This window comes from Salvelinus namaycush, chromosome 27 (assembly GCF_016432855.1).
Source record: "Salvelinus namaycush isolate Seneca chromosome 27, SaNama_1.0, whole genome shotgun sequence".
Classification (NCBI taxonomy): Eukaryota; Metazoa; Chordata; class Actinopteri; order Salmoniformes; family Salmonidae; genus Salvelinus; species Salvelinus namaycush.
In genome coordinates, this window is record NC_052333.1 from 15,230,613 (window position 1) to 15,302,701 (window position 72,089).

General features: G+C 43.5%; 2 protein-coding genes and 1 pseudogene across 2 annotated transcripts in view; 2 read left to right on the plus strand and 1 right to left on the minus strand.

Moving 5' to 3' along the window:
- Positions 1–8,338: 8,338 nt before the first annotated feature.
- LOC120022051 lies at positions 8,339–18,863 on the minus strand (annotated as a pseudogene).
- Positions 18,864–34,671: 15,808 nt separating this feature from the next.
- On the plus strand, positions 34,672–35,211 carry LOC120022052 (fer3-like protein). The gene has a single exon (XM_038965846.1). It carries the CDS (start codon positions 34,672–34,674, stop codon positions 35,209–35,211), a length of 540 nt encoding a protein of 179 aa, XP_038821774.1.
- A 22,721-nt stretch (positions 35,212–57,932) lies between these two features.
- Positions 57,933–72,089, plus strand: part of LOC120022476 (sorting nexin-13-like) — a 16,599-nt gene continuing 2,442 nt past the window's right edge. Inside the window, exons 1-24 of the mRNA XM_038966394.1 lie at positions 57,933–58,040; positions 58,221–58,323; positions 58,409–58,498; positions 59,090–59,211; positions 59,299–59,420; positions 59,586–59,690; positions 60,316–60,404; positions 60,705–60,788; positions 60,968–61,106; positions 64,391–64,479; positions 64,611–64,710; positions 66,043–66,233; positions 66,359–66,466; positions 66,608–66,740; positions 67,030–67,067; positions 67,372–67,441; positions 68,281–68,429; positions 68,917–69,024; positions 69,107–69,217; positions 70,079–70,240; positions 71,331–71,402; positions 71,529–71,674; positions 71,805–71,873; positions 71,958–72,070. Of these exons, the coding sequence (XP_038822322.1) occupies positions 58,421–58,498; positions 59,090–59,211; positions 59,299–59,420; positions 59,586–59,690; positions 60,316–60,404; positions 60,705–60,788; positions 60,968–61,106; positions 64,391–64,479; positions 64,611–64,710; positions 66,043–66,233; positions 66,359–66,466; positions 66,608–66,740; positions 67,030–67,067; positions 67,372–67,441; positions 68,281–68,429; positions 68,917–69,024; positions 69,107–69,217; positions 70,079–70,240; positions 71,331–71,402; positions 71,529–71,674; positions 71,805–71,873; positions 71,958–72,070 (2,398 nt within the window). The 5' untranslated portion in view covers positions 57,933–58,040; positions 58,221–58,323; positions 58,409–58,420. The remainder of the gene's footprint in view (positions 58,041–58,220; positions 58,324–58,408; positions 58,499–59,089; positions 59,212–59,298; positions 59,421–59,585; positions 59,691–60,315; positions 60,405–60,704; positions 60,789–60,967; positions 61,107–64,390; positions 64,480–64,610; positions 64,711–66,042; positions 66,234–66,358; positions 66,467–66,607; positions 66,741–67,029; positions 67,068–67,371; positions 67,442–68,280; positions 68,430–68,916; positions 69,025–69,106; positions 69,218–70,078; positions 70,241–71,330; positions 71,403–71,528; positions 71,675–71,804; positions 71,874–71,957; positions 72,071–72,089) is intronic.

Consider the following 72,089-nt stretch of genomic DNA (forward strand, 5'->3'; position numbering starts at 1 on the left):
TAGGGGGTGGTTGGGTCAGAATAACTAATCTATTATGTTGGCCCTTGTGTCCTAGGGGGTGGTTGGGTCAGATGAGCTTCCTCCAGAGATGCCTTCAACAACAGGTTGCCCACTGTTTTGACTGAGGGCCATCTCTTCAGCCTCTGAGTGGTGGTGGTGGACCCCCACCTGTTTTTCGGCCCTCAGCCTTTTTTCTATTGGCTATAATGGAGGTCAAATTTGAACATGTCCAGTAAGCACAACATGTAGAGACTTGTATGTATAAAGGCATTTAGATGTTACTTTCAAATAGACAATATTAAATACTGGCAGTGTTGGAATGGCTGAAAAATTCTTTTTTTTGCTTAGAAAATTTCACCAACTACTTAAATATATCACATGTTGAATGTAGCCACTGAATGCTGTTTAATTAGGCAGGGTAGGCTAAATAACATCACAATTGCTCGTAAGGAAATTATACCTTACCTGTTTGCAGTATATTTTTTTCATTTCATCTTCAGCTGCTACAAAGTACGTTTTGTGCCTGTTGGGTTGCACCTGCATAAATATTAAACACGCATGTGCGCGCACGCACACACACACACACACACACACACACACACACACACACACACACTATATAAATGTTGAATAAGTGGAACACTCAAGATAAAATTTCATTTTTTTTCAGTTAATACTTCCACATTGACTCGGTCAGCAATTATCTGCCACGCCAACTCACGTTCTTTTGCTGCTGCTACTGTATTGCTTTTTTTCTTAAATATATACTCATATTCTGCAAACGCATTCATTACTATTTCTAATTCCACTGGAGAGAAGTAGGAGGTTCAAGCGCTTTTTTCTCCTGTTGCCATGATGAATCATGTTATCTGCGTTCCATTGATGAGGGCTTTTTATCTCCTCATGCATGCGCTTTACTCAGGGCAAACTTAACTCAGACTTGATTGAACTAATTGTTAACACCTGTTCTGAAACCGAAAACTCAGAATTTGACAGCTTGGAGTTAGTTAACCCAGAGTTCAGGTTAAAACTCAGAGTTTGTTAAACCTGCTTTCTGAAACAGGGCCATGGTCTATTTAATGACTCTGGGCAGATTTACCACTGGGGATTACTGACCCTGGTTTCTCCTGTTGGCCTGTGGGAACTCTGCAAAAACAAGTGATATTTAGTCATTTTTTCCCAAAAGATGTTTAAGGAAGATTGGTAATATGAGTTATATGAGTCAGGTAAAATATGAGTATATATGAATATGAGTCAGGTAAAACCAGGGCAATCTGGGATTCAAATAACAACAGTGGTTAACCAACCCCTTTTTTTGTAAACAGCTGATGGATGGGGATGGAGAAATGTAACCACCTTTGTAGGCATTGAATAAATACATTTATGAGAAAAAAAATAATCATTTTTTTGGATACTTCTAGGGGTCTTAAAATTCAAAATTAAATAGAAAAATTATCCTTGGTATGACCTTCTTAAAACAATTCAATACAGCTTAGTAGAAAACACCCTCCTTTCATAGCATTATAAGGCTGCGCTGTGACAATGACTTATCAATGACCCAAGCCCAGCTCAGTTAATCCCTATGATTGTGTTGCTAAGATTTCATAATGCTTTAGCAAATGTACATTATCCCATGGGTGTTGGTAGACACAATGTAAGTAACATAATTTACTGTATGGCCCTTTAACTGCCATGAATGCCTCTGCTGATCCTACAGCTATTGTATGCAGTAATCATGTGCCTGTGAACAAGAGTTATACTGTTAACACTGAGGCGGTGTGCCCTAGTAGGAAGTCCACTGTGTGCAGCTTATCCTGCACTAACATAAATAGCATGAGCATGTCTACTTCTGCTAAACTTCCCAGTAAAGCAATGAAAACAATCAAGCATCCCAGAAAAGTGCTAAAAATAGCTCACATTAACATATGTAGCTTAAGAAACAAGGTTCATGAAATTAATCATTTGCTAGAAAAAGATGGCATTCATATTCTGGCAATCTCTGAAACTCACATAATACCTTTGACGATATAGTGGTAGCAATATATAGTTATAACATCTACAGGAAAGACAGTAATGCCAATGGTGGAGGTGTTGCTGTTTATATTCAGAACCACATTCCTGTAAAGCTTAGAGAGGATCTCATGTTAAATACTGTTGAAGTATTTTGGCTACAGATTCATCTGCCTCACCTTAAGCCCATTATTGTGGGAAGCTGCTATAGACCACCAAGTGCTAACAGTCAGTATCTGGATCTGTGGTGTTTAATGAGGAGCAACCAGATTCTGCACTTGACATATTTATGAAATTGCTTATTCCAGTTACTAATAAACATAATCCCATTAAGAAAATGAAAAAAACTGTTACATCCTTGTGGATTGATGAACAATTTTATGTTTGAGAGGGATGAGGCAAAAGGAATGGCAAATAAGTCTGGCTGCACAACTGATTGGCAAACGTACTGCAAATTGAGAAATCATGTGACTAAACTGAATAAAAAGAAGAAGATACTATACTACGAAACAAAGACAAATTATATAAAAAATGATAGTAAAAATGTCACGTCTGCTCCCTCTCCGGCCTCTAGGTCACCAGGCTGCTCGTTATGGCGCACACCTGTCACCATTGTTACGCGCACCTGCGTGTCGTCAGACTCACCTGGATTCCATCACTTCCTTGATTACCTGCCCTATATATGTCACTCCATTTGGTTCCTTCACCAGGCGTCATTGTTTCTGTTTCATGTCTGTGCGTTGTTCGAGGGTCTTGTTTTGTATTATGTTCCGTTTATTGAAACACTCACTCCCTGAACTTGCTTCCCGACTCTCAGAGCACATTGTTACAAAAAAGCTTTGGAGCACCTTAAATTACATTTTGGGCAAAAAGGCAAACTCAGCTCCATCATTCATTGAATCAGATGGCTCATTCATTACAAAACCCACTGATATTGCCAATTAATTTCAGGATTTTTTAATTGGCACATTTGCAAACTTAGGCATGAAATGCTGATGCTGATACTACACATCCAAGTATAACTGATCAAATTATAAAAGACAACCATTGCAATTTTTTATTCCATAAAGTGAGTGTGGAAGAGGTTAAAAACGATTGTCTGTCAACAATGACAAGCCACAGGGGTCAGACAACTTGGATGAAATATTATTGAGGATAATAGCGGACGATATTGCCACTCCTATTTGCCATATCTTCAATGTAAGCCTACTAGAAAGTGTGTGCCTTCAGGCCTGGAGGGAAACAAAAGTAATTCCGCTACCCAAGAATAGTAAAGCCCCCTTTACCGGCTCAAATAGCCAAACAATCAGCCAACCCTTGGTAAACTTTTGGAAAAAATTGTGTTTGACCAGATACAATGCTATTTTACTGTAAATAAATTGACAACAGAATTTCAGCACGTTTATAGGGAAGGACATTCAACAAGCACGGCACTTACACAAATGACATGATTGGCTGAGAGAAATGTATACATTTTTTGATAAGTTGATAAAAAGATTGTGGGAGTTGTTTTGTTAGACTTCAGTGCAGCTTTTGATATTATCAATCATAGTCTGCTGATGGAAAAACGTATGAGTTATGGCTTTAAACACCCTGCTATATTGTGGATAAAGCGTTACCTATCTAATAGAACACAGAGGGTGTTCTTTAATGGAAGCCTCTCTAACATAATCCAGGTAGAATCAGGAATTCCCCATGGCAGCTGTCAGGCCCCTTACATTTTTCAATCTTTACTAATGACATGCCACTGGCTTTGAGTAAAGCCAACAAAAAAAAGAGAGACAAATATAACTTTGCTTTCCATTTCTTACTTAAAGCAAGGAACTTTTCAATGTTTAAATAAAATATTAAAATAAAATATTCAATACTCAATTGTTAAATTAAAGTACAATATGAGGCATGATAACTTCTTTATTTAAACAATAGTGAATGAAAAACTAGCCTGTGTCCACGTCATCAAAAAAAGTAAAGACAGAAAGCAAAGCAGACCTGAGCTTACAACTTCAAATAATTTTTCAAAAAGATGAGAATGTCTACATAGTCTGGGGAGAGGGTAGACCTCTTTGCAGTCACTATGTCCCCTGCCGTGGAGAACACCCTCTCGCTAGGGGCGGAAGTGCCAGGCACAGCCAAGTATGGCAATGTGAGGGTATTTACACTCATTGCTTTTCCACTGTGCCAGTGGAGCACCATCCACTGGAATGCTGCTTGCTGCCTTGTAGGATGCCACCTCCTCTTTGATACTGTTGGCAAACGTCTTGCCTGTGTCCTTGTTCATAAATGTCTCCCCGAAAAGCTCCTGGCCTAATTATTTTGTGGAGGAGATGCCTCTGAGTCTGCTCCTGTCGGCTCTGTGGCTTGACCCTGCAGAAAAAATGACTTGATCTATTAAACTAACTAACTAATTATTTATTTTCATATTTTATAGAACTATAATTGTGGCAATAACATTTAATAAAAGCCATTATTATTCCAAATAAAAAATGGATGATTCTAATAGCAATAGCTTAGACTAAGATTAGACTGCACTATATTTATTATTTAAGTAATTCACTCTTATTTTTTTACCTCTTCAGTGGCCACAAACTCAGTGGTGAGATCACTGTATGTTTTCCAACGTAGGACAGGGTCTAGGTGAGACAGGGACTTGAACCTTGGATCCAGTGCAGTAGATCTATGAAGGTAGTCGTGACCATAGGGGGGTATTTGGGGTTCAGGTCCTCTAATGGCAGTCTTGACATCTCTAGTGATGGTGCTGTCTTCCTCACTTGGGGCCATGGATTGTAGAATCCTTGTTTTCGGAGGTAGGATCATGGACACAGACAGTGCAGTTTCAGTGCTCAATAGTTGTGACCGTTTTGAGGGGTTTGAGCACCTGGAGGACCTCCTCTGCCACTTTCACGTCATCATCAGACAAGGTGACAATGTCTTTATGTTTTTTCAGGGTCTTGTCTGTCAGTGCAGAGTATACAGCTGCCTGCTGCTCAAGATAGCTCTCCAACATGTCATAAGTGGAGTTCCATCTTGTTGTGACATCGTGTATGAGCTTGTGGGTCGGTAGCTGTAGCATTTCTTGCTTGGTCTTAAGCACATGAGCGGCTGTTGTGCTTCGGTGGAAAAAGGAAACCACCTTCCTGATCCTCCCAAGGAGGCGGTCTTCTGGTTCACTGAGATTCCCCTTTAGGATGCTAAATTTATCACATGTGCAAAGCAAGCTATCTGTGGCCCCAGTCCATCTTCTATAACTGCATTTACTTGGTTCTTGGCATTATCTGTGGTGATTGGGATATTGCTATTGGGCCTCTCTAGCTTCCACTCTGCTACTGCTCCTAGCAGTACCTGCGCCAGATTTGTGCCTTTGTGACTCTCATAGAGGGGGCGTGTCTGTAGCACCAGACTTCGCATCTCCCACTCCTCTGTGGTCTAGTGAGCAGTCAGTCACGTAGCTTTCAATTGCCCCGGAGGTCCACCCATCTGTGGTGAGGGCAACAGAGGATGCCTTGGATAATTTGTCGATTTCCTAGCTTGGCTCAAGCCCTTTCACCGTATTTTAAAAGTGCTGTTTTCCACAACATAATATGGTCTCATGTCTGCAGCGATAAACATCTCAATAGATTTGGTGATGGCTTTAGTCCGGTCTGATTCTGCAGCAAAGGGCTGCTTAAATGTGGAAGTGAGAAGTTGTTGTCTCTTGGCTGAGTTGGCTCCCGTCACTGACACACCTGGCTGATGACGCTTTAAATGTGTGGCCATGCTCGATGAATTTCCATGATCATACGGCTTTCTTGCGGCACAATGCCTTCACACCGTGATGATGTTGTCCATCACCCTTCTTCCGTCATCATATTTTACAGGGAAGCCAAAATGCTCCCATATATGAGACTTAAATGAAGCGAGAGGCTTTTCCAGTTCTTCAGCTTCTCCGCTAGCCATGGCTGTCACTGCTCTTTTTTCTTCTTTGCAACACGAGCATCCAGGATTGATTCGTTGGGATTCAACATGCCCCGTTCACGTGAACAGTACACACAACTGCTTTTAAAAAATGACCAAATCAACCTTCAGGCTTCAGAGTAAAACACAGCACGCATCTGTCTTGTCTTTATCTTTTCACTGCAACTCTGCATCGAAATTTAGGGAATTATTACTTCGAAAAACAGCGGCAGTAAAACTGTATTTCACACTATGATGGTTAAACTTTGCAATTGATCCGCGGTTTACATGCGTGCCGAACCGTGGGGGGTGATCCGTACCGATCACAGATCAACTACGGTCCGTTACACCAGTACTATACACGTCAGCTACTACAGCGAGTGAAATCACTGCAACACTTAACAAAGAGCTGCAGTTAGTTTCAGAATGGGTGGCAAGGAATAAGTTAGTCCAAACCCTAAACCTCAACTAAATCTTGTAATAAATCATGTGGAAATTGAGAAAGTTGAGGTGACTAAACTGTTTGGAGTTTATGCATACCCCACCAGACATGCTGAGTCACTTTAATAACTCTACCAACATGTACTACGTACATACTACCTCAACTAGCCAGTGCCCCTGCACACTGACTCTGTACCGGTACCCCCCTGTATATAGTCTTGCTATTGTTCTTTTACTGCTGCTCTTTAATTACTTGTTACTTTTGTCTTATTCTTATCTGTATTTTTTTTAAACTGCATTGTTGGTTAGGGGCTCATAAATAAGCATTTCACTGTAAGGTCTACACCTGTATTTGGTGCATGTGACTAATAGCATTTGATTTGATTTGATGCCACCAAAGGTCTCTTCACAATCCTCAAGTCCAGAACAGAAATGGGAGGGGCACAGTACTACATGGAGCCATGGCTACATGTAAATCTATTCCACATCAGGTAACTGATGCAAGCAGTAGAATCAGATGTAAAAAACAGATTAAAATACACCTTATGGAACAGCGGGACTGTGAAGATACACACACACATATTATTGGTGTATTGTGTGTAGATTGGTTAGGGGGAAAAATCGATTTAATCCATTTTGAATTCAGGCTGTAACAGAACAAAATGTGTAATAAGTCAAGGGGTATGAACACTTTCTGAAAGCACTGTAGTTAGTAGATGAAGACGATCCTGTGAGGTCTGTCAATGTGCATCTTAGGCAAGTCAGGGATCCTCTGCACATCATTCTTTGTTTAAGCCTAACTCTTTCTTTCATAAAGTATAACACTTCCTCTTTCTCTCTGCCTCCACTTCTTTTCTTGAAAACGCACAGCATCATAAGACATCTGTTTGTCTACATTCCATTCTTATGACTGCAGTGAAAACACCTGTTCAATGAATGAGGAAACTACTTCATGTGCTTCACTCATCTCGCAAGAGATTTCACTTTAGAACCAATGGAATGGTCTCAAATGTGCAAACTCCACCCACCCAATGCCTCAGACATTACACTTCGTCATTTAACAGACACTTATCCTGAGCAATTTACGGTCGTTGCAAGAAAGGAAAGTATTGTTAAGTTTTGCTGCACCGAAATAAACTGACAAACCCTACTGCAGGTCCTAAGTCTTGTTCCATCCTAACAAAAAAGCATATCATCAATCATATTAGATAGACACTCACACCTAACAGTAGGCCTAGCTATCTATTTATCACATGTGTGTTCAGATCTGTTTTCCATTCTGTTCCTCACATGAAGTGAGGGGGGTTGTGGCTCAACATATTTGAAATGACTCTGCACTCCCCCTCCCTGTATAAACCGTCCAGATTGTATAATAATAACTTCCTGGTAAACAATGTGACAAACTGTACAACATGTAACAACACACCCACTCAGGTGACTTGGGAAGGTGTCTTTGAGGACACACAGTACATCACTCAATAACCACCCACATCTACAATTATAACTGCTATCCTCCAACACACAAACTTATGAAAGGCACACAACACAGTCACTTCCAAATCTATAATTATTTAACGAATATAAAAACTTTTCTCTGCTTTACTGAAGCCTTCAATGTGGCACCTATACAAATGTAGAAGGGCTGGACACTAGCAACATGTTTCCCTCTCTCTGAGACCGTGAGGAAAACAAACAACCTGTCCAAAATGGCATTCTACATAATGCACTACTTTTGGCAAGGGCCAGGCCCTATAGAATAACTAGTGCACTCCATAGGGAATTGGCTTCCATTTCAGATTGAAGACTGCCAAGTTGAAGACACTGGTTAAGACTTGTTGAACAACCCTACAGCATGTTGATGTGCTCTAGTGATAGCTAGAAGGGTAAAGCTGTAGTTCTGAAATAAATTACTTCTGCAGGTTTCTATAGGAAACAATGTTAACAGCTGTGAGAAGGATCACCCCAACAACATGGGAGTCCTGGGGCTGTGATTAGCTAACTCCACTGCCCTCCACTCCACTGCCCTCTCCTCGTCTTTCTGTCGCGTCTTCTTTTTCTTCCTCTTCTCCTCCTATATGTGGCCGTTAGTGCCGCTGTCCTTTGCTGTTCCAAACACAGCGTCTCCCTGCTGGTCGGGTGTTGTTACTGCAGTCTCCTCCACTGTGTTTTTCTTTCTCCCCCTCCTCTTGAGTTTCCCAGTGGCGTCAAGCAAGTCTTGGCTTGGTTCTAGATCAGGTTCTAGAGCAGGTTCTGTGTCTGGTTCCTCCAGCTGCTCTGCAGGGTCGTTGGAATCAAAACTCTCTCATGCTGCCATCAGCTCCTGAACCCTGAGAGTGAGAAAACACAACACACACACACACACACCACACAACCATCGCAGGCACACACACACACACACACTTTAGTATTTATTTGGGATACAAGGCGATTTCTTGACTACTGATTCTGTGCAGGCCAGTCCAATAGCAATATAGTCCATCTCAGACACACCCTCTCTAACCTACTGTTTCCTGTCCATTCGTCCTCTGATCAGCAGGACTCCGACTGTGTCTGAGTCCAGCTGACAGGCCTCAAACTCCAGCTCCGCTCCTATCCTGGGCCCTGCCTCCCTCCAGGTCTCCATGGTGATGCGGGCCGGCTTCGGAATACTGGCGTTAAAAGAGCCGTGGATCAGACTCATGACTCACACCAAGCTTATTTACTCTACCCTGGAGAGGAAAGGAAGGGGAGAGAAGGGTAGGGGTAGGGAGAGGGGAGGAGGGATGGGAGAGGAGAGAGTTAGCTTCAACTAGACCTTTGCAAGCAGTGTTTCTGACCCTTTCCATATACACTATGTTATCATTGTAAAAAACTACAACATATCCACACTGCAGTCTTCTGTAAGTCACATCTGTTCTGTGTCGATTTGATGTCACACACACAGTTACAAAGCTCTCACCAGTAGTTTCTGTCCTCTCTGGGGGGGAGATGACAAAGTTGGCTTGTATGTCGAGGTGAATGTATCCAATATCGTCGTAGATGTCTCCATGCTGCCCCAGCACACTGACGTCATCATAGGTCAGAGGCACACCCTTCAGATTGCACAGGTAGAGAGGTAGGCAGTGTCATATTAATTAGTGCACTGCACACTGTAGCAAACTGAAAACCAAAAACAACCGTTTCTTTTGGACAAATTCAGGTAGGTCCCTCCTATTTAAAAAAATAGTGAAACATTAAAAAAGCTATCATTTTTAGATAAAACGATAGTAAACATATTCACGTGATGTCACCAAATAATTTATTAAAGCACACTGTTTTGCAGTGAAGATCTACAGTAGCCTCAGCAGCACTCTGTAGGGTAGCACCATGGTGTAGCCGGAGGACAGCTAGCTTCCTTCCTCCAAGGATCAGAGAATTAATCTAGTCCTGAAAGCATAAGCTACAGCTAGCTAGCACTGCAGTGGATACATTGTGGTGAGTAGTTGACTCAAAGAGACAATAGTTTAAATGTTTGAATTTTTTTTTTTTTAAATGAAGAAGCAAGAGAGAGAGGGAGAGACAGAGCTAGTTATATTTTAATGTATTATTTTCACTTTCACAGCTAGCTAGTGTAGCCAACTCAAACACCTGGCTCAAACAGCAAGGCATGCTATGTTAGGTAGCTGGCTATAGCTATCCAACACTGGAACTATTCCAAGCCAAGGTAAGCTTTTGGTTTTATTAATTTATTTCCACCTCTGCCCGCCGGTGTAACTGCTAAAGTGCTTGCTGACTGTACACTGTACTGCATGATTGTAGCGGGTTCACTAATGCATTAGTTCTATTAGCTACAGTACCAGTCAAAGGTTTGGACACACCTGCTCATTCAAGGGTTTCTCTTATTTGTACTATTTTCTACATTGTAAAATAATAGTGAATACATCAAAACAATAAAATAACACATATGCTGAGCACTTGTTGGCTGTTTTTCCTTCACTCTGCGGTCCAACTCATCCCAAACCATCTCAATTGGGTTGAGGTTGGGTGATTGCGGAGGCCAGGTCATCTGATGCATCACTCCATCACTCTCCTTGGTCAAATAGTCCTTACACAGCCTGAAGGTGTGTTTTGGGTCATTGTCCTGTTGAAAAACAAATGATAGTCCCACTAAGCGCAAACCAGATGGGATGGCGTATCACTGCAGAATGCTGTGGTAGCCATGCTGGTTAAGCGTGCCTTGAATTCTAAATAAATCACTAACAGTGTCACCAGCAAAGCACTCCCACACCATCACACCTCTTCCTCCATGCTTCACAGTGGGAACCACACATGCAGAGATCATCCGTTCACCTCCTCTACGTCTCACAAAGACACGGTGGTTGGAACCAATAGTCTCAAATTTGGACTCATCAGACCAAAGGACAGATTTCCACCTGTCTAATGTACATTGCGTGTTTCTTGGCCCAAGCAAGTCTATTCTTCTTATTGGTGTCCTTTAGTACTATCTTTTTTTGCAGCAATTCGACCATGAATGCCTGATTCACGGAGTTTACTCTGAACAGTTGATGTTGAGATGTGTCTGTTACTTGAACTCCGTGAAGCATTTATTTGGGCTGCAATTTCTGAGATTGGTAACTCTAATGAACTTATCCTCTGCAGCAGAGGTAACTCTGGCTCTTCCTTTCCTGTGGCAATCCTCATGAGGGCCAGTTTCATCATAGAGCTTGATGGTTTTTACGACTGCACTTGAAAAAATTATTGAAATGTTCCGGATTGACTGACCTTCATGTCTTCAAGTAATGATGGACTGTCGATTCTCTTTGCTTATTTTAACTGTTCTTGCCATAATATCAAATCGTACTACACCAGCTCTGACGCTCGTCGGATGTGGCAGGGCTTGCAAACCATTACAGACTACAAAGGGAAGCACAGTCAAGAGCCGCCCAATGACACGAGCCTACCAGATGAACTAAACTACTTCTTTGCTCGCTAAGAGGCAAATAACATTGAAACACGCATGAGAGCACCAGCTGTTCCGGAAGTCTGTGTGATCACGCTCTCCGCAGCCGATGTGAGTAAGACCTTCAATTAAACAGGTCAACATTCACAAGGCCGCAGGGCCAGATAGATTACCAAGACGTGTACTGCGAGCACGCGTTGACCAACTGGCAAGTGTCTTCACTGACATTTTCAACCTCTCCCTGTCCGAGTCTGTAATACCAACATGTCTTAAGCAGACCACCATAGTCCCTTTGCCCATGAACACTAAGATAACCTGCCTAAATGATTACTGATCCGTAGCATTCATGTCTGTAACCATGAAGTGCTTTGAAAGGCTGGTCATGGCTCACATCAACACCATTATCCCAGAATTCCAAGTCCCACTCCAATTTGCATACCGCTCTAACAGATCCACAGATGATGCAATCTTTCTTGCACTCCACACTGCCCTTTCCCACCTGGACAAAAGGAACACCTATGTGAGAATGCTATTCATTGATTACAGCTCAGTGCTCAACAGGACCCTGGGACTAAACACCTCCCTCTGCAACTGGATCCTTGGACTTCTTGACGGGCTGCCCCCAGGTGGTAGCGTAGGTAACAACACATCCGCCACGCTGATCCTCAACAAAGTGGCCCCTCAGGGGTGTGTGCTCAGTCCCCTCCTGTACTCGCTGTTCACTCATGACTGCATGGCCAAGCACGACTCCAACACCATCATTAAGTTTGCCGATGACACAACATTGGTAGGCCTGATCACAACAACGACGAGACAGCCTATATGGAGGAGGTCAGAGACCTGGCCGTGTGGTGCCAGGACAACAACATATCCCTCAACATTATCAAGACAAAGGACATGATTGTGGACTACAGAAAAAAAGAGGACCGAGCATGCCCCCATTCTCATCGACGGGGTTGTAGTGGAGCAGGTTGAGAGCTTCACGTTCCTTGGTGTCCATATCACCAACAAACTAACATGGTCCAAGCACACGAAGACAGTCGTGAAGAGGGCACGAAAAAACCTACTCAGGAGACTGAAAAGATTTGGCATTGGTCCTCAGATCCTCAAAAGGTTCTACAGCTGTACCATCGAGAGCATCCTGACAGGTTGCATCACTGCCTGGTATGGCAACTGCTCGGCCTCCGACCACAAGGCACTACAGAGGGTAGTGCGTACGGCCCAGTACATCACTGGGGCAAAGCTTCCTACCTTCCAGGACCTCTATACCAGGCGGTGTCAGAGGAAGGCCCTAAAAATTTTCAAAGACTCCAGCCACCCTAGTCATAGACTGTTCTCTCTGCTACTGCACGGCAAGTGGTACCGGAGCGCCAAGTCTAGGTCCAAGAGGTTTCTTAACAGCTTCTACACCCAAGCCATAAGACTCCTGAACATCTAATCAAATGGCTACCATTCCCCCTCTCTTTTACACCGATGCTACTCTCTGTTATCATCTATGCATAGTCACTTTAATAACTCTACCTACATGTAAATATTACCTCAATTACCTCGACCAACCGGTGCCCCCACACATTGACTCTATACCGGTACTCCCTTATAGTCTCACTATTGTTATTTTACTGCTGCTCTTTAATTACTTGATCCTTTTATTTCTTATTCTTATTTGTACTGCATTGTTGGTTAGTAGGTATTTCACTCTAAGGTGAAATTAAATAAATAAATTTCACCTGTTGTATTCGGCGCATGGGACTAATACCGTTTGATTTGATTTGGACTTGGTATTTTACCAAATAGGGCTATCTTCTGTGTACCACCACTACCTTGTCACAACACAACTGATTGTCTCAAACGCATTAAGGAAAGAAATTCCACAAATTAACTTTTAACAAGGCACACCTGTTAATTGAAATGCATTCAAGGTGACTACCTCATGAAGCTGGTTGAGAGAATGCCAAGTGTGTGCAAAGCTGTCATCAAGGCAAAGGGTGCTACTTTGAAGAATTTCAAATACAAATATATTTTAATTTGTATAACACTTTTTTGGTTACTACATAATTTCATAGTTTTGATGTCTTCGCTTTTATTCTACAATGTAGAAAATAGTAAAAGAAAGAAAAATCCTTGAATATGTAGGTGTCCAAACTTTTGACTGGTACTGTATGTTGACTATGACTTTAGATAATATGGTGACACGATGTAGGAATTGTAGCGTTTAGCGGTTATGATATGAAGGTTTGGCTTGGAAAGGTGCATTCATTCCGGAAAGTTTTATTCAGGGTTGTATTCATTCCGCCGATTCTGTTGAAAAAAAAACATCTATCGATGTTACATTGAGCTGGGTGAATGGAATATGAATGACAGTCATCCAATATGCTGTAATAGAAATAAGGCCATGCTCATAAAATAAATTATCGTTCCCCTCATCTTAAACGGCACTGACCGCCACTGGTGTGGGCCTGTGCAGGTTAGAAGAACAATAGGCCTATGTGTATCGGGAACCACTCATTGTGTTTAGCTGTTATGATCATCAAACTGTTGTGATTCTGTTCTCGTGCTCAGGCTTGCAACAGCAAAGATATTCTAAATAGTAGCTATTTCGGAAAGATATGCATTTGATCTGCAAAGTAGATCGTATGCTAGCTCTGGTCCAGGGTGTCATTTAGCTGTGCTCTCAATAACAAATTGTTCAGGAGAATTTTGTTTAGTAACTGGCGTCAATATATAGCCTAGCTATTTTCGTAGCTCACCAAAGTAAAGATTATGCTAGAGTGGTGAACATTTCTCTGTATGCACAGGCTGTCAGTTCTCCAAAATACGAAATAAAGTACTTTTGAGCACTTTGTTTACCTCCAAACTACCTCTGGTGCACATGCAACCGATCTGTAGTACAAGTATTCAGCAGATTCCTGCCCCACCGTTAGGCTTGTTTACACTGAGCTGCCCTGGAGTAGGAACACCATCATGGTTAGTTGGCTCAAAACAAAAGCTAATTAATTAAGCAAGTGGAGTGATGAGTAGGATATTATCTGCCCAAGGAATATTCAACATTTATTTCATGGAAAAGTGACGATGCACTTTGTTGATTTAGCTTGTGGATTTTAAATGATACAATGACTGAGGTTAAAGTGCAGACAGTCAGCTTTAATTTGGGGGTATTTTCATCCATTGCAGTATGTGTATTAAAGTAGTAAAAAGTTAAGTATTTTGTCCCATATTCATAGCACGCAATGACTACCTCATTAGCACACACTGTATATAGACTTTTTCTCTATTGTGTTATTGACTGTATGTTTGTTTATTCCATGTGTAACTCTGTGTTGTTGTTTGTGTCACACTGCTTTGCTTTATCTTGGCCGGGTCGCAGTTGTAAATGAGAACTTGTTCTCAACTAGCCTACCTGGTTAAATAAAAGGTGAAAAAAAAAATATAAATAAAAACTACATCAAGCTTGTGACTCTACAAATGTGTTGGATGCATTTGCTGTTTTGTTTTTTTGTTTTTTCAGATTATTTTGTGCCCAATAGAAAGGAATGGTAAATGACCTATTGTGTCATTTTGGAGTCACTTTTATTCTAAATAAGAATAGAATATGTTTCTAAACACTTCTACATGAATGATTATGGATAATCCTGAATGAATCGTGACCAATGATGAGTGGGAAAGTTACATGCACAAATATAATACCCAAAGACATGCTACCCCGCACCATTACAATAACAGGGGAGGTTATCATTTCTGGGGGGAGTATGCTCAATGGGTAACATGTCTGGTGAGTATGCAGGCCTAGGAAGAACTGGGACATTTTCAGTTTCCAGGAAGTGTGCAGATCCTTGTGACATGGGGCCATGCATTATCATGTTGAAACATGATGTTGTGGTGGCAGATGAATGGCACGACAATGGGCCTCAGGATCTTGTCATGGTATCTCTGTGCATTCAAAGTGCCATCGATAAAAACGCAATTGTGTTCGTTGTCCGTAGCTTATGCCTGCCCATACCATAACCCCACCGACACCATGGGGCACCCCGGCACAAGGTGCACCTGTGTAATGATCATGCTGTTTATTCAGCTTCTTGATAAGCCACACATGTAAGGTGGATGGATTATCTTGGCAAAGGAGAAATGCTCACTAACAGAGATGTAAACAAACATTTTTGAAAAATCTTTTCTTTGTGCGTTTTGGAACATTTCTAGGATCTTTTATTTCAGCTCATGAAACATGGGAACAACACTTTACATGTTGAGTTTATTTTTTGTTCAGTGTATTATGCGAATGTTAACTTGTTGGCTCATCGCTGCCAATGAAAGGAAGTTAGGCTAGCGAGCAAGCATATTAGCCAGGTAGCCTAGGACAACAAAAAACTAAAAGTGTGTACTGTATGAGAGTCATAGACTGTTTTATAGATGGCATTGGGGATTTCTCTACAAGTAGGATGAGTCAACATGTTTTTCTACTTGCACGAACGCAGACACACACAGAAATCAGAACCATGGAAAGCCACATCATATTTAGCTTACATTGATTGGACTAAATTGTTTTTGGTATCTTTTAGTCGTCACTGTATTAGACTAAGCGTAGGTGATTTGATGATGTTAAAATGTTGAAGTTGAAATGGTGCTGGAATAGTGGAGGCAGCTCCTGGTTTCTTTGCGACTTGCGGAAACTCTCCGTGGTTTTAAATCAATAGTTTAGTAGTCCGAAAATGTTTGAAACATTATCTTGCTTGACCATTTGTAGGTCATGTAACTGTTTGTTACATGCAATATGTTTTGTGGACAGAGGTTGCACTCCAGTTTTGTGATGAAACAAAAGGTGTGATTGAATTTATTCTGCCACTGGGTCTTCTTAATGTCTCGGCCTTATATATATATATATATATATCACAGTGGCAAGGCATATGAACTAAACAGGTTATAGAGCAAACTACGCAATTATCACAACACATAGGTTTTAATATGGCTTATTTTTCTCTTTTGGCTACCCCAGTGATTGTACCCTCACAAGGCTACTGATAGGTTTAAGTTTAAAAAAAAATATGTCACATGCACAAGTACAGTGAAATGCCTTTCTTGCAAGCTCTGCCTTTCTAAACAAGATCTACACTGAGCTCCATGTGATCGAGGGGGACTGGGGAGGGGTCATTGATGAGCACAAGGTCAGACATCTGGAAGCCAGAACACCAGATTCAGCAGAAAAACATTAACACAGTCCTTTCTAACTAAGATTTTCAAACCTCTGCTTGACCAAGAGAAGAAAATCGAATCAGTGCTTACAATTGGCATTGCTGGAGTGGGAAAAACTGTGTGCGCGACTGGGCAGAAAGATAGGAGAACAAGAACATTGATTTCCTGTTTCCACTTCCTTTTCGTAAGATCAATCCTAATATTTGGACTGCAGTCTGATTGAACTGCTTCATCAATTATTCACTAACATGAAAGACGTTACAACTCTTGAGGGAGAGTCTGAAGTATTGTTCATCTTTGACAGTCTGGATGAGAGTTGACCGCCTCTGGACTTTGAAAATAACAAGGTGTTGGCGGATGAGACACAGCCAGCCTCCGTGGATGTGCTGATCACAAGCTTCATTACAGGAGAACTCCCCTCTGCTCTCCTCTGGATAACCTCCCGACCTGCAGCAGTCGATCAAATCCCTCGAGAGCATATCAGTCAGTGGACGGAGGTAGGAGTGTTCAATGACCCACAGAAGGAGGATTACTTTGTGAAAAGAGTCAATGATGAGAACCTGGCCAAAAGAATCATAACACACACATAAAGACGTCAAGGAGTCTCCACATCATGTGCCACATACCAGTGTTCTGTTGGATTTCAGCTACTGTTCTAGAGAGACTGTTGAGTGAAGCAGAGTGGAGAGATGTCCAAGACTGACTCAAATGTTCACTCACTTTATGGTATTTCAGACCCAACAGAGGAATCAGAAGTACCTTAGAACCTCTAAAGTTCTACACAAAGATGAAGAGATGATTATGTAACTTGGAAAACTGGCCTTCAAACAGCTGGAAAAAGTCCATCTGATCTTCTATGAGGATGACCTGAGAGAGTGTGGTGTCAAAGAAGCTTCAGTGTACTCAGGAGTGTGTACACAGATCTTCAGAAAGGAGTGTGGGCTGGAGGTCCCTGAGAATCTTCTTGGCCTTCCTGCGACACCGGATGTTGTAGGTGTCCTGGAGGGCTTGCAGTGTACCACCCTCTGTAGTGCCTTGCGGTCAGCGCCCGAGGATTTTTATACTTTTAAAAAATTGAACTTTAATTTATAGAGGGTGGTTCACCAATGAGACCAAATTCTCATTTGCAAGGGATCCCTGTGAACATACAATAAATAATATCTAAACTGTGCAATGGAGACCAGCGAGTCTAATTTCAAGGTGGCCTGAAGGCTAATCCATGAGCTGGGGGCATACAAACTAAAAGCATTTTCCCCAGTTGCCAGAACAGGCTTTGATGCAGCCTGATAGTATGCTCTCAATGGTGCTCCTGTAGAACACTGTAAGGGGTCCTCGGGGACAGGCCAAATTTCTTCAGCCTCCTGAGGTTAAAGAGTAGTGGGTGGGTAAGGGCAGTCCCTTCTTCACCACGGTGTCCGTGTGGTTTGACCATGTCACCTCCTTGGAGAAGGCACCACACCATCAGAGTGCCTACCTCCTCCTTGTAGGCTGGCTCGTCGTTGTTGGTAATCAGGCCTACTACTGTCGTGTCATCAGCGAACTTAATGAAGTTGGAGTTGTGTGAGGCCACGCAGTTGTGGATATACAGGGAGTACAGGAGTTGAGGATCAGTGTGGAGGAGGTAATGTTGCCTACCTTCACTATCTGGAGGCGGCCAGTCATGAAGTCCAGGACCCAGTTGCATAGGGAGGAGTTCAGTCACAGGGCTGTGAGCTTAGTGGTGAGCTTAGAGGGCACTATGGTATTGAAAGTCGAGCTGTAGTCGATGAACAGCATCCTAATATATGCATTCCTCTTGTCCAGGTGGGTAAGGGCAATGTGCAGTGCAATGACGATTGCGTCGTCCATGGATCTGTCGGGGTGGTAGGCGAATTGGAGAGGGTCGAATGTGTCGAGGAGGGAGGAAGTGATGTAGTCTTCGACTAGCCTCCCGTAGCATTTCGGGATGACGGAAGTGAGTACTACAGGTCGGTAGTAATTCAGTTGTTACTTTCCCCGTTTTGGGCACAGGCATGATTGTGGACATCTTGAAGCAGGTGGGGATAACGGCCTGAGCTAGAGAGAGACTGAAAATGTCAGAGAACGCAACAGCTAGCTGCTCTGCACATGCTCTGTCGAGCTTTAGTCCGCAGCTAAGGATGCCGTCTGGGCCGGCAGCCTTGCAAGGGTTAACACGCTTTAAGGATTTACATACGTCTTCCGTGAAGACCATAAGCACATAGCCCTCGTTGTCTTCAGGGGCTCTCCTCGGCAGCTCTGAGGCGTGTTGCTCGAAGCAGGAGAAAAGGGTTTTTAGCTCGTCGGGTAGGACGGTGTTGGTGTCTGCGATGTGACTGGCTTTCTTTTTGTAATCTGTGATCGTTAAAAGCCCCTGCCACATTGTCACGCCCTGGCCATAGAGAGGCTTTTATTCTCTATTTTGGTTAGGCCAGGATGTGACTAGGGTGGGCATTCTAGTTTCTTTATTTCTATGTTTTCTGTTTCTTTGTTTTGGCCGGGTATGGTTCTCAATCAGGGACAGTCGCCTATCGTTGTCTCTGATTGGGAATCATACTTAGGCAGCCTGTTTTTCCACCTTAGTTGTGGGTAGTTGTCTGTGTTAGTGGCCTGTATAGCCCTAGTCAGCTTCATGTTAGTTTTTGTTGTTTCTTGTTTTTGTTGGCGACATTCAAAATAAAAAGAAATGTACGCTCACAACGCTGCATCTTGGTCCGGTCATTTCCACCCTGACGACGATCGTGACACACATACTCCTCGTATCCGACCCGCTGAATTTCTCCTCAACTTTGTCGCTATACTTGATCAATCTGTGTGGGTCGTACTTGTAATGTTTTAACCATACAATTGTACCCGGTCACCTTGCCGTTTTCAGAAGCAGCCTCTCTCTCCTTCAGTTTTCTGACAAGGCAGAAGCACTTAGATTATTTGCTTGAAAGATCTTTCGACAAGTGGATGGAAGCCTAGTAGTCTCAACGCAACCTTCCACACTTTGGCAGAATGTAATCATTCTTAATATGTGTTTAGGCTGAATCAATGTTACCTCACAGTGAGATGCTGTGAAACGTTGGCCTCCACTCAACTCAATCTCCTCACACCTGAGAACGCTGGACCTGAGTGACAATGACCTGCAGGATTCAGGGGTAAAGGTGATTCCTGCTGGACTGGGGAGTACACACTGTAAACTAAAGACATTAACGTAACAGACTTCACATTTGTTGTAATAAACCAATAAATTGCACTATATATATATATATGTAAATATATACATTGTATATACATATATGTATATATGTATATATATACATTGTAAACTTTCCAGTTTACAATGTAAACTGGAAAGTTTACATTGTAAACTGGAGAAACTGAAGTAAGTTCATTTGGATTGTATGAGACATGTTTAGCAAAATCAACAACTCTGTAACGCTCGTCTTCCTCCTCGTCTGAAGAGGAGCAAGGATCGGACCAAAACGCAGCGTGGGTTGAATACATACTTATTTATTATAGCAATAACGAAGACGAAAAAACACTTGAACAAACTACAAAATAATAAACGACGTGAACAGACCTGAACTTGAGAACATAAAACATGAACGAACGAAACAGTACCGTGTGGCGAACAAACACAGACACAGCAACAATCACCCACAAACAAACAGTGAGAACAGCCTACCTTAATATGGTTCTCAATCAGAGGAAACGTAAAACACCTGCCCCTGATTGAGAACCATATCAGGCTAGTTGACAATGAACCCAACATAGAAACACATAACATAGAATGCCCACCCAGCTCACGTCCTGACCAACTAAACAATACAGAACAAAGGAAATAAGGTCAGGAACGTGACAAACTCACCATATATTATGAGAGGGCTTGCAAATTTGAACAATCACCACAGTTTTACTGCATGGTTCAGTCAAGCCACATGTCTATCACATTTTCAATCAAATTTATAAAGCCCTTTTTACATCAGCCGATGTCAAAGTGCTATACAGAAACCCAGCCTAAAACCCCAAACAGCAAGCAATGCAGATTTAGAAGCATGGTGGCTAGGAAAAACTAGAAAGGCAGGAACCTAGGAAGAAATTTAGAGAGGAACCAGGCTCTGAGGGGTGGCCAGTCCTCTTCTGGCTGTGCCGGGTGGAGATTATAACAGTACATGGCCAAGATGTTCAAACGTTCATAGATGACCAGCGGGTCAAATAATAATAATCACAGTGGTTGTAGAGGGTGCAAGTTCAATAGGTCAGCACCTCAGGAGTAAATGTCAGTTGGCTTTTCATAGCCGATCATTCAGAGTTAGCGACAGCAGGTGCGGTAGAGAGAGAGAGAATCGAAAACAGCAGGTCCGGGACAAGGTAGCACGTGAACAGGTCAGCGTTCCATAGCCGCAGGCAGAACAGTTGAAACTGGAGCAGCAACACGGTCCTAGGGCTCAGATCCTCCGAGAGAAGAGAAAGAGAGAGCGAGAGAAAATTAGAGGGAGCATACTTAAATTCACACAGGACACCAGATAAGACAGGAGAAATTCTCCAGATATAACAGACTGACCCTAGCCCCCTGACACAAACTATTGCAGCATAATTACTGGAGGCTGAGACAGGAGGGGTCGGGAGACACTGTGGCCTCGTCCGACTATACCCCCGGACAGGGCCAACCAGGCAGGATATAACCCCACCCACTTTGCCAAAGCACAGCCTCCACACAACTAGAGGGATATATTCAACCACCAACTTTAAGAAATATATATATTTCACCTTTATTTAACCAGGTAGGCTAGTTGAGAACAAGTTCTGTGTGTGCAAATGAGGTAAGATAAGGGAGGTAAGGCAATAAATAGGCCATAGTGACGAAATAATTGTAATTTAGCAATTAAACACTGGAGTGATAGATGTGCAGAAGCTGAATGTGCAAGTAGAGATACTGGGGTGCAAACGAGCAAAACATTTATCAAAATAACAGTATGGGGATGAGGTAGTTGGATGGGCTATTTACAGATGGGCTATGTGCAGGTGCAGTGATCTGTGAGCTGCTCTGACAACTGGTGCTTAAAGTTAGTCAGGGAGATCTGAGTCTCCAGCTTCAGTGATTTTTGCAATTCGTTCCAGTCATTGGCAGCAGAGAACTGGAAGGAAAGGCGGCCGAAGGAGGAATTGGCTTTGGAGGTGACCAGTGAAATATACCTGCTGGAGTGCGTGCTACGGGTGGGTGCTGCTATGGTGACCAGTGAGCTGAGATAAGGCGGGGATTTACCTAGCAAAGACTTATAGATGACCTGGAGCCAGTGGGTTTGGCGACGAATATGAAGCGAGGGCCAGCCAACGAGAGCATACAGGTTGTAGTGGTGGGTAGTAATGGGGCTTTGGTGACAAAACGGATGGCACTGTGATAGACTGCATCCAATTTGCTGAGTAGAGTGTTGGAGGCTATTTTGTAAATGACATTGCCGAAGTCAAGGATCGGTAGGATAGTCAGTTTTACTAGGTTATGTTAAGCAGCATGAGTGAAGGATGCTTTGTTGCGAAATTGGAAGCCGATTCTAGATTTAATTTTGGATTAAGCATCTCCAATGTGAGTCTGGAAGGAGAGTTTACAGTCTAACCAGACACCTAGGTATTTCTAGATGTCCACATATTCTAGGTCAGAACCGTACGGAGTATTGATGCTGGACGGGCGGGCTGGTGCTGGTAGCGATCGGTTGAAGAGCATGCATTTAGTTTTACTTGCATTTAAGAGTAGTTGGAGGCCACGGAAGGAGAGTTGTATGGCATTGAAGCTCGTCTGGAGGTTAGTTAACACAGTGTCCAAAGAAGGGCCAGAAGTATACAGAAAACAGAATGGTAGCTTACTACACTGAGACAAGGCCGAGTATAGCCCACGAAGATCTCCCCCACGGCACGAACCCAAGGGGGGGCGCCAACCCGGACAGGAAGATCACGCCATTGACTAAACCCACTCAAGTGATGCACCCCTCCTAGGGACGGCATGGAAGAGCACCAGTAAGCCAGTGACTCAGCCCCCGTAATAGGGTTATAATTGTAGCAGCAAAATAATGTTATCGTGTAAAGATAAATGAATGCATGAGATTTTCTCACTTGGGTGAGTCACTCCATATTGAAAATGAGGGCAGTGACCCAAATGTTTTGTAACTATTGTGTGACAGTTTTATCTGACAATTGTTTTATCTTGTTTGAGGTTGTCATTGTGTAGAGTCTGAGAGGAAGGCTGTGCTTCTCTTGCATCAGATCTGAGATCAAACCCTTCGCACCTGAAAGAGCTACACTACAATTAACCCAGAGACTCAGGAGTAAACCTGCTCTCTGCTGTACTGAATCATCCACTCTGTGAACTGGAGAAACTCAGGTAAATAATAAATATGTGGTGGGCTGAAATAATACATTTGTATTATACGGTTTACTTTATACACTTTCCATACTGGTTGTGTATGTCCATACTCAGTCTGTTCTTCAGTTTCTCTGCACTAGCGTGGACCATGATGGAAAGGGCAGGATCAAACCTGGGCTTATGAAATGTAAGTCATCATGACTGCTGTGGAAAGTTAGTATGCATTTTAAGACAAGAAGGAAATGCAGAGTATAAACAGAGGATCAATACAACTACATTTCTGCTGGAATTATCAAACCAGTCTTTGTTACAAACGACTGCACTTTTTATCCTGAAAACATCTTGTGAGTCTACCAGGTCATAGTAAAGGGTTTTGACTCAAACCCATTCTGTCATTTTATTTCACCACGAGGAAAAGGTCTACAGCATAGATATTATGATGGGGCTACAATTGAACTGAGCACGTGTTGATAAGTTTGTGAGTTTTATACATTCGGATGAGTTTTATGACATTGTAACATTGATTTTTCTATTCATTTTGTCTTATCATTCTCATTCAGATGCCTGTGAGCTCACTCTGGACCCAAACACAGCACATACAGCAAATACCTCTCTCTGTCTGAGGGAAACAGACGAGTGACACGGATATGGATGCAGCAGCCCTATCCTGATCACCCAGAGAGATTGAAGGTCTGGCTACAGGTGCTGTGTCGACAGGGTCTGACTGGGCACTGTTACTGGGAGGCAAATTGGATTGGGAGAGGGGCTTTTATAGGAGTGACATATCAAGGAATCAACAGGAGAGGAATTGATGAAGACTGTTTGCTTGGATACAATGACAAGTCCTGGAGTCTGAACTGAGATGATGACAGTTACTTTGCCAGGCACAATGGGAAGAGTACTGCCATACATGTCCCCCACTCCCATTCCAAGAGAGTTGGAGTGTATCTGGAAAGGCCAGCTGGCTAACTGTCCTCTGAAAAACTGACCCATCTGCACACATTCCACTTCACATTCACTGAGCCCCTTTACCAAAGGGTTTGGGTTGAATCTTCTCTGACTTTGTACCATGCTTGAAATTCATGCAAATAAACTCAAATGTAACAGTGTGACATGATATGATTTCCACTTACTGTCAGAAGAGGTGTGGTGTGTTTTCCCATGCGTGGTTGGATGTACAGCTGTTCCCTTTCCTCGATGTCAGGGGTAGTCAATCCTGGTCCTAGAGTGCCGCAGGCACTTCATGTTTTTGATTTAACTGACCTGGAAGACCAGGTGTGTTGAATTTCAGCAATCACTGAACTAATCAATTTGCTCAGTTGGTCAGGGCTTCGTTCAGTACATAAAAACAGAACAGAACATTCAATTGAACGGAAACGGTGGTGTAAGGAATGACTAGTTGAAGGGGTTGGGTTGGGTTATGGAAAACTGACCCACCCAAATGCACCGGTGCCCTTTAAATATGCCGTCATGCTTCAAGCCACACCCCGGCACACCCACTGAATGGAGCAAACGTATCTCAAAGTCTGTTCAAGAACGTACAAGAACGTTTTGGGAAAACATGTCATTCAGTACAAATCGTGCCCAACATAGCAAGTGTTCAAGCAAACTGAACGCACCCCTGGTGTGGTACCTAGTTAGAACAAAATCCTGCGGCTCTCCGGGAACAGGGTTGCCTACCCCTGTTCTATTGTGGGTGGGATGATCAAACTATTCTACTTGTACAAAATGTTATGCTGTTTCCAAATGAAACAAAATACCTTTATCTTGTTAAAGCTTTTAGAATTGATTTGTTTGTCTATGTGCTCATGTGCAAAAGAGACATTGACCTCAGCATGACTCCCTGTCAAAATAAAAGGTTGAATAAAAAAATGTAGTCAGTTTCATTTTAACCATTCATTTGAACTATTAGATGGCAGCGTCCTGTATAGAATATGACTCCAGCTTGGCTCTATTTTAAAACCTTAGTCCTGTTACTGTGTATGCCCTCGCTCTGGATTAGAGCATCAGGTAAATTACTTAAATATAAATTCAAACATGCAATAATTTCTATTTCAGAAAATAATTATAAAAATAAAATAATTACACTCTACCAAACTAGAAATGCATTTAGAAATGGAACCATTCTTCACTGTTGTACATCAATAAATACAGTGTTATTTCAGAATCCAGGAGAAAAAAAGGAGTATAACTTTGTATAAACTTGTAGATACAAAAACTGATACTTCATCTGTTTCCAATCCCCATGGGGGGAAATAGTGTAGAGGTCACTTGGTGCAGTATGCCAGTCTGTGTAAACACTTGGTGCAGTCTGCCAGTCTGTGTAAACACTTGGTGCAGTCTGCCAGTCTGTGTAAACACTTGGTGCAGTCTGCCAGTCTGTGTAAACACTTGGTGCAGTCTGCCAGTCTGTGTAAACACTTGGTGCAGTATGCCAGTCTGTGTAAACACTTGGTGCAGTCTGCCAGTCTGTGTAAACACTTGGTGCAGTCTGCCAGTCTGTGTAAAAACTGAAGGTTTTTGACCTACTGTCGGTCCTATGTGTCCTCTCAAAGGCATATGGCTTGTTGAAGCCATGCACACAGAAGCATGCCGTCATATCTCCAACCATAGATATATACAGTACAGAAAGTGTTTCTGTTTATGTCTCTAACATTTGTCATTATGAGGTGTTCCAGCACAGTTTTGAATGTAGCACTCTAAATAGTTTAGTGGTATTGTTGTAATACCTGGTATTGTTGTAATACCACAGTCCAGTTTCAGAATGTGAACCCCCCCGACCAGTATGGATCCTCTTGGATCATCTGTGGATTAATAAGAAATTAGATTCGTTACCATTATTTAATTATCATGTTGTCTGATATTTGGGGGAATTTAAATAATGTTAATAAATAATTTGTTAATCAAACATTATTGATTAGTGTAATTCGGTAATTGAACTTGCCTTTATTTGTGGGTTGTACATTAATCACAGAATGAATGTAAGAAAGTTGTGAGAAATAAAACCTCAGCCTAGCCTGTTTGTGCCTCTACAGCGGAGTGAGGAGTGAGAGCTAGTGTGATGTAGCAGCCCTGGACCATCCTCCCTCCTCCCTCCTCCCTCCTCCATCCTCCCTCCCCTCTCCTCCCTCCTCCATCCTCCATCCTCCCTCCTCCCTCCTCCCTCCTCCATCCTCCATCCTCCCTCCTCCCTCCTCCCTCCTCCCTCCTCCCTCCTCCCTCCTCCCTCCCCCCTCCTCCCTCCCCTCTCCTCCCTCCTCCCTCCTCCCTCCCCCCTCCTCCCTCCTCCCTCCCCCCTCCCCCCTCCTCCCTCCTCCCTCCTCCCTCCCCCCTCCTCCCTCCTCCCTCCTCCCTCCCCCCTCCTCACTCCTCCCTCCCCCCTCCTCACTCCCCCCTCCTCCCTCCTCCCTCCTCCCTCCTCCCTACTCCCTCCCCCCTCCCCCCTCCTCCCTCCTCCCTCCTCCCTCCTCCATTTGTACAATTTAGCTTAATTCTTCTAAAGGTCATGAAAACAGTCATAGCCAAATGATAAGTATAGTTATTTGCAGATAATAGATGAGGCTTCTAGCTAGCACATAACGTTCTGAGAACCATATGTTTCTTAGAGCTTGGTGAAAGCGTCATTGTCCTAGGGTTATTTTGCATACAATTCCACAATGTTCTGGGAATGATGCAGGATACCCAGCTAGCACATAAGGTTCTGAAAACTATATGTTTCTTAGGTGGGAATTTCAGCACTTAAGCATAACGTTTTCTATAGGTTTCCTCATGGTTCTATTTAAAGTCATGTTCTCAGAACATTCAGAGAATGTTAAGAAACAACCTTCTTCTGTGGGATTTCAGTAGATCAGCATAACATTTTCTGCAGGTTCTCAGAACATCAGGAAAACTTTCCATAAAAACCACAAGAAAACATTAGTAAAGTTTAAATAAAATTCTAATAATTTTATTTAAAAACACACACATTTCCTTCTCAGCGTCAACAAAACTCTCTCAATCCTTGTTAAGTGTGTTCAGATGTGTTGGCCGCACCCACTAATTGGCCACACCTGGGCCTGCATCCATGAAGTGTCTCAGAGTAGAAAATTGGTCGTAAGTGCTGAGAATAGAGACATTTTACACCTACTCTTATGGGTAAAAATAAAAGCTAAGCCTCTTTAGTCATAAGCGTCTCACCTAGTCAACAGATATTTAGGACACCTCAGGAGATGTTCTAACCAGTAACTAGTTACCAGCAAGTGTCTTGAAAATAGAAAAATGCAGCAAGTCAGTGGTTGCTGCACCACATGAAATTGCTTTGCAATTGTTAAAATAACTGTTTGAGATTTGTATATGATCAATCATAATCTAGATTAGAACTACGTTACAGTATATCATGCTATCCAAGATGGTGCTGCAGTAGGACGTGTGTATCTGTCTTTGTCTTATCCCATGTCTTATCCCGTGTAAATAGCCGGTCTTTTTTGTATATATCTTAATCTCACTTTCTATCTATGAACTAAATAGACTTTCCTGCAACCCGCCTCACCCAATGTGGTACGGATCTGCTATTTTTATTCCTTATAACTAGGACTTCCATCAGGAGCTAGCCAGCTAACTAGCTACTAGTCTTTGTTAGCCACGGATAGCGGTCCTCGCCTTTTTTCCCCGTCATCAGCCAGCCTTAGCTCGGACAACACTTGCCAGTCTGCACAGCGCGATATCAACCCAGAGCACATCACACTACTTCTCTCTACCATATCACCGGATTCCTACCGCTCTGGATCATTACACCGGATCATTACTCCGGATCATCGCAGCTAGCTAGCTGAAACGAGTGCTCTGCTGCTGGCTGAAACGAGTGCTCTCTAGCCTCAAGCTAGGCCCATATACCAGCTAATTCTAGGGCTACAATACCTCCTTTGCCAATTGGCCTGGACCCTTTAGTGTTGACACGGAGCCCCGCCAATCCATCATGACTGGACTGCCGACATGATCGCCCAATGTGGTCTCAACAGGCTATTCTGTTACGATGTCGCCGAAGATCCATCTACTAGCCCCGGCCCGCTAGCTTTTCTGAACACGGTGTCCCTGAACACGGTAACCTTTAGCCGTACCTTTATCCTATTCCTCCTCTGTTCCTTTGGTGATGAAGAGGTTAACCCAGGCCCTGTAGCCCCCAGTTCCACTCCTATTCCCCAGGTGCTATCATTTGTTGACTTCTGTAACCGTAAAAGCCTTGGTTTCATGGATGTTAACATCAGAAGCCTCCTCCCTAAGTTTGTTTTATTCACTGCTTTAGCACACTTAGCCAACCCTGATGTCCTAGCCGTGTCTGAATCCTGGCTTAGGAAGGCCACCAAATATTATGACATTTCCATCCCCAACTACAACATTTTCCGGCCAAGATAGAACTGCCAAAGGGGGTGGAGTTGCAATCTACTGCAGAGATAGCCTGCAGAGTTCTGTCTTACTATCCAGGTCTGTGCCCAAACAGTTTGAGCTTCTACTTTTAAAAATCCACCTTTCCAGAAATAAGTCTATATAGACTTATAGACCCCCCTCAGCCCCCAGCTGTGCCCTGGACACCATATGTGAATTAATTGGCCCCCATTGATCTTCAGAGTTTGTACTGTTAGGTGACCTAAACTGGGACATGCTTAATTGCCCTTGACCAGCACAAAAACATCATGTGGTGTACTGCATTAGCATCGAATAGCCTCCGCGATATGCAACTTTTCAGAGAAGTTAGGAACCAATACACACAGGCAGTTTGGAAAGCAAACGCTAGTTTTTTTAAACAGAAATGTGAATCCTGTAGCACAAACTCCAAACAGTTCTGGGACACTGTAAAGTCCATGGAGAATAAGAGCACCTCCTCCCAGCTGCCCACTGCACCGAGGCTAGGAAACACTGTCACCACCGATAAATCCACTATAATTGAGAATTTCAATAAGCATTTTTCTACGGCTGACCATGCTTTCCACCTGGCTACCCTTACCCCTGTAAACAGCTCTGCACCCCCCACAGCAACTTGCCCAAGCCTCCCCTATTTCTCCTTCACCCAAATCCAGACAGCTGATGTTCTGAAAGAGCTGCAAAATCTGGACCTCTACAAATCAGCTGGGCTAGACAATCTGTACCCTCTCTTTCTAAAATTATCCGCCGCAATTGTTGCAACCCCTATTACTAGCCTGTTCAACCTCTCTTTCATATCGTCTGAGATCCCTAAAGATTGGAAAACTGCCGCGGTCATCCCCCTCTTCAAAGGGGGAGACACTCTAGACCCAAACTGTTACAGACCTATATCTATCCTACCCTGCCTTTCTAAAGTCTTTGACAGCCAAGTTAACAAATAGATCACCGACCATTTCGAATCCCACCGTAACTTCTCCACTATGCAATCTGGTTTCCGAGCTGGTCATGGGTGCAGCCACGCTCAAGGTGCTAAACGATATCATAACCGCCATCAATAAAAGACAATACTGTGCAGCCGTATTCATCAACCTGGCCAAGGCTTTCGACTCTGTCAATCACCACATTCTTATTGGCAGACTCAACAGCCTTGGTTTCTCAAATGACTGCCTCACCTGGTTCCCCAACTACTTCTCAGAAATAGTTCAGTGTGTCAAATCAGAGGGCCTGTTGTCCGGACCTCTGGCAGTCTCTATGGGGGTGCCACAGGGTTCAATTCTTGGGCAGACTCTTTTCTCTGCATACATCAATGATGTCACTCTTGCTGCTGGTGATTCTCTGATCCATCTCTACACAGATGACACCATTCTGTATACTTCTGGCCCATCTTTGGACACTGTGTTAACTAACCTCCAGACGAGCTTCAATGCCATACAACTCTCCTTCCGTGGCCTCCAACTGCTCTTAAATGCAAGTAAAACTAAATGCATGCTCTTCAACTGATTGCTGCCCGCACCCGCCCGCCCTTTCCAGCATCACTACTCTGGACGGTTCTGACTTAGAATATGTGGACAACTACAAATACCTAGGTGTCTGGTTAGACTGTAAACTCATATTAAGCATCTCCAATCCAAAATTAAATCTAGAATCGGCTTCTTATTTCGCAACAAAGCATCCTTCACTCATGCTGCCAAACATATCCTCGTAAAACTGACTATCCTACCGATCCTTGACTTCTGCGATGTCGTTTACAAAATAGCCTCCACCACTCTACTCAGCCAATTGGATGTAGTCTATCACAGTGCCATCCGTTTTGTCACCAAAGCCCCATTACTACCCACCACTGCGACATGTATGCTCTCGTTGGCTGGCCCTCGCTTCATATTTGTCGCCAAACCCATTGGCTCCAGGTCATCTATAAGTCTTTGCTAGGTAAAGCCTCGTTAGTATCTCTACTTGCACATTCCTCTTCTGCACATCTATCACTCCAGTGTTCAATTACTGAAGGCATGAAGGGCTTATGTTACTTTGGATTGTGTTCAATGAAAATGATAGACCTTTCAAACATTGTATGCAAGATTATCAACAAGTGACTTGATACCTACTGTGCCAAAACAATCCAGAGTTGTTAAACGGGAGTGATGAGTGTGTTGATATAACAGTAATATTGTCAAAATTCTGCTTTAAACAACCATGACGTGAGGCAGTTTGGAACTCGGTAGGAAGTGTTGCAACAGAGGACAGGAGATTGTTACATGCTATGCGCTTCAGCACTTGGCGGTTCCGTTCTTTGAGCTTCTGTGGCCTACTACTTCGCTAGCAGGGCAGAAATTTGGTGCCATGTTGAAAGTCACTGAGCTCTTCAGTAAGGCCATTCTAATGCCAATGTTTGTCTATCGAGATTGCATGGCTGTGTGCTCGATTTTATACTCCTGTAAACAACAGGTGTGGCTGAAATTGCCAAATCCACTCATTTGAAGGGGTGTCCACATACTTTTGTATAAATAGTGTATTATGCAATAATTAAGAGTAGGCAAAGTGATTGTGTTAGGCGAAAATTATATCAAACGTTTTACCATTGCAACATTTGCTGTACAGTCATGTTCACTGTGGTTGTCTGAAGCGTGCTATAGAGTTCACAGCTGGCGATGCCTTACCCATCATCCAATGGTTTACCTCAAATTGTTGTGATTACCAGCTGAGATAAACTTTAATGAGTTGATTTTACTTCTGGCTCAGACTTTGTCTGGGCAGTGTCTTAACATCATCTTAAAACCTACTTTGAGCTGGGAGTTGTTTTGTTATTGTTGTAAAACAGGTTTTAAAAGGATTGCTGGGACCTTTTCTGAGATGCTTTGTTGATACCGGCCCAGGATGGAATTATGTGATCCTTCCTTAACCCATGGGAATTCCCACCTAGCTTACTACTTTAAATGGTGAAAGTCCTCAATGGCGCTGCCCATGCTAAAACTGACTTATGGGCACTAGTCCTCTATCTATCTCTATGGTTTAAACCCTGAAGGTTGAAAATAATAAACTTGCCCTTCATAAATATCTGAAAAAACTGGGAAGGGACCCGGGGCTTTGTGGGTAGGAATACCACAAACCTTCAGGGATTGTTTGGGGAAAGTTTTTTAGGACAACCTCAGGACAATGTTAGGATAACCTCAGGACAACATTAGGACAACCTCAGCTGAGTTTGAATGGAGCACAGTGCAGGGATAACCCTGCAAGGCTTTACTTTGCTAAAATGAGGCTTCTCTTTTTCTTTGAAGACTTTTATTTAAGACAGGGGGGTGGCCGTAGCAGGATATGAAGCAATTTGAAGGAGAGGTAAACAGGAGAGAAAGCGAGGAAGAGAATATATAGAAAAACAGAGGAGAAAAAATGTGCATACATTTTTTGTCTGTGTTGACATGATGCTTCACAGGCCAGCTTTTTGTGTCTCCAGTTTGAGGTTGTGTGTGTGTTGTGGTGGGGATGGAGGAGAACCACACAACAGCAGCAGAGACAGAAATAGCTCTGTATCTCCTGAGGAAGGAGGAGATCATTTCTCCTCTCCCCCTCACCCACCCAGTCTCAAATCCTTCACCATCCTTCCCTTCCCCCGTCTCCTTTTTCCTCCCGCTACTTTCTCCATCTTTCTGTCTCTCTCTCTCTTTGCTCCCTCTCTCTATCTTTGTCTCAGTTCTACAGACACACACTGGTAGGAAAGACCAGTCTGTAGTCATTAGTTAGAGATGACCACTGTCTAAACAGCTCAGCAGTCTGTGGGTCAATAAATCAAATCAAGTCAAATTATATTACAAACCTTACAGTGAAATGCTTACTTACAGCCCTTAACCAACAAGGCAGTTTTAAGAAAAATAAGTGTTAAGTAAGAAATAGATAAGTAAAAAATAACGAATAATTAAAGAGCAGCAGTAAAATAACAGTAGCGAGGCTATATACAGGGGGTACCAGTACAGAGTCAATGTGCTGGGATACAGGTTAGTCGAGGTAATTGAGGTAATATGTACATGTAGATAGAGTTAAAGTGACTATGCATAGATAATAAACAGAGAGAGACTGATACAGACTGATGGTCAGGTTAAAATGTGCTTTTCAAAGTGGATTAATATATATCTGTGTGTGTGTGTGTGTGTCCTTTTTATTTCTTATTGAAGACCAATATTTACCCAGCAGCCCCAGGGTGAGATTACCTCATATCTTAGTACAGCTGTGCTTTCACAGCATTTCCACGACTACCACCGGAATGTCACCGTTTACCCGCCTACCAGGACAACAGAGAGAGAGAGAGACAGAGAGAGAGACAGAGTGTGTGAGAGAGAGAGGTGTGGGGCAGGTCTTGGGGAAGGGGTTAGAGATTAAGGAGAACCACTAAACTTTGAGTGCTGACATACATGCACCTGAACACACACACACACAGTGGTGGAAAAAGTATCCAAATGTCATACTGTAGTAAAAGTAAAGATACCTTCATAGAAAATGACTCAAGTAAAAGTCACCCAGTAAAATACTACTTGAGTAGAAGTCTAAAAGTATTTGGTTTTAAAGATACTTAAGTATCAAAAGTAAATGTAATCGCTAAAATATACTTAAATATTAAAAGTAAAAGTAAAAGTTTAAATAATTTCAAATTCCTTATATTAATAAGCAAACCAGACGGCATCATTTTATAGTTTAAAAAAAAAATTGATGGATAGCCAGGGGATGACCAGGGATGGCAGTAGGGATGACCAGGGATGTTATCTTGATAAGTGTGTGAATTGGACCATTTTACTAGCCTGACAAGCATTCAAAATGTAATGGGTACTTCTGGGTGTCAGGGAAAACGTATGGAGTAAAAAGTACATTATTTTCTTAGAAATGTAGTGAAGTGAAAGTAAAAGTAGTCAAAAATATAAATAGTAAAGTTAAGTGGTGTAAGTACTTTACACCACTGCACACGCACACACACTGTTGTACTGTTGCTCCCCCAGACCCAGACTGTATGGCTTTTCTGGGACTGTGGTATGGATGATGTTGCTTCTTTAGTATGAAGTGTTGTGAGTTTTGTGAAGAGGGTTGTGAGTTTGCACCCCAGGTCATGATGAAATTTCCCACAGTGTTCCAGTGTGAGTAAGGTCCATTCCCGAGGACCCCTAGTTAAACCCTGGCCTTCTCTCTTTCTCTCCTCTCCTTCTGTACTTCTCTCCTCCTCTCCTGTCTTACTCTGGCCTCTCCTTTCCACATCTGGTCTCCTCTCCTCCTTTGGTCTATTCTCCCTATTTCCTCCTCTCCCTCTTTCCTCCACTCCTCTCGTCCTTTCATTCTCTCCTCTCCACCTCTTATCCTCTCCTCCTCCTCTCCTCTTCTCTGGCTTCCCATCCAGGCCCATACTGTTGTGTGGACACTGTCCTCCTACCATGGGAACGAGCAGCTATTTACACTAATTTGCAACAGAAAGCCTTGTGGAGGATAGCGACAGTTGGGAATGTACTATTTGGTGTCTTTCCCTCTCTGGCCTGTGTAAGTGGTAGAAGTGTCATTATTTAGCCTATGAAGCGAAGGAGAGAGAGGAGAGCAAACAGGACTGAATGATCCTCAGGTTGGACTGGCTCTCCTCTTCACTACCTCATTAAAGCTTGAAGCGTTCAGACGAACAACACATCAAATGGTGAGCCCGACCTTAGGCTACTACTCTCCTATCCTACCCAGCTCAGTTCACTTCCATGGAGATCAGCTCACAGTTAACTTCTGAAATGGACTCCGTTTAGAAGTATAAGGACATGAAAGGCGTGGCGCTGGGGGAGAGGAGAGAAGGGATTTATTAAAACAGCAGGACAGATGACGGTTTGGTGGTTGGACTCGAGCCAAAGAGGACCTCGGAACGCACCCATTCGCAGCCTGACAGGATTTGGAAACGTCAGGTGGGGAGTGGACTAGACAGCTATTCAAAAATCATAACAAGAACATTAAACAAGATTGGTGTGTCTTTCATCCAATATTTTGGCTAAAAGATTTTACTACGCTTTTTAAATTAAACTCATGATCCTTTGGCCCCAACTGCCTACATAGGATTTGAAAATCTGGAATAACGGTAGGAGGATTGATGTCTTCCACCACAACCAAGGCAGGCGACTGTGTCCGGTTATTATCAGGCTTAAAGTGAATGGTGTTGGAGCGTTTACCTTCATGGAGCCAGACCCTAATCTAGTCACGGCTCAGATTATAGATTATTGTGCTTGACTGAGTTCCTAAAGTAACAGGACTATATATTCATTAAATTAACTCTCCCTCCAGACAGAGAGGCTGCTGAAGCCTTGAAAACTTGTGAGTAGGTGTGTGTGAGGTGTGTGTGTGTGTGTGTGTGTGTGTGTGTGTGTGTGTGTGTGTGTGTGGGTGTGTGTGTGTGTGTGTGTGTGTGTGTGCGTGTGCGTGTGCGTGTGCGTGTGTGTGTGTGTTATAAATGGAGAGGCAGGGCCGTCTTGGGGACTCGGCACTGTATGACTTTGTCAGTGATATAAACCTCATGGAGATTCACCCAAAGTCCACTTCGGGTTCAAAACAGCTCATGGACAGCTTTCTCCCAGCCACTGGCTACCGGGGCCGGTACTACAACCTCTCCTATGTTAACGGGAGCCACCGGGAAACAGGTACAAGCGAGGGGGAACAAACCGGACACGGACATCCACTGCATGAGATGGCCACAGGGAGCACATCTGCCTACACCTACTACAGCCCAGGCTCTTTCTCACACACATCTCACACACACACCTCAGACACACACACCGGGCGGTCGAAGCGGAGGCGTGTGATCAATGTGGGCCAGCGTCAGGCGGCGAACGTCCGGGAGAGGAAGAGGATGTTCAGTCTCAACGAGGCATTTGACGAGCTGCGGAGAAAAGTGCCAACCTTTGCTTACGAGAAGAGGCTGTCACGCATCGAGACGCTCCGCCTCGCCATCGTTTACATCTCCTTCATGACGGACCTGTTAGAGAACACTTGACCTGATCAGGATCACATAGATCCATCAGGGTTATCAGAGCCAGGTCGATTAATCAGACTGGTTAGTTTGATTGATGCTTCACCTCGGCATCGTTTACAACTCCTTTATGACGGACCTGTCAGAGAACACCTGACCTGATCTATCAGGGTGATCAGAACCAGATTGATTGATTAATTGGTTAATTGATCAGATATTCAGTTCATGGCGGACCTATACTGGTAAACAGCTGATCAGGATCTATCTGAGTGATCAGATATCAGATTGATTACATTGGTTATATCATATGTATTTATGGAATATAAAGTTTTAGAATGGGGCTATGGTTGTTAACATATATACATTTAATATCAAGTAGCTATTTATGCTGTTTTTATAGTGTTGTAGAAATGTGTTATTAACATTATCCCAAGTGAAATAATGTGTGCCAGAGCAACAACAAAAACAGTTGTTTTGTTTTAATAGGTTAAACTGGGTTGATTTTCAAGAGATTAGAAAACTTAACTGATGTTAGAAAAAAATATGTGGGTTAGGGGAGGGAACAACAGGATTCAACCCAACTGGGTTAGTCTGTGCATAATAAGGGGATCCAGATAGGGACAGATTTACTTCTCATGTTTATGTATCTATCAAGGTGCTAATTGCATGAGAGGGTTTCAGGGTAGAGATAAAAATGTTGGGTAGGAGGGTGATTCGAGAGATTTACCCAGAGGAGGCTGGTGGGAGGAGCTATAGGAGGACGGGCTCATTGGAATGGCTGGCATGGAATCAATGGAACGGTATCAAACACATCAAACATATGGAAACCACATGTTTGACTCCGTTCCATATATACCACTCCAGCCATTACAATAAGCACATTCTCCTATAATCCTCCCTCCAGCCTCCTCTGGATTTACCACTTAGGGAAAAGTTACCTCGTCAGACCCCAGTGTGTGTGTTTGTGTTTGTGGGTGGGCGGGTGGGTGGGTGGGTGGGTGTGTGGAATGCCCGGGTCAGCAACTTAGCCCTCCTCCTTTTATAGGAGAGAGTACGCCACCTAATGGCCAATACAGTCCCTTCAGAAAGTATCACACCCCTTGACTTTTTCCATATTTTATTGTGTTTCAGCGTGAATTTAAAATTGATTACATTTAGATGTTTTGGTCCCTGGCCTACACAATACCTCATAATGTCAAAATGGAATTCTGTTTTTTCAAAATATTTACGAATGAATAAAAAATGAAAAGCTGAAATGTCTTGAGTCAATAAGTATTCAACCCCTTTGTTATGGCAAGGCTAAATAAGTTCAGGAGTAAAACTTTGCTTAAGAAGTCACATAATAAGTTGCATTGACTAAAAGAGTGTTTAACATGATTTTTGAATGACTACCTCATCTCTTTACCAAACACATACAATAATCTGTAAGGTCCAGTCAGTCGAGCAGTGAATTTCAAACACAGATTCTACCACAAAGACCAGGGAGGTTATGGGTATGCTTGTAATCGTTAAGGACGGGAGTTTTCCAGGATAAAAAAGAAAGCTAATCACAGGCAAAATCCTAGAGGCAAACTTCAGTCTGCTTACCAACAAACACTGGGAGATGAATTCACCTTCACCTTCACCTTTCAGCAGGACAATAACCTAAAACACAAGGCCAAATCTACACTGGAGTTACTTACCAAGAAGACAGTGAATGTTTCTGAGTGGCCGAGTTACAGTTTTGACTTAAATCTACTTGAAAATCTATGGCAAGACCTGAAAATGGTTGACTAGCAATAATCAACAACACATTTTACAGAGCTTGAAGAATTTTGCAAAGAATAATGGGCAAATGTTGCACATCTTAGACATTCCCAGAAAGACTCCTATAATCGCTGCCAAAGGTGCTTTTACAAAGTATTGACCCAGGGATGTGAACATTTATGTAAATGAGACATTTATGTACTTCATTTTCAATAAATGTAAAAAAAAAATCTTAAAACGTGTTTTCACTTTGTCATTATGGGGTATTATGTGTAGATGGGTGAGAGAAACAAAAAATCGATTTAATCAATTTTGAATTCTGGCTGAAACACAACAAAATGTGGAATAAGTCATAGGGTATGAATACTTGAAGGCACTGTATAGGCCTAATGCCCATGCACATTTATTATTGAAGGCCTTTCAGTAACACCAGTTTTCGGTGTCTATACAGGATACCAACCTCAACTTAAAAGGCTTCTGTGTCTATACAGGATACCAACCACAACTTAAAAGGTTTCTGTGTCTATACAGGATACCAACCTCAACTTAAAAGGCTTCTGTGTCTATACAGGATACCAACCACAACTTAAAAGGTTTTTGTGTCTATACAGGATACCAACCTCAATTTAAAAGGCTTCTGTGTCTATACAGGATACCAACCACAACTTAAAAGGTTTTTGTGTCTATACAGGATACCAACCACAACTTAAAAGGTTTCTGTGTCTATACAGGATACCAACCACAACTTAAAAGGTTTCTGTGTCTATACAGGATACCAACCTCAACTTAAAAGGTTTCTGTGTCTATACAGGATACCAACCTCAATTTAAAAGGTTTCTGTGTCTATACAGGATACCAACCACAACTTAAAAGGTTTCTGTGTCTATACAGGATACCAACCACAACTTAAAAGGTTTCTGTGTCTATACAGGATACCAACCACAACTTAAAAGGTTTCTGTGTCTATACAGGATACCAACCTCAACTTAAAAGGTTTCTGTGTCTATACAGGATACCAACCACAACTTAAAAGGTTTCTGTGTCTATACAGGATACCAACCTCAACTTAAAAGGCTTCTGTGTCTATACAGGATACCAACCACAACTTAAAAGGTTTTTGTGTCTATACAGGATACCAACCACAACTTAAAAGGTTTCTGTGTCTATACAGGATACCAACCTCAACTTAAAAGGCTTCTGTGTCTATACAGGATACCAACCACAACTTAAAAGGTTTTTGTGTCTATACAGGATACCAACCTCAATTTAAAAGGTTTCTGTGTCTATACAGGATACCAACCACAACTTAAAAGGTTTTTGTGTCTATACAGGATACCAACCTCAATTTAAAAGATTTATGTGTCTATACAGGATACCAACCTCAACTTAAAAGATTTATGTGTCTATACAGGATACCAACCTCAACTTAAAAGGTTTTTGTGTCTATACAGGATACCAACCTCAACTTAAAAGGCTTCTGTGTCTATACAGGATACCAACCACAACTTAAAAGATTTATTTGTCTATACAGGATACCAACCACAACTTAAAAGGTTTCTGTGTCTATACAGGATACCAACCACAACTTAAAAGGTTTCTGTGATTGTCACAAATTGCTAATTTGCATAATTATTAAAGGACATTAATGTTTAGTCATATGACAAAGTATAGTTTGGGCCCTGTGTGTGTGTGTGTGTGTGTGTGTGTGTGTGTGTGTGTGTGTGTGTGTGTGTGTGTGTGTGTGTGTGTGTGTGTGTGTGTGTGTGTGTGTGTGTGTGTGTGTGTGTGTGTGTGTGTGTGTGTGTGTTTGTGTGTGTGTATGAGTGTGTGTGTGTGCGCGCGCTCACGTGGGGTTCACTCTCTGCGCCTTTCTCCTCCACGCACCTCCAATGTTGGAACCGCCCTTGGAACCGCCCTGTGAGCTCCCTTGGCCGGCTTGCTTTTTAACCTGATCCACTCTGCCGGGGTCCCAGAAGGGGGGTCACAATCACTTAGCCGCATACCTTAGAACAAAGCAAAATAAACAGCTAAACTTAGGCTATGGAAAAACTGCTGTTTACCCTCATCTGTTCCTATAGAAATGGCTGATATTCTCCCTGGCTTGTCTTTTAGTACAATGGTGCAGAATAGGTCATATCCCAGCTAGCACATTTGGTTCCTTGGAAGTTGTGGGAACGTAAGTGTTTGGTTTCTCATTTGTTCTGGGAACAAAGCTACACGTTTCCTGGCCAGTGAACCCGAACATTTTGAGAACGAAAGTGAAAATGTCACCTGTTCTGTGAATTTTTAGGTTACAGGGAGGTTCTGATTCCCTGAAAGTTCTCCTGGAAGGTTTTATTAACTTTCTGAGAATGGAAATTATAGGTTATTTGAAAGTAATTAAATAACGTTCTGAGAACATGTTTAAATAAGACTTTTAATAACACTGCTAGCTTAGTTTGGGCTAACATTTTTGAACTCCAATCACAGATAGAACACATGGAAATTAATTTTCTTAGGCATTAATCATACAAACATTTATTGTGGCACGGCATCAGTGAGAATCAAATCAATGATCTCCTGTTCTCTATACATGGAATTAGTCCACTGTGCCACCATAATGGAGCTAGCATTGCAGGTTTGTTATTTTACTCATTAAAGGTGTTTATTTTAGTCTATTCAAACAGACCCCATTTCAAAGGAAACAAGTGCTCATTAAGATCAGGCCCTGTATCAGGGCCCAAAGCATCTCAGAAAAGGTCCTAGGAATCCTGTTAAAACCTGTTTTAAGACAAAAAAAACTCCCAGCTCAGAGTCGGATTTAGGATGATGAAGACACAGCTCAGACAAAATTAGAGCTAGGAGTAAATCAACTCCTAAAAGTTTATGTCAGCTGATAATCACGACAGATGAAAGATAGTGATGACGCTCACTGACATTGTTGCAAATGATTGGGAATAACCAGTTGCCAGCTGTGAACTCTAAATAGCACGCTTCATACAACGCAGTGAATGTGACTGTAGATAAAATGTTGTAATGTTTCTCCTACCAGTGTGTGTCTGTAGAACTGAAGGAAAGATAGAGAGAGGGAGCAAAGAGAGAGAGACAGAAAGATGGAGAAAGTGGCAGGAGGTAGAGAGGAAAAGACAGAAAGAAAAATATAAATATTGAGCTCGATTCCTAAACCCTCCCCTACTTTCTGAGTTAGATCGGTGTGTGTGTGTGTGTGTGTGTGTGTGTGTGTGTGTGTGTGTGTGTGTGTGTGTGTGTGTGTGTGTGTGTGTGTGTGTGTGTGTGTGTGTGTGTGTGTGTGTGTGTGTGTGTGTGTCCATGTGTGTGTGAGCTGCAGACTGCTGTGTGACAGCAGAGGTCTTAGGGGGGAGAGTGGGGAGAAATGGTGAAGGATTTGAGACTGGGAGGGTGAGGGGGAGAGGATGTCCTGATGATCTCCTTCCTCGGGAGATGCAGAGCTATTTTTCTCTCTGCTCCTTTTGTGTGGTTCTCCTCCATTCCCACAATAACACACACACAGCCTGAAACTGGAGACACAAAAAGCTGGCCTGTGAAGTCAACTCAGATGAAAAAAACAGACATATTTTTTCTCCTCTGTTTTTCTCCACCTTTATATTCTCTTCCTCTCTTTCTCTTCCGTTTTCCTCTCCTTCATATTGCTTCATATCCTGCTACGGCAACCCCCCTGTCTTCAATAAAAGTATTCAAAGAAAAAGAGAAGCCTCATTTTAGTAAAGTAAAGCCTTGCAGGATTATCCCTGCACTGTGCTCCATTCAGACTCAGCTGAGATTGTCCTAATATTGTCCTGAGGTTATCCTAACATTGTCCTGAGGTTGTCCTAAAAAACATTCCCCAAACAATCCCTGAAGATTTGTGGTATTCCTACCCGCAGAGCCCACGGGCCCCTTACCAGTTTTTTTCATATATCTATGTTTGCAAGTTTATTATTTTCAACCTTCAGGGTTTAAACCATAGAGATAGATAGAGGACTCTAGTGCCCAAAAGAATGGGCAGCGCCACTGAGGACTTTCACCATTTTTAAGTAGTCAACTACATCTCAGAAAAGGTCCTAGGAATCCTGTTAAAACCTCTTTTAAGACAACAACAACTCCCAGCAGGTTTTAGGATTATGTGCCCAGACAAACTTTGAGCCAGGAATACATTTAACCAGGAAAGTCAGTTTTAGGAACACATTCTTATTTACAATGACAGCCTACTGGTGAACAATGGGTTAACTGCCTTGTTCAGGGGCAGAATGACAGATTTTTACCATGTCAGCTCAGGGATTTGAACCAGCAACCATTCAGTTACTGGCTCAATGCTCTAACCACTAGGCTACCCCACGACAACTTGAGGTAAAACAAAGATCAGGATGACGCTCATTGACATTGTTGCAAATGATGGGAAATAACCAATCACGGTAAGACATCGCCAGCTGTGAACTCTATAGCACGCTTCAGACAACCACAGTGAATGTGACTGTACATCAAATGTTGCAATGGAAAAACGTTTGATGTAATTTTTGCCTGACACAATCACTTTGCCTACTCTTAATTATTATCTCTTAATTATTATCTAATATGTTGGCATGCATAACCTTTTTTTTTACCAATTCTGATGGTTGTTACAAGTGGAATTTGGACAATATTACAGTTATATCAACACACTCGTCACTCCTGTTTAAACAACTCTAAATCGCTTTGACACAGTAGGTATCAAGTCACTTGCCAATAATGCTGCATAAAACATTTGAAAGGTCTATAATTTTCATCAAACTCAATCAAAGTTAACAGAACCCCTAGATGCCTTCATTTGCCAAATGTATAGGCATGAGGTGTCCTAAATATCTGTCGACTAGGTGGGACTCTTGTGACTAAAGAGGCTTCATGCATTGTTTAGTTTTTTTACCAATAAGAGTATGAGTAAAATGTCTCTATTCTCAGCACTTAAGACAAATGTTCTACTCTGAGACACTTTGTGGATACGGACCCAGGTCACCAGGAGGGATCAGCCAATGAATTATACTCGTGAGGAAATATTCCTAACTCCAGGTAGCAGTAAATCACCAACCTTGGCTTTATACCTGTGCAAACAACACACTCTAGGTGGCAGTGTGCACCCTTTCAGTTTGTTTGACAACTCATAGAAATAGTAGAAGAAGAAAATTGGAGACGGACTCATTACAGTACCACAGTATGAGTCGTAATACCCATAAAACCTAACGGTCAAACAGGGAATTCGTTTCAATCGTTTTTTCACCATTAATTTTTCCCATAGGGGATTTTAGAAACACTTCAAATAAGGGCTGTGTTTCATTTAGACTGACACTGGTGTGATGTTTTGATAACCGTGCAAATCTCTCTAGGATATGGTGACTTTTATCAATGTATTTGTCTGTATTTATCCCCCCAAAATTAAATGCTAATTAGTTGCTAATGTGGGTGTCATAAAGAACTACACATGCCATGATGATCTGGACGAGACTGCTGAATCGAGGCAAAGGTAAGAATCTAAGGGATTAACTATCTAATGTTAGCTAAATGTAGTAATGAATAAATTGGCTAAATTTCTTTAAATTGACAATTCTGTGAACTGTCTTGTGCAAGTTTTAAATTGACAGAATACATGTTAGCAAAGGTGTTAGCTAGAGATGACGTGCAGGAGCATGTAGGGATTTGTTGTTTTGCATGACATCTACTTTGCTAATTAGTGTGTGGCTTACCTCCCTGGTGCTGGCAGCAGAGCCTGGGACTATATTCAACTCCACCCCTGCTTACTGTGTGAACCTGCTGGGGCCCTGCCCACCTGGAAAGAGGTAAGCATCCTCACTCTATTAATTAAATACAATTTACATGGCTTTATTGGCATGGGAAAAATATGTTTACATTGCCAAAGCAGGTGAAATAGATAATAAACAAAAGTGAAAAAAACAATAAAAATTTAACAGTAAACATTACACTCACAAAATAACATGTAATATTATGGCTATATACAGTGTTGTAACAATGTGCAAATAGTGAAAATAAATAAGTGACAAAAGTGAAAATAAATAAACATAAATATAGGTTGTATTGACAATGGTGTTTGTTCTTCACTGGTTGCCCTTTTCTTGTGGCAACAGGTCACAAATCTTGCTGCTGTGATGGCACACTGGTATTTCACCCAATAGATATGGGAGTTTATCAAAATTGGATTGGTTTAAAAAAAAATTGTGCGCTGGGTAATCTGAGGGAAATATGTGTCTCTAATATGGTCATACATTTGGCAGGAGGTTAGGAAGTGCAGCTCAGTTTCCACCTCATTTTGTGGGAAGTGTGCACATAGCCTGTATTCTCTTGAGAGCCAGGTCGGCCTACGGCAGCCTCTCTCAATAGCAAGGCTATGCTCACTGACTGTGTACATAGTGAAAGCTTTCCTTAACTTTGGATCAGTCACAGTGGTCAGGTATTCTGCCACTGTGTACTCTCTGTTTAGGGCCAAATAGCATTCTAGTTTCCTCTGTTTTTTTGTAAATTCTTTCCAATGTGTCAAGTAATTATATTTTCTCATGATTTGGTTGGGTCTAATTATGTTGCTGTCCTAATTATCCTAATTATGTTGCTGTGTTTTGTGAACAGAGCCCCAGGACAGCTTGCTTAGGGGACTCTTCTCCAGGTTCATCTCTCTGTAGGTGATGGCTTTGTTATGGAAGGTTTGGGAATCGCTTCCTTTTAGGTGGTGCTAGAATTGAACAGCTTTTTTCTGGATTCTCTCTCCTCTCTCTCTCTAGTGCCAGCATACAAAGGTGTAAGGTATAGCCAATGTTACCAATGGGACCCTGAATAATGCATCTATGTGGTAACTGGTCAGTCACTGGTCAATCATGTGATTCTCTCGCTCTGCAGGTTAGATGGCTAGTTGTCAACAGAGGCTGGCATGGAACCACATGTGGTTTCCATATGTTTGATACTGTTCCATTTATTCCATTTCTGCCATTACAATGAGCCCGTCCTCCTATAGCTCCCACCTGCTTCCTCTGGCGGTCAACCACTTGTCAATCGTGCACTTGATAGTTATTTGTAACTTTAATTGATTTTATGTTGAGAGAGAGATAGGCTTTACTACATTTTCATAGGCAGCTGTCGTGTATGCAGTCCATCAAACAATGTTGTGGGCCCGCCTATCTGCAAAACAGTAGCAAACAATCTAAGATAACTTTCCCCACCGAATATAACATACAATCATAAATGTTGATTATGTGTTTCAGAGAAAGTATTTGGCTCAGTCGCAATTGTTAAAGTAGTAGATGAGAATGTTTGTAGAATTCAACAACACCCAGTCACGGGTGTGTTGCTGGCATCATAACCATTTTCAGCCAATCAGAGAGCGACGTCGAGAAAAGGGGTGCCCGAGACGTAAAGCTTGTGCAACATGGCGACTCTCCGAAGAGACTACGGAGAGTGGAGATACAACCGCTTTTAAACCAGAAAATCCATATATTTGTGCCTTGTACAATGTGGCGGGTTTAGCCCAAGCTACGACATCTACAACATTGTAAACGATGTTTGCAGAGGTAAGTTCATACTCGCTTCACGGCGAGTCTATAGTTTGTTTTCCGCGCTGGGCAGTGACAGCGTTGAGTGACAGCAGCCAAACAGCTAGCTAACAATTTAGCATCCGACCACAGGTAAACATTGGACGATGAGCACCGACAGGCTTGTCTGTTTTGAAAAAAAACCTCCTTGCTCTGTCAGTTAGTCCAGGATTAGATAGCTAATACGATGAGCTGAAGTTATCCTTGGTGACAATACCGTGCTGGAATTAGCTCTCTGGCTAGGTGGAATAACCAACGTTATGCGTTTACATTATTATGAGTAACGACGTTGCTAACAGGAGAATTTCTTCAGCTCAACTGATTCAGGTGAGAATGGAATGGGCGCGTCCCAAAGTAGTTATTAACTAGTTGGCTAGTTAGGTGGTGGCTAGCCCATTCAATAGTACATTCTTGGGCTAGGTGGCTAGTAACATCGATGCCAATTGCCCCATTTGCTTCCTAGCAATATAACTTAGCCTGCTAAATACTAGTAACGTTAGCTAACTTTAGTAATGTTAATTAGTAACGTTAACTAATGTTATAGCACAACCTTATCAGAGTTAGCTAACTAGCTATGTGTCTTTCTGATTTGACATATTTGACCAACTTACAGCTATCTAAGTAGTTACTTGTTACTGTTTTGCCCTGTTCAGTGTGTAACATTAGCCATCCATTTTGATGTTGGCCAGCTACATTTTGGTAAATACGTGACGTTTAGTCTGTCTGCCCCCATCATTACATTATCTGGCTTACCCCTGGAACTGTCACCAGTCAAGTTTCTGGTACCTTCTGTCATAAAATCTGTTATCTAGGCTAGCTATGTGTTCCTATTATGCCTATGCGGCTGCAACTACATTTCCTATGGTGTTTAATTTAGCTAGCTAGCTACATGCAAAGTAGCTACAGTTCTCATCAAAGTGGTAATAAGTAAGAGTTTCTATCCAGCACCACTTCCTGTTCCTTTAAATGGGGCTAGTCAAGTTTCTATCCAGATCAGACCAGTGTCTGAAATGGATGTGTGAAGAACATATGACTGCCTGTCATGTGGAATTGGGAGTTGTGTTAGTTCAGCAGTACTTCTCATTACTCTAATCTGTATTGTCTCAACTGACAGTGTTTTCCATTCCAAGGGTTTTATCTAAAGATAATGCTCTACACCCATTGAGCCTGGTCTGTTTGACTAGACTACTTGCCGGTAATATAGTTATAACTGCTTATAAAGCAACTCTCTCTATATAGGCCCCTACAGTTCTCTGGTAACTAGGCCTACCTACCATGTCAATATCCAACAGTTTTACCCTAGTATTAAGGCCCTTCCTATGTTGGAGACCTATGGTGTGTGTCTCTCTGCCCGGTGTGGTAGGCCTAATCTAATGTTAGACTATATCTCCTAGGTCCCTGCTGGGAGAGGTATTTTATAGCTCTACTGCTTATAGTCAGTCACTCTCCTAATGTGTATGTATGTATGTATGTATACATGTATATATGTGTGTGTGTGTGTGTGTGTGTGTGTGTATATATATATATATATATATATATATATAAACTAGGCAAGTCAGTTCAGAACAAATTCTTATTTACAATGACGGCCTACCGGGGAACAGTGGGTTAACTGCCTTGTTCAGGGGCAGTTCAACGACAGATTTTTACCTTGTCAGCTCGGGGATTCGATCCAGCAACCTTTCATTTACTGGCCCAACGCTCTAAATAGTAGTCTACCTGCTGCCTCCTAACTCTGATTACTTGCAGGTCTATATGACCTCACTGGGGTAAGTTTAAGTTGTGGCTGACATGGCACATTGTCTCCAGTTAATCTGGGATGTTATGGAAGAAAGAGGGCATTGTGTTGTGCTAGTTATCACACCCCAGTATAAAACAGCATTCTTGTCTCTAACCTTTAGAGTTAACCAGCCACAACCTGAACACAACCTGGAGCACAGTAGCCAGCCTGACTGAAGGGAGCTGGCTGTTGTGGAGTAACTGGTCTTACAGTGTAATATGCACCCTCAAGGATATGTGTTTCTCTCACAGCTAAATCTCATTAGTATGTCTTAATCAAGGCTTAGTGACAGGGAGGCGTCAGTCCATCAGAACTGCTCCGCCACGCACGCACGCGCGGCCTGCATCAGTCTAAGGGCACCCTAATAGGGAACTTTAACTGGCCCAGGTCACAGTGCAGTTCTATGGGAGCAGGAGGAGCACGGAGCCCAGTATCCATCATACTGAGGCCTGACTGAGGCCTCCCAGCCCCGCTCAGCCCAGCTCCCTCACTCCCCTCTGGGAGCTCCACTCACTTTCTCAGGGGAGAGCTTTTTAATGTGCTGAGCTAATCTCTCAATTACTAACCCCTCACTCATTAAACCCTAACCCCTTGCCCAATGTCAGTAACTCCTGACTGTCCTGGGGGCCAAGGGGGCTGTGCTGCTGACAAAGTTGAAACATACATTCGCTAACCCCTGACCTCTTAGCCAGAAGAGGACTGGCCACCCCTTAGAGCCTGATTCCTCTCTAGGTTTCTTCCTACATTCCTGCCTTTCCAGTGAGTCTTTCATAGCCACTGTGCTTCTGTATCGGCATTGCTTGCTGTTTGGGGTTTTAGGCTGAGTATCTGTATAGCAGTTTGTGACAACGGCTGATGTAAAAAGGACTTCATAAAATACATTTGATTGATTACCCCCTAACCCCTCAGTCACTGCCATTGGTCACAGGGGCTGTGGTAAGGGAGGGAAGTGAAACCTGTATGCCTGCCTCACTGACATACTGGGCATGGGCTAACTTCATGTGGCAGGGAGTTGTGCAATGTCCTACAACTGATTTTCTTTTTTAGGGAGTCTACAAGGAATGCTTTGTGCTGCTTCAGTCTGGAACCCTCAGCTCTTGTATGGAACCCTCAGCTCTTGTCCTGTGTTAGTTTGTGTTTGTGAACACCTGTGTCATCCTCTCCAGTCTCCACTAGTCTGTAGTCTAGTCTTGTACAGTAGTATACTGAGGAGTGGAGGCTCTCTAAGTCAGTGGAGTAGTGGGTCAGGTAGCTCAGTCTGTAAGTAATAGAAGTTAACCCTGTAGTGGTTTAATAACCCTAGCTCAGGGTTTGTTAAACTATGGTTTGGGAGCCAAAGTGGGCCCTGGGCACTTGAGGTGGGTTGCGAGTTATGAGAATACATCTAGATTTGCACACTATTTCTTCTTAATTTGGGTCATTGGAGGACGATTAGGGTCCCGGGAGGACTGTCGTGTTGAATGGTGGACATTATACAGTGGAGTGTATGAGAGACAGGACAGCCAGGCATGACTACAGGCAGCTATAGGGCAGACTCTTCACAGCTGTCTGAGGCTATGGTGGGCAGAGAGGAGTTTTATTAAAACATCTGAGCCCTTTCTGTTGGAATGGTTTTCCTGAACCTTCTTGCTACCGTACATTATCACAGAAGACAAGCATAATTTTTGACGAGTTGTTTTGTTGTGGCTGGTGAGCTGTCGTTTTGTATTCTCTCCCACTAGTCCCTCTCTGTCTGTCTGTCTGTAGCCCTGATAAGGTTAGCCTCTTTCAAAGTAGAGGGGGCTAGCCAGTAGCCATATCATAACTTGGCCTACCTGTCTGTCCCTATATTCAGACAGTGATTGTTCCCTGGCGGCTCCACTGTGACGCTGGTGCTCTGATAACCCTAGCCCAGGCCCGCTCATATGGGCCCTTTAACACCATTACGGGTGTGTGTGTGTCGAGTCAAGGTCGTCTGCTAGCAGCCAGGCACCTCGTGAATGAGGAGAGGCCTCCTTATCCCTGCTGTTGTTAGTAGTATAAAGACCCTGCTTGACTGAATACCAGGCGGGTCTAACAATCAAGAGTGTTTGCGGTATAATGTTCATTCCTCAGTTAGGGTGTCTGAGTAACATTCTGTAGGTTGTGTCTCAGATGATACCCGGCTAGTATGCTGCTTCTCACCAGAGCTAGTCTAGGAAGAATTTGCGATTTAGCCTGAAATATAGGCCTAGCTGTGACAGCCCATCCTCTTAGCTACTGTAGTATACGTATGGTGCAAGCTAATGTTTCTAAATTCCCTTGTTTGTAATAATGTAATGTAATAGGCTGTGTAACACAGAGGTCAATAACCTGCAGTAGTCAGTCAGTGCCATGTGTTATTTGGCCATGATGACTTTGTTGTTTACTCTCAGGTGAATGTGTTAGCAGCAAGGGACTGACAAGCCTGTTTCATTATGTGAGCGAGGGGAAACGCTATGTGTGTGTATTGTGCACTTGTGCGACTTTGCGCACTAATATGCGTTTGTTTGTGATATAAAGTTGTGTAAGGGATAGCCCGGCTCTATCCAGCGTGGTTGATTGGAACAGATGGTGTATGTTAAATCTGTGTAAGCTGGAATGATTCAGAGTATGCTGCTGCTAGCTCCTGCCTAGTGTGACGCTTATAGCTGTAATACTGCTGTACTACTCAACACCATCACCCTGACCCCTGGAAAGGTCAAGACATATCCAGTGTGTGTGTGTGTGTGTCCTTATCACTGTAATACTGCTGCAGTACTCAACACCACCATCAGCTTAACACAGAAGCGTGAGTGTCCTGACCTCTGGAAATGTGCTCTCCCCTCAATCTTGGCTAGCTAGTTAGTTATACTGTATCAAAACGAAATCTGGCGACATAACAATGATGACAAAAGCTTTTCCTACTAATTATTTGCCTCCTTTTGAAATGTCAGTGTTTCCAAGCCACAGTAATGCACTTTTCCCTAAATCTTCATCAGCACTAGTGATGCACCGATATGACATTTTTGGCCAATACCGATATCCAATATTTTCCTTGCCAAAAAGAACTATACCGATATTTTAAAATGTTACCGTCCTTTTAAGCATTCTAGTACAGTTAAATAGTTGAAACACAAACACTGACCAAAAAGTTATTTTGTTGCCATTTACGTATGTCCCCATTACCAGAAACATAATTAAAGCCTATTTCTTTCACTCACTCACTTGCTGTGCTGTTTCGTTGTTCATTTGTTCAGTCTCAACCAGGATTTCATCACACATGTCAAGCAGTTAAGTTTCAGCTCTGTCTGTCCGTGGCCTCTCTTCCTCGGTGCGCACTGTCACTGTGTCCATTTCCATCTTGTCCAGCTGTCTAACATTTCACGTAAACCCTGTTCCTTGTCTACATCGAAGTAGCGGTCCTTGTACCTAGCATCAAGCATGGTGGCGACACAGTAGAGGCTCAGAGAGAATACCACCGACTCGCTTGTTCACAGCCTCTAGTAGAGTAATTTTCCAAGTTAACCCCACGGTCTGTGTTGTATTTTTTGTTGAGCAGGCGTTTCAATGCCATGACAGAGGGTATCACGTCTGCTGCAGACACAGTTGAGATTATTTCTCCAGTCAGTTATTCGAATGGATCTAGGAGTGTTTATGTTTCAAACATGTTCTCAAATGCCATTGAAATGGCAGTAGCGGAATGAGAACCAGCACATTCTTGAGCATGCAATACGGCTTTCCTCAGTACGTAATCCTCGTCGACCACTGTGCTGTCAGACTCATAATGCTCATGGGGCTGACATCGCTGGTCCAAATGTCAGTCGTAAAGCTAATAGCAGTGACACCCATAGCAAGTAGCTCATAGATGATAGTTTCAACAATACTGTGTAACTCCGGTAGGGCAACATCTGAAAAATATTGCCTACTTGGTAGTGTGTACTGGGGCTCGAGGTGCCCGACCAGTCGGCGAAAGCCAACATCCACGACAGAGAACGGTTGATTGTCAAGGGCAATGAATTCCATTATCTTGGCTTTAATGGATTTGGCCTTTGAGTTTTCTCGCTGAAATGTTCTTACTCTTTTTAAATGACTGCTGGACTTGTTGACTGCTCGATCCACACAGCAGACATTGTGGGCTAGGTTAGGAATGCTGTGTTGCACGTGTAGCACTATATACAGGGCGGCAGGTAGCCTAGTGGTTAGAGCGTTGGACTAGTAACCGAAAGGTTACAAGATCGAATCCCCGATCTGACAAGGTAAAAATCTGTCGTTCTGCCCCTGAACAAGGCAGGTAAAGGGTCACACTGTTCTGAAGCCATCATTGAAAATAAGAATTTGTTCTTAATTAACTTGCCTAGTTAAATAAATACCTACGTTTATATATGTATGCATGTCAGCTTTGACATCGGTTTTGCACATTGGCTTTAAACTAGACATCGGGCCGATGCCGATTTTGGCATTTTTAGCGATTATCGGCCGATTCCGATATGCTTACCGATATATCGTGCATCCCAAATCAGCACCCATTGAGACTAAATGCTCAGCTGGGCATTAGTCCTAAAACAAACTTTCAAAACAATGTTTTGACGAAACGTGCAACCCATGAATAGGATTTAGACTAGGGCCTATTGTTGCTGTGAAAGAGGAGTGGCCATGTTTCAACACATTCTAGAACACTGTTGCTATGGTTCTGACAAACTGAGTCATGTTCCCAACTAGTCTAGTAAGTGTCTGCTGCACTCTAGTCGGGTCATGGCTAGAAGGGATACAGCTTTTGTTAAATTGAAGTCACTATTTTTTGTTGTTGCATTTTAATTAACCCTTTTCCTAACATTAACCTAGTTTTCCTAACCTGCTATGTTAGTTCTAACCTGCTACGAAAAGTCAAATCTGACAAAGGCTGTATCCCATCCAGTCAAAACCCTGTAGTCGGACTGGTTCTACCAAAGATATTTATAACTAACCCAAGAGTTAGTCTGTGTCATTTTCAATGGATCAAATGAAGCAAAGTGGGCAGAACAAGCAAGGAGGTGGCCAGAGCCAAACACGAGCTAGCGAGATCCTAGCGTGTATTTGTATATTTCCGTTAGGGTACACCTAATCTGTAAAGTGTGCAAATTCTCCCTCCTTGTAAACAACACGATTTTGAACATTTTTGTAAAGGGTCACGCCTACAAAACTTATTGCGCTCTGTTTGTAACAGATTGTAGTTTTGGGAATAGAAAACTGTGTTGAGGTTGGGCTTTTCTTCGATGAGAAAATCTGCAGAATGTTGGCCCAGTTTCATCTCGCTCCATACTCTCCCACTGCAGGCCACTGGGCTTCTTCTCATCATCATATTTGGTGGGTAGTGGGAATTCTAACCAGATGCTTTAGATTTATACATCCGGTGAAACATCTGGCTCCTTGTTCTCCCGTCTCTTCTCAACGATGGGCTCTGGTCATTCGTGTAAAAGATTAAAGTCAACTGAAGTTAATGTCGGTGGTTTGATTGGCCAATGGGAACTGATATACGATTGGCTCATGATATGTCACTGATATTAGATTGGTCCAGCATGGTATGTGACAGGCTGATCGTATGTCTGATATAATATAATACTGATATAATACGATTGGTAGTGTCTCGTCAGGTAGTTGGTTATCTAACAGTAGTGTGTGTGTTGGTTACTGATATACAGGTTTGCAGACTTTGCACTAGTCTATTGTTATGCGTCAAAGTGAGAAAACAATACCTAAACTCAGCAAAAAAATTAACATACTTTTTTCAGGACCCTGTATTTCAAAGATAATCAATTGCAAAGGGTTTAAACACTGTTTCCCATGCTTGTTCAATGAACCATAAACAATTAATGAACATGCACCTGTGGAACGGTCGTTAAGACACTAACAGCTTACAGACGGTAGGCAATTAAGGTCACAGTTATGAAAACTTAGGACACTAAAGAGGCCTTTCTACTGACTCTGAAAAACACCAAAAGAATGATGCCCAGGGTCCCAGCTCATCTGCGTGAACGTGCCTTAGGCATGCTGCAAGGAGGCATGAGGACTGCAGATGTGGCCAGGGCAATAAATTGCAATGTCCGTACTGTGAGACGCCTAAGACCGCGCTACAGGGAGACAGAACGGACAGTTGATCGTCCTCGCAGTGGCATACCACGTGTAACAACACCTGCACAGGATTGGTACATCCGATCATCACACCTGCGGGACAGGTACAGGATGGCAACAACAACTGCCCGAGTTACACCAGGAACGCACAATCCCTCCATCAGTGCTCAGACTGTCAGCAATAGGCTGAGAGAGGCTGGACTGAGGGCTTGTAGGCCTGTTGTAAGGCAGGTCCTCACCGGCAACAACGTCGCCTATGGGCACAAACCCACCGTTGCTGGACCAGACAGGACTGGCAAAAAGTGCTCTTCACTGACGAGTCGCGGTTTTGTCTCACCAGTGGTGATGGTCGGATTCGCGTTTATCATTGAAAGAATGAGCGTTACACCGAAGTCTGTACTCGGGAGCGGGATCGATTTGGAGGTGGAGGGTCCGTCATGTTCTGGGGCGGTGTGTCACAGCATCATCGGACTGAGCTTGTTGTCATTGCAGGCAATCTCAATGCTGTGCGTTACAGGGAAGACATCCTCCTCCCTCATGTGGTACCCTTCCTGCAGGCTCATCCTGACATGACCCTCCAGCATGACAATGCCACCAGCCATACTGCTCGTTCTGTGCGTGATTTCCTGCAAGACAGGAATGTCAGTGTTCTGCCATTCCCCCCCAGAAATGTCCGGGAACTTGCAGGTGCCTTGATGGAAGAGTGGGGTAACATCTCACAGCAAGAACTGGCAAATCTGGTGCAGTCCATGAGGAGGAGATGCACTGCAGTACTTAATGCAGCTGGTGGCCACACCAGATACTGACTGTTACTTTTGATTTTGACCCCCCCCCCCCCCCCCCCCCCCCCCCCTTGTTCAGGGACACATTATTCAAATTCTGTTAGTCACATGTCTGTGGAACTTGTTCAGTTTATGTCTCAGTTGTTGAATCTTATGTTCATACAAATATTTACACATGTTAAGTTTGCTGAAAATAAACGCAGTTGACAGTGAGAGGACGTTTCTTTTTTTGCTGAGTTTGTCTTTATAAACCTTCCTCCTGTATTGATGATTCTCGTCCTTCAGCCACTATCTAATGTAAATGACCTGAGCTGATACAGACAGCTCAGTGTTATCCTGATCACTATCAGCAGCAGGGCGGCTCTACAGCGAGAGGGGTCAGCAGCAGGGCGGCTCTACAGCGAGAGGGGTCAGCAGCAGGGCGGCTCTACAGCGAGAGGGGTCAGCAGCAGGGCGGCTCTACAGCGAGAGGGGTCAGCAGCAGGGCGGCTCTACAGCGAGAGGGGTCAGCAGCAGGGCGGCTCTACAGCGAGAGGGGTCAGCAGCAGGGCGGCTCTACAGCGAGAGGGTCAGCAGCAGGGCGGCTCTACAGCGAGAGGGGTCAGCAGCAGGGCGGCTCTACAGCGAGAGGGGTCAGCAGCAGGGCGGCTCTACAGCGAGAGGGGTCAGCAGCAGGGCGGCTCTACAGCGAGAGGGGTCAGCAGCAGGGCGGCTCTACAGCGAGAGGGGTCAGCAGCAGGGCGGCTCTACAGCGAGAGGGGTCAGCAGCAGGGAGGCTCTACAGCGAGAGGGGTCAGCAGCAGGGAGGCTCTGACTCAGATCATGGACAGATCATTTTCTCTTTATTCCCCTGGGGTCCCCCTTTCTTTCACACAATACTTTATAGCAGAGCTCTCTGAACCTGTTCCTGGAGACGTACCGTCCCAGGGCTCTACGCTGAACTTCTTTACAAGGAGCATGTGTGCCCCAAAGTTGAAAAATGTGGGCACACACAAATAAATGTAGGAGCACAGTGAAAAGTATTTTTAGATATTAAAGCTAGAATCCTTCATTTTTCTAGGCACTCTGATGCTCCTAAATAAAAATGTCAGGTCGCTGGGCTCCCGAGTGGCGCAGAGGTCTAAGGCACTGCAGTGCTTGAGCCGTCACTACAGATGCGGGTTTGATCCCGGGCTGTGTCGCAGCTGTCCGCGACCAGGAGACCCATGAGGCGACGCACATTTGACCCAGAGTCGTCCGGGTTAGGGGAGGGTTTGGCCGGCCGGGGATGTCCTTGTCCCATCGTGCTCTAACGACTCCTGTGGTGGGCCGGGCGCATGCACACTGCACGGTCGCCAGGTGTACAGTGTTTCCTCTGACACGTTGGTGTGGCTGGCTTCCTGGTTAGGTGGGCGTTGTCAAGAAGCAGTGAGGCTTGGCACGGTTGTGTTTCTGAGGACTCATTGCTCTCAACCTTCGCCTCTCCCGAGTCCGTACGGGAGTGGCAGCGATGGGACAGGGCTCTTCCAATTAGATAACACAAAATTGGGGAGGAAAAAGGTGGTCAAAAAGAGAAATTCCAGGTCGCACAGCAAAATAATTAGGCGCTTATGCGAATAAAATGCTCACACTATAGAGCCCTGCGTCTTGTAGGTTTTCATTCCAACCTAAATCGAGCACACCTGATTCTAATAATTAGCTGGTTGATCAGGTTAGTTACAACTGGGGTTGGAGTGAACCTACAGGAGGGTAGCGCTCCAGGAACAGGGTTGGAGAGCCTGGCCTATGTGTGAACAGTACACTTCCCTTCAGTAGCCTGTCTGTGATAACTATGGGAAAATCCTCTCTCCTCCAAACCCATTTGATGAGAAGGCCAGAGGCTCTGATCCTCCCCTCTGACCTTCCCCCCCAAAACCCATTGGAGGGGAAGGTCAGAGGGGAGGTACCTCTGGCTTTCTCATCCAATAGGTTTTGAGGAGAGGAGAGAGGATGCTAGGAGTATGCAATTGAGATTCTCCCCATGGCCTAATTCTCCCTTCCTTACTGCACCTGGAGTGCCTGCTTCCTCGAGTGACGCACACGGTACCATTCTCATCTCACCTATTGCGATCTTCCTTCCTGCACCTGGAGTGCCACATTCCACCTGAGTGCCCCCTCTGTGACTGTCACACTCCTCTGTGGGTTGACACACACCTGCCTCACCCATATCACTTCACCTAGCACTCCTGGAACCTTTAGCTCTCACAGCAAACATCTGAAGAATGTAAACAAAACAAATGAACTGTGATCTAGACCCTGGTAGACAATCCTCATGCAAAATAGATTCTGAACCAGCTTTAGCCTGGCTGTCTTTCAAGTAGCCTGAAGAATCCCTCAGATGTAGGCTAATGACCTGAGGTAATGAATAAACCCGTTGTATCTTGTTTGCCTGTGTGATGTGTGCCAGTGTTGGCTGGAGACTGGGTTACGTACAGAGTCTGCTAGCATAAGCTTCTAGTGTTAGCCTGCATTTAGGCTGTGTGAGACTTCAGGATGCAGTGAGAAAGCTAGCATAGCATTAGCAGTTAGCTTGTAAGCATGAAACTGGGTCACCGGTAGCTAAGCGACTTAACTCCAACACATGTCTTCTACAGAGGTCCAATGCAGCCGTTTTTTTTTCTTCTCAATATCAAATCATTTCTGGGTAACAATTAAGTATATTACAGTGATTTGTTTTAAATTAAAATGGTCAAAAAGTAACAAAATAGCTTCTTAGCAAATAGCAATTTCATAAGCAAGAATGTTTCTAGGACTGTCTGGGAGTGGTCTGAGTGGGGAGGGGAAAACTGAACTAGCTGTTATTGGCAGAGAGATTTGGAAATCTTTCTTATTGGTCTATTTACTAGTCACCAGGCAGGCCAAAACTCCATCCCACCAAAACAGGCTCAAATTTCAGGCGGTCTTTTCAAACAGCTCTTACACTAAAAGGGCATTATCATAATTGTCACAATTTCACAGTATTCTTCCAACCTCAGTGTGGAAATATACATATAATAAAACACTGGCAAATCATGTTTTTTGACTGCATTGGGCCTTTAAGTTGTGATGCGCCCAGAAGAGTGTGCTGCCAATACTAGTAAAAATGTCCATTATTTTTATGCTTACCTTGTATCTGTTTGTCTGTAACTGCAAGCTTTTCTTTGGGTGCTGAAATCTGCAGTAGTCTGTCAAATTGCGCCCTGTAATCCACTGTTTTCCAATGGAGTAGGAAGTTAGTGACTTCAAACACGCAGTAACTCAATACTTATAAAAGTATAAAAAATATCCATTCTTTAATGCTTACTGTGTACCTGTGCTTGTCCTGATTGCTATAGAGTTGTCAGTTTTGAATCCATAGTTTTTGATAAATAGCGTTCTCTGCTTCTCCTGCCAAATCAAAAACATCTGATTTTTGTCCTCCTCTGCTAACAAACAGAGGTTGCGTAAAATATTACTTTTGTCAAAAACTACGGATTTCAGCACCCAAAGTAAAGCTTGCAGTTACACAGGACAAACCTAGAGAAGGAAAACATGAAATAATGGACAGCTTTACAATTATTGACTGATAGTGACTCGATGTAGTTGGCGGTACATTCTTCTGGGCGAATCACAACTTCTCTCCGTAGAAGACATTATACACTGAGTGTACAAAACATTAGCAACACCTGCTCTTTTCATGACATAGACTGCCTAGGCGAATCCAGGTGAAAGCTATGATCCCTTATTGATGTGACATGTTAAATCCACTTCAATCAGTGTAGATGAAGGGGAGGAGACTGGTTAAAGAAGGATTTTTCAGCCTTGAGACAATTGAGACGTGTGTGTGTGTGTGTGTGTGTGTGTGTGTGTGTGTGTGTGTGTGTGTGTGTGTGTGTGTGTGTGTGTGTGTGTGTGTGTGTGTGTGTGTCATTTCAGAGGGTGAATAGGCAAGACAAAATATTTAAGTGCCTTTGAACAGGGTGTGGTAGTAGGTGCCAGGCGCACCGGTTTGATTGTGTCAAGAACTGCAACGCTGCTGGGTTTTTCACACTAAACAGTTTCCTGGGCCAGCTACCCTGTGGAAGGCTTTCGATGCCTTGTAGAGTCTATGCCCTGACAAATTGAAGCTGTTCTGAGGGTAAAAGAAGGGTGTACAACTCAATATTGGGAAAGTGTTCCTAATGTTTTATACACTTAGTCTATATGTCAAACAGCCTAGTCTACATGGGTGATACCTAGTCAGTTTTAAAACTGAATGCCTTCAACTGAAATGTCATTCGCATTTACTTCTTAGCTAGGTCACAGATTGCAATGCAAGTGCTAGCATTAGTAGTTAGCTTGCTAGCATTAGGCTGTAGGCTGTAGGCTGTGTGAGATCGGGTTAGGATGCAGTGAGAGAGCTAGCGATGTTAGCAGTGAGGTCAGCAGGTAGTTTATCTTTTTCCTGCTCTGACAATAACAGGAAACCTGAGGATGAGAAACTCTCTCCCTCTCGCTTTCTCTCGATCTGACTTTCTGTAGTGTTTTATATTTTATTTAACCTTTATTTAACTAGGCACGTCAGTTAAGAACAAATTGTTATTTACAATGACGGCCCTTCCCGGCCAAACCTGGACGACGCTAGGCTAATTGTGCGCCGCCCTATGGGACTCCCAATCACGGCCGGATGTAATATAGTCTGGATTTGAACCAGGGACTGTAGTGACGCCTCTTGCACTGAGATGCAGTGCCTTAGACTGCCACAGTTAAAATGTGAAATTAGGTGGGTGATTGCTATACGTTAACCCCCTCCCTCCCCCTCCAGGCCAGTCTTTCTGTGTGGGGATGGGGGGGTCTAGGAGTGGTGCTGTTCCTCATCACTTTCGGACCCTTCGCTATCTTCTACCTGGCCTTCTATATCTGCTGCGTTGTAGGCGGGTAAGTGTAAAACCTGTTTGAAGTTAAGTCCTTTATAGATGTGTTTATGTGAAATGATCTGTCTTGGTTGTATCCCAGCTTTCAATAGGCTTTTACTGAGATTACTAATGAATCTGGTTTACCTGTTTTCTTCCTCTCCTCCCCCTTCCACTCTTCTCCCTCTTTCCTCTCCTCCTCCAGTGGTTTTGCGGTCACTCTGTTGTTTGGGAAGACTAACTCAGAGAGACATCTAGAGAAGTGTGAACACTCCTACCTGCCAGCCACGCAAACGGGTATACTGAAGGTATGACACACACGCATGCACACACTCACCAACACACACTTACACAAATAAGGACTCTCCCCTCCATCTCTTTCTTTCCCCCCAGACGTTGGATGAGATGAGGTTGGAGCAGAAGCCTATAAAGATAGACAGGAGACTGACTGGCTCCAACTACATAGACGAGCCTCTGCAACAGGTAAGTAACAGATGGATGAAGGATGGGCAAGTGAAAACAAACAGAGGGAGCACAGTGCTGACACACAGCCTGCTGACACAGATACTTTCTGCTTACTGTGTTCTGTCTATACAACTATGATTGAAGCCTAGTCACCAGTTTTAGTCTGCAACTATCTCAATGTAGACATTTATGTCTCTGTAGCGAAGGGGTGTGTTTATATTTCTGCCTGTCTTAGTGGATGTTTATGCATGTGTCTGTGTTGAACATAACAGACATATTCCCTCTGTTAGTCCTAGAGAATGATAGCTGTGACTGAAATGTGTCCACTAAAGTGCTAGTTAGTTGCTATAGCAGCCAGATAAAGTGAGGACATGTCATTAAGTAGCCTAATTAGATCATGACCTGCCTGGATCAGCAGCCCCACTGTCTCTCTGCAGACGTCACTGTGTGTGTGTGTGTGTGTGTGGGTGGGGTCCTGCGTTGTCTATCTCCCTCTTGTGTTCTGTATGGCCACTGTGGGTTTAATGAAAATGGACTTCTCACCTACAATAATGACTGGCCAGTTTCTCTCACTCACACACTCTCTCTCCTCCCCCTCTCGCTCTCCAGGTCATCCAGTTTGCATTGAGAGATTATATTCAGTATTGGTATTACACTCTGAGTGAGGATGAGTCTTTCCTGCTGGAAATCAGACAGACTGTCCAGAACGCTCTGGTCCAGTTCTCTACACGGTAACATTCTATTACTACTATATTACTGGTGATTTACTGCGTTCCTTACTTCTCTATAACGAGTGTGTTATTATTATTATAATACAGGTCTAAAGAGGTGGACTGGCAGCCTTATTTCACCACCAGACTCGTGGATGACTTCGCTACTCACCTCCGAGTCTTCAGAAAGGCCCAGGACAGACTGGAGCGCAGGGATGACAATAAACAGAGTACGAATACACATACACCGACATACATGCTCTCTCTCTGACATGATGATGATGATGATGATTGTGGTGATGTTGATGGTGTTAATTGTGGTGATGACAATTGTGTTGAAGGTGATGATGATGATTATGAAGGTGATGTTTGTGGTGATGATGATGTGTTTCTAGGGGACTTGTCGGAGGAGATGGTGGAGTCATTCTTTGAGGCGGAGGTAGAGATGGAGAGGAACGTCTGCAGAGACGTGGTCTGCACCTCCCTGAAGGATGAAGAAGGTAGACACACACTTCCCATTAGAGCGAGGAAGGTTCACACGCTGCACCTCAACAAGGAAGTTGAAGCAACTTTGAGCCTCTGTGTGTGTATACGATGAGTGTACAAAACATGAAGAACCCCTGCTCTTTCCATGACATAGACTGACCAGGTGGAAGCTGTGCTCACTTATTGATGTTACCTGTTAATTCCACTTCAGTCAGTGTAGATGAAGGGGAGGACACAGGTTAAAGAAGGATTTTAAAGCCTTGAGACAATTGAGACATGGATTGTGTATGTGTACCATTCAGAGGATGAATGGGCAAGACAAAATATTTAAGTGCCTTTGAACGGGGTATAGTAGTAGGTGCCAGGCACACTGGTTTGTTTTTCATGCTCAACCGTTTCCCGTGTGTATCAAGAATGGTCCACCACCCAAAGGACATCTAGCCAACTTGACACAGCATCCGTGTGGAATATTTTCAACACCTTGTAGAGTCCTTACCCTGATGAATTGAGACTGTTCTGAGGGCAAAAGGGGGTGTGCAAGTCAATATTAGCAAGGTGTTCCTAATGTTTGGTATACTCAGTATACATCATAATGTTGACATTCAGGTACTGACGTCTCTGTGTGTGTCTCTGTGTCAGGGTTCCTGAGGGACTTGTGTGAGGTGCTGCTCTACCTTTTACTGCCTCCTGGAGACTTCCACAACAAGAACATGAGATACTTCCTTAGGGTGAGACACACACACACACACACTCAAGCAGACATGCACAAGACAAGCACACACTCACACTGTGACACAAACACACACTGAAACGCACACACCAACATGAAATTGAGTGTGATGTGTGCTCCTGAGTGGCTCAGTCAGTAGAGCATGGCGCTTGCAACACCAAGGGTTGTGTGTTCGATACCCGCTGGGGCCACCCATACATCATCTATGCACGCATGAATGTAAGTGGATAAAAGCCGTCTACTAAATGGCATGAAGTAATATTTTATGTGATGTAATTTGATTGTGTCCATGTCCCAGGAGATTCTGGCGCGAGGTGTTCTCCTTCCCCTGGTCAACCAGCTGAGTGATCCTGATTACATCAACCAGTTTGTTATCTGGATGGTCAGTATCAGTAATCACGTTGATAATCAATATCGTTATTGGAATCATTATCAATATTACCACTTGATCAACCAGTTGTAGAAGGTTTGTAGAGATCAATAACTTTTATCAATACAACTGATATAAATGTTATATAAACGTGTGTGTATGCCTGCGTGCGTGTTTGCGTTTGTGTGTAGATTCGGGATTCTAGCTGTAACTACGAGGCATTTATGAACATCTTGAAGCTGACAGACAAAGTGTCTGAGCTGGAGGCTGTTAAAGACAAGGCCCTGGAGGAACTACAGTACCTACGATCACTGGACACCGCAGGAGACGGTACACACACACACGCATGCATGACGCCACACTTTTACCATAAAGTAAACTCAGCAAAAAAAGAAATGTCCCTTTTTTAGGACCCTGTCTTTCAAAGATAATTCATAAAAATCTAAATAACTTCACAGATCTTCATTGTAAAGGGTTTAAACACTGTTTCCCATGCTTGTTCAATGAACCATAAACAATTAATGAACATGCACCTGTGGAATGGTCGTTAAGACACTAACAGTTTACAGACGGTAGGCAATTAAGGTCACAGTTATGAAAACTTAGGACACTAAAGAGGCCTTTCTACTGACTCTGGAAAAACACCAAAAGAATGATGCCCAGGGTCCCTGCTCATCTGCGTGAACGTGCCTTAGGCATGCTGCAAGGAGGCATGAGGACTGCAGATGTGGCCATTGCAATGTCCGTACTGTGAGACGCCTAAGACAGCGCTACAGGGAGACAGGACGGACAGCTGATCGTCCTAGCAGTGGCAGACCACGTGTAACAACACCTGCACAGGATCGGTACATTCGATCATCACACCTGCGGGACAGGTACAGGATGGCAACAACAACTGCCCGAGTTACACCAGGAATGCACAATCCCTCCATCAGTGCTCAGACTGTCTGCAATAGGCTGAGAGAGGCTGGACTGAGGGCTTGTATGCCTGTTGTAAGGCAGGTCCTCACCAGACATCATTGGCAACAACGTCGCCTTTGGGCACAAACCCACCGTTGCTGGACCAGACAGGACTGGCAAAAAGTGCTCTTCACTGACGAGTCTGGGTTTTTTTTATCACCAGGGGTGATTCGCGTTTATCGTCGAATCACGTTTATCGTCGAAGGAATGAGCGTTACACCGAGACCTGTACTCTGGAGCGGGATCGATTTGGAGGTGGAGGGTTCATCATGGTCTGGGGCGGTGTGTCACAGCATCATCGAACTGAGCTTGCTGTCATTGCAGGCAATCTCAACGCTGTGCGTTACAGGGAAGACATCTTCCCTCATGTGGTACCCTTTCTGCAGGCTCATCCTGACATGACCCTCCAGCATGACAATGCCACCAGCCATACTGCTCGTTCTGTGCGTGATTTCCTGCAAGACAGGAATGTCAGTGTTCTGCCATGGCCAGCGACGAGCCCGGATCTCAATCCCATTGAGCACGTCTGGGACCTGTTGAATCGGAGGGTGAGGGCTAGGGCCATTCCCCCCCAGAAATGTCCTGGAACTTGCAGGTGCCTTGGTGGAAGAGTGGGGTAACATCTCACAGCAAGAACTGGCAAATCTGGTGCAGTCCGTGAGGAGGATATGCACTGCAGTACTTAATGCAGCTGGTGGCCACACCAGATACTGACTGTTACTTTTGATTTTGACCCCCCCTCTTTGTTCAGGGACACATTATTCCATTTCTGTTAGTCACCTGTCTGTGGAACTTGTTCAGTTTATGTCTCAGTTGTTGAATCTTGTTATGTTCATACAAATATCTATACATGTTAATGGGATAGGGGGCAGCATTTTCACTTTTGGATGAATAGCATGCCCAGAGTGAACTGCCTCCTACTCAGTCCCAGATGCTAATATATGCATATTATTATTAGTATTGGATAGGAAACACTCTGAAGTTTCTAAAACTGTTTGAATGATGTCTGTGAGTATAACATAACTCATATGGCAGGCAAAAACCTGAGAGAAAATCCAAACAGGAAGTGGGAAATCTGAGGTTTGTAGTTTTTGAACTCACCCCTATCGAATACACAGTGGGATATGGGTTATTTTTCACTTCCTAAAGCTTCCACTAGATGTCAAACGTCTTTAGAACGTGGTTTCAGGCTGCTCCCGTGAAGGGGGGCCGGATGGGAGCTGTTTTACTAAGGGGTCTGCTTACAGCCTCGTTCTCAGTCATGCGCTTTCACTTGAGAGGTTGCTCTCGTTCCAGTGCAATTCTACAGACAATGGAATTCTCCGGTTGGAACAGTATTGAACTTTTATGATAAAAACATCCTAAAGATTGATTCTATACTTAGTTTGACAAGTTTCTTCGACCTGTAATATAACTTTTTGAACGTTTCGTCCGAATGGACCAGTTCGCGCTTTTGGATTGTTTACCAACACCCTAACAAAAGAAGCTATTGGACATAAATGATGGACATTATTGAACAAAATAAGCATTTATTGTGGAACTGCGATTCCTGGGAGTGCATTCTGATGAAGATCATCAAAGGTAAGTGAATATTTATATATAAATAATGTTGACTACCCAACATGGTGGAGATTTCTCTGGCTGGTTTGGGCTCTGAGCGCCGTTCTCAGATTATGCTTTTTTCTTTTTTGAAATCTGACACAGCAGTTGAATTAAGGAGAAGTGTATCTAAAGTTTAATGTATAATAGCTGTATTTTCATCAACATTTATTATGACTATTTCTGTGAATTCATGTGGCTCTCTGCAATATCACTGCATGTTTTGGAACTACTGAATCTAACACGCCAATGTAAAATAAGATTTTTGGATATAAATATGAACTTTACCGAACATAACATACATGTATTGTGTAACATGAAGTCCTATGAGTGTCATCTGATGAAGATCATCAAAGGTTAGTGATTTAATTTTATCTCTATTTGTGCTTTTTGTGACTCCTCTCTCTGGTGGGAAAAATGGCTGGGTTCATCTGTGACTTGGTGGTGACCTAACATAATAGTTTGTGGAGCTTTCGCTGTAAAGCATTTTTTAAATCAGACACTGGCTGGATTAACGAGATTTCTATCTTTAAAATGGTGTATAATACTTGTATGTTTGAGAAATTTGATTTATGAGATTTCTGTTTTGTATTTGGCGCCCTGCAATTTTATTGGCTGTTGGCGAGGGGTTCAGCTAGGTTAAGTTTACTGAAATAAACGCAGTTTACAGTGAGAGGACGTTTTTTTTTTGCTGAGTTTATACAGTGGGGCAAAAAAAGTATTTAGTCAGCCACCAATTGTGCAAGTTCTCCCACTTAAAAAGATGAGAGAGGCCTGTAATTTGCAAATAAATTCATTAAAAATCCTACAATGTGATTTTCTGGATTTTTTTTTTCTCTTTTTGCCTGTCATAGTTGAAGTGTACCTATGATGAAAATTACAGGCCTCTCATCTTTTTAAGTGGGAGAACTTGCACAACTGGTGGCTGACTAAATACTTTTTTGCCCCACTGTACATACAATCCCCCCAAAATATATTTATTAATCTCTCATTCCACTCCTCTCATCTCCCTCTCCCTCCATCCCATTCCTTCCCTCTTTCTCTCCCTCTCTCAGATATCAATGTTATAAAGAATCAGATCAACAGTCTGTTGTTTGTGAAGAAGGTCTGTGAGACCAGGATACAGAGGCTACAGTCAGGGAAGGTCAGACATGGGGTATTATGGAGAGTTTGATGAACAGTGAAAATGAGTTTAACACACACTTACTAAACCTCTTTCTCTCTCGTTCTCACGCTTTCTATCTCTCCTTATCTCCATCTCTCTCTCTGCTGTAGGAAGTGGATACTCTAAAACTAGCAGCTAATTTTGGCAAGCTGTGCATCATACCGCTGGAACACATCCTTGTTCACAACATCGCCTTGCAATTCTTTATGGGTTAGTACTGTACCACACACACAACACTGTCATGCAAGAAATAAAAAAGAAATAAAAAAATTAAAGGTTCAATAAAATAAAACAACTCGTTTTATTTTATTGAACCTTTAATTTTTTTATTTCACCTTTATTTAACAAGGTAGGCCAGTTGAGAACAAGTTCTCATTTACAACTGTGACCTGGCCAAGATAAAGCGACACAAACAACAGAGTTACACATAAACAAATGTACAGTCAATAACACAATAGAAAATCTGTAATACACTGTGCAAATGAAGAAAGGCAATAATAAATAGGCCATAGTGGCGAAGTAATTACAATTTAGCAATTAACACTGAAGTGACAGATGTGCAGATGAGGATGTGCAAGTAGAAATACTGGTGTGCAAAAGAGCAGAAGAAAAAAAAGAGAACAAATATATGGGGGTGAGGTAGGTAGTTGGTTGGATGGGCTATTTACAGATGGGCTGTGTGCAGCTAAAGTGATCGGTAAGCTGCTCTGACAGCCGACGCTTGAAGTTAGTGAGGGAGATATAAGACTCCAGCTTCAGTGATTTTTTTGCAATTCGTTCCAGTCATTGGCAGCAGAGAACTGGAAGGAAAGAAGGCCAAAGTAGGTGTGGCTTTGGGGATGACCAGTGAGATATACCTGCTGGAGCGCGTGCTACGGGTGGGTGTTGCTATGGTGACCAGTGAGCTGAGATAAGGCGGGGCTTTACCTAGCAAAGACTTATAGATGACCTGGAGCCAGTTGGTTTGGCGACGAATATGTAGCGAGGGCCAGCCAACGAGAGGCTTTGTTGCGAAATAGGAAGCCGATTCTAGATTTAATTTTGGATATGAGTCTTGAAGGAGAGTTTACAGTCTAACCAGACACCTAGGTATTTGTAGTTGTCCACATATTCTAAGTCAGAACCGTCCAGAGTAGTGATGCTAGGCAGGCGGGCGGGTGCGGGCAGCGATCGGTTGAAGAGCATGCATTTAGTTTTACTAGCGTTTAAGAGCAGTTGGAGGCCACGGAAGGAGTGTTGTGTGGCATTGAAGCTCGTTTGGAGGTTTCTTAACACAGTGTCCAACCAGGCAAGTCAATTGAGAACAAATTCTTATTTACAATGACTGCCTGGCAAGAGTCAAATGGTCTCCGGTGGGGATGTGGGTTGGGGAAAAAACAATGTAAGACAAAACGGAGACACAGACAGAAGACACGGGAAAAACCACATACAACAGCAAACAAACTGTGTGTGTGAAGGCATGTGTGTGCCTGACAGTGGAGGGCTACAGAGGAACATCCTCACCCCTTACCTCTAACCCTTGACGTCTACCCTCTCCTGTAGACTACATGCAGGCGGCTGGGGCCCAGGCAGAGCTGTTCTTCTGGCTGACAGTGGAGGGCTACAGAGTAACAGCCCAGCAACAACTAGAGGTGATGGAGGGATGGCAGAAGGATGGAAAGAAGGGAGGTTCCACTAAAGGACTGTTGAAGGCTGCAGCACTAGGGGTCTATGAACAGTACCTGTCTGATAAGGTAACACACACGCTTTCACGACATACACTTTCGCAACACGCGCACAAACCCACACATTTTCTTAAACTTTTGTCCACCTTTTTCTCTCTCTCTCTCCCTTTCTCCCTCTTCCCCTCTCTCTCCAGGCGTCCCCCAGGGTGCAGGTAGATGAGGTGTCTGTAGTCAAACTGAGAGAGAAGCTACAGAAGGAAGGAGACCCCACGCCAGAGATATTCGACGACATCCAGAGAAAAGTGTGTTTTTGTTAGTTGAAAACCTTTTTATCAGACTGTCTGAGACTGTAACAGCTAGCAAGCATATTTGAGACCTTTGTACTCAATGCTTCGTTGTGGATCCAAATAAAGTATTCCCATGTGTTCTGGTGTGTGTTGCAGGTGTATGACATGATGCTTCGTGATGAGAGGTACTACCCGTCGTTCAGACAGAGTCCCCTCTACATCAGGATGTTAGCTGAACTGGACATGCTCAAAGAACCGTCTTATAGAGGATCAGATGACGGAGATGGAGGTTAGTACGGTCTGTCTATGTCTGTGCGTTGTAGGCATAGCTTAACCCTAAACCAGGGGTGAGAGGAGGGCCGAGTGTCTGCAGGTTTTTGCTTCTCCCTTTTATCAATGAAGGTAATTGATTAGTTAGGAACTTAATTGGACACCTATTGAAAATAAATAACAAAACCAACAGGACACACGGCCCTCCATGGAATGAGTTTGACACCCCTGGCCTAACCCATTCCCCATGACTTTGAAGAGAAACTGTTGTCCTATATCTCGAACTATTTCTCTCTCTTCCTCTACAGAATCGTTCAACGGTTCTCCAACAGGAAGCATTAATCTAGTAAGTCCTCGTCAGTCCCTGAGACACACCAGCGCTCAGTGCAGTCATTAAATACAGCCAGCCCTAGTTCTTTTAGAACAGGTGTTATTGGACCTCTAGTGGTGTTCACTACCCTGCTATAGAGTTAAGATTTAACAACTGTTAGGAAATTGTTGACTTTTGCTGCGGTCGATGTAGCAGTATCGCTGCTGGTGATTGGCTGTTAGTACAGGGATTAACAGTATCACAGGTGTTGATTGGATGTTAGTCCAGAGATTGGCAGTATCTCTGGTTCTTATTGGTTGTTTCTCTCCACTGTTTACAGTCTCTGGATGACCTTTCGAATTCCTGCCATGACGAAAATATACAGCTACACGCCTTCATCTCTGACACAGGTACTCACACACTTGAATTCAGACTTGTGATATCCAGTCAGATGAGTGTGTTGTCTGTGGTGGGATGTGATGTATTGTAAGCTAGTGTGCTACTGAAAGTTAACCAACTACCATTGTCCTCTCACTTGCATGTGTGACTACTGACTACTAATGTGGTTTCATTCAGATATGTGTGGGTACAACAGTGGTGGCCTTAAAAACGTTACCCTGTCAAAATGCCTTGATGCTGTAAGAAGCCTAGATGCAGTGTTGTCTCCTAACACTACAAGACGGCAGTCCAGTGAGTTCCATTATTTATGGCATGGAAGATGTATCTTGGATGATAAAATAGCAAGCATGTTTTGACATTTGATGTTTTCGATTGATTTTGGTTGTGCAGGGTGGGCAAGATTTTACAGCGGTGCGACGGGTAACTTTTTTAGGGCCAGAACTGTGTGTGTGCCTTTTTGAACTACTGACCACTCCCCCGACTAGCCCCCTCCTCCCCTCTCCATCACCCTTTGACCTGTAACCTCATCTCCTCACGTTAACCATCAACTTGTATCACTCATGTTACCATCTCATGTTGCTGCTACTTTTCTTTTTACACTTTCATTATTTCATCACCTTTACCATTTCTTCTCTTTTTCCTTCACTTATTCCTTTGCTACTTTTTGTCATCTGTCCTCATTCCCCTTCTCTGTCTGTGCGCTTCCTCTTTCTCCTGCATCCCTTCCCTATCCCTCCTCTTCCTCGCCCTCTCCTGCCTCCTCTTCCCCCTGGGCTCTGTGTATCAGTAGCTGATGCTTGTCTCCCCGGGGCTGGGTTGGGTATGGGGTTGGGGCTGCTGGGTGCTACAGGGGTGTGTAATGACCACGGCAAGACCTACGCCCTCTACGCCGTCACCGTGTGCCGCCGTAACCACGACGGCAGCGAGGACTCCTGGAAAACCTACCGACGCTACTCTGACTTCCACGACTTCCACATGAGGATCACGGAGCAGGTAAAGGTAAATATATGCGTGTTCCTATAACAAAGTCCTTCTGACTTCTAAGGTGTGTACATAGATATGGAAAGATGGCATACCTTCTATCCTTGCAATCGCATCTTCTGTGACAGCATCTCCATTTTAAAGTTGTACATTTATTCTACTTCTAAGAGTGCATTGGCAGTTTGTAAATAAAGTGAAAAGGTGCATAACACCACCTAATGTGCTGGAGTGAGTATAGTCTGAACAGGTATAAAGCCAAGGTTGGTAATTTACTGCCTCCTGCACTTATGGAATTTTGCTTACCTGGATGAAATGATGTGATCCTGCCTTAACCCATAGCAAGTCCCACCCAGTTGACTACTTCAAAATGGTGGAAGCCTCAATGGTGCTGCCCATGCTAAAAACAGACTTTGGTCCAAGTGCACCCTCCACCCATCTCTATGGATGTGTGTTGTACCTCCATTTTGGGAACCTGGCATGTATGTGTGTGTTTGATATATTCCAGTTTGAGAACTTGACGTCGATCCTGAAGCTGCCAGGGAAGAAGACGTTCAACAACATGGACAGAGACTTCCTGGAGAAGAGGAAAAAAGACCTCAACGCATACCTACAGGTAGGAGTGTGTGTTGTTATATCTTTACTATACCTGTTTTACGTGGCTATGCCCATTCCTCTCTTCTCTCTCTCTGTGTTAGCTGCTGCTGAATCCAGAGATGGTGAAGGCCTGTCCTACTCTGGTCCCCTATGTCTATGACTTCCTGGAGAATAAGCAATACAGCAAGGGCAAGGGAGACTTCGCACGCAAGGTACACACACACACACGGCAGATAGCCTAGCGGTTAAGAACTTTGGGCCAGAAACCGAAAGGTCGCTGGTTCTAGTCCCTGAGCCGACTAGGTGAAAAATCTGTCGACGTGTCCTTGAGCAAGGGACTTAACCCTAATTGCTCCTGTAAGCAGATGTTACGCCCCTGAAAAAGGGGAGAAATAATCACGAGAGTGATACGGTGTTGTTTCCTCACTGAAACTTTAGTGCAATGAGAAAAGACCGGCAATTTCCCCGGGAACTTGAGTGGAGACCAGAGCAATCGATCTCAGGCTCATAGATTAAGAGCATTTAGTAGATCACAGATTAACACTTTTACCCACGACAAAATAAAGTAATCAACATAACGTTTACACATTCCTCTCACAATTCGTACCCTTTGTACGCTTGACGGATTTTAACACAATTATATGAATTATCAATCTCTATCAACTAATACTGAATGCATGATCTTTTTAACCTTAGATGTTTTAAGATCCTCACATACTATGAACTTAGTAATACTTTAATGTATAACAGGCTATGAGTATTTCCTTTAACCTGTCACACAGACACTCTTGTTCTGGGTAAGAGTGTCTGCTAAATGATGATATATATTTTTATATATAAAAACACACTCACGTTGCCCAGCTGTACATACTCAAGTGGCTTAGCTACGGCATCGCTCACTACACTCACCTGTCGCGTGTTTGTCTGTGTGTGTCTCATTTACATTATTCAGCAGATGCTCTTATACAGTAGTGAGTGAATACATTTTGATACTGGTCCCCCATGGGAATCGAACCCACAACCCTGGCGTTGCAAGCGTCATTCTTTACCAACTGAGCCACATGTCTCAACAGATGGATACGTTTGTGAACCCTCTGCGTAGCTCGATGCGTAACGTGTCCAACGCAGTGAAGAGACTGCCAGATAGTCTGGCTGAAGGGATGAACACTGCTGCTGACAACATGGGACGCATGTCAGAGAAACTGGGACAGGACATCAAACAGTCCATGTTCAAGGTAAGGACTCTACTTATTAGGGATGTGACATTCGAAAACATTTCTTAACGTTTAAACTGAAAAAATCATATTGGTTTTCCGTTTAAAACGATAAGAAAATGCACATAATTCCACGCGATGCAGCTGTGCTGCTGCCAGCAACAGTTTAGGTCTCACGGTGTGTCCCTTTCAGATGGTTAAGCATTGCAGCTGTACTACCATTACTGTCCCTCAATTCCACCTTACAAAGTTTACATTTCCTTCTCATTTAACTTCTCAAAGTATTGCCCTACAGGGCTTCGCTGCTGTCGCTTGTCTTTCTCTACCATTTTTCCAAATGTTAACAACGATGAAGTAGTGGAGTGTCGACTCCAAAAGAATTGACTCCTTGCACGTCGACTCCAATTTATGAGTGTCAAGATTCAGAATTTTTGGAACAGAGGAGACTTAGTTGAGGTACTTCCGAGAACACAAACATTTGCATCTTTCATAGCGAGCTAGCGAGGAACGGAGAGAGAGGGGAGGGGCACAGTCTAGGCAGGTCGGCCACCGGGCAGAAAGTCAGAACCGTACACTAGGCCTATCTGTCGGCAATCAAAAACTGTATCTCGCAATTTCTTGGCTTGCAACGTCTCACAACGTCAGTCAAGCAGGGCCTATCATCAATGAATAGGCTAGGATACTGAGATGAGTGACATGCAACACTTGGCTCTCAGTGTCTGCGACTGTGCACGGATTCGCTTCACGCTGTTCAGTGTGGTTGCCAGGGCACCAAAACAGAGAAGTTGAGCCTCGCGCTTCAACGATCTTAGTTGTTGCGGAAATTGACCCACTATGCTGTTTACTTTCTGCGTCCATGTAAGGGTTTTTCTTAACGTTAAGGATCCCAATTCAACATTTAAACGTTCACAGGCCTACTACCTATACTACAACCTTATATAACCGACATTGGACGCATGTCTGAGAAACTGGGGCAACATCAAACAGTCCATGTTCAACAGTCTTGCTACACACTCTAACCTTAAAAGTCCAACCAGACTGACCATGTACTAATTATACTCAGACTATACATCAACCAGACTCTGACTATACTCTACTGTCTGATGTCCAGGTGCCTCCACTGCTCCCCAAGTCTGACGTTGACCCAGAGCACTGCCGAGTCTCAGCCCAGCTGGACGACAACGTGAGTACAACACCCCGACTAGCACACGGTCCCACCAGTTTATAGGCCCTCTCCTCTGGAACATGTTCAATTAGTGAAAGCAATATAGTGGTATAACGTTTACTTTGGGAGGTGTGTGTTTTCCAGGTGGATGATAACATCCCCCTGCGTGTGATGCTGCTGCTGATGGATGAGGTGTTTGACCTGAAGGAGAGGAACCAGTGGCTTCGCAGGAACATCAAGAACCTTCTGCAGCAACTCATCAGAGCCACATACGGAGACACTATCAACAGGTACTGTACACACACACACACACACACACACACACACACACACACACACACACACACACACACACACACACACTCACCAGTGCCACATACAGAGATCTGACTGTATTTTCTGCCCCTCTGGTCTCTGCAGGAAGATTGTTGATCATGTGGACTTCATGACAGCTCCAGAACAGGTGGCAGACTACGTCAAGAAGTTCAGGTGACAGACACAGACACACACACTATTAGATTGCTGTGTGTGATTGGTTAGAAGGTAACTCTCTGTGGTCCCGTCCCTGTGCAGGGATTCATACTGGCCCAACGGAATCCTAGCAGAGTCTCCGCCCCGCCGGGACAAGAACATCCGCATGAGGACACGGGTCGCCGCCAAGACCAACCTATTGGGAATCATGCCAGGTAATGCATGCACGCACAC

Coding starts and splice junctions, on each gene's coding strand:
- LOC120022052 (XM_038965846.1), top strand. CDS start 34,672: ATGGAGAGGCAGGGCCGTCTTGGGGACTCGGCACTGTATGACTTTGTC.